The 71,885-nt window shown below is 44.6% G+C and overlaps 5 protein-coding genes and 1 pseudogene across 5 annotated transcripts; 5 read left to right on the top strand and 1 right to left on the bottom strand.

The window, feature by feature from the left end:
- Positions 1-8,562: 8,562 nt before the first annotated feature.
- LOC124702651 (UDP-arabinopyranose mutase 1-like) lies at positions 8,563-10,357 on the top strand. Its single transcript, XM_047234812.1, has 4 exons — positions 8,563-8,972; positions 9,115-9,365; positions 9,478-9,646; positions 9,779-10,357. Exons 1-4 carry the CDS (start codon positions 8,631-8,633, stop codon positions 10,124-10,126), a joined length of 1,110 nt encoding a protein of 369 aa, XP_047090768.1. The 5' UTR covers positions 8,563-8,630; the 3' UTR covers positions 10,127-10,357.
- A 2,622-nt stretch (positions 10,358-12,979) lies between these two features.
- LOC124684702 lies at positions 12,980-17,881 on the top strand (annotated as a pseudogene).
- A 503-nt stretch (positions 17,882-18,384) lies between these two features.
- Positions 18,385-19,659, bottom strand: LOC124665820. Its single transcript, XM_047203192.1, has 2 exons — positions 19,270-19,659; positions 18,385-19,173 (listed from the first exon to the last, which is right to left on the bottom strand). Exons 1-2 carry the CDS (start codon positions 19,657-19,659, stop codon positions 18,385-18,387), a joined length of 1,179 nt encoding a protein of 392 aa, XP_047059148.1.
- A 3,001-nt stretch (positions 19,660-22,660) lies between these two features.
- Positions 22,661-24,259, top strand: LOC124684701 (desmethyl-deoxy-podophyllotoxin synthase-like). Its single transcript, XM_047218966.1, has 2 exons — positions 22,661-23,551; positions 23,633-24,259. Exons 1-2 carry the CDS (start codon positions 22,661-22,663, stop codon positions 24,257-24,259), a joined length of 1,518 nt encoding a protein of 505 aa, XP_047074922.1.
- Positions 24,260-41,496: 17,237 nt separating this feature from the next.
- Positions 41,497-46,579, top strand: LOC124665812 (xylanase inhibitor protein 1-like). The gene is made up of 2 exons (XM_047203186.1): positions 41,497-41,731; positions 45,654-46,579. The coding sequence occupies exons 1-2, from the start codon at positions 41,497-41,499 to the stop codon at positions 46,577-46,579; spliced, it is 1,161 nt and encodes a 386-aa protein (XP_047059142.1).
- Positions 46,580-62,207: 15,628 nt separating this feature from the next.
- Positions 62,208-67,615, top strand: LOC124702646. The gene is made up of 3 exons (XM_047234809.1): positions 62,208-62,308; positions 62,986-63,840; positions 65,486-67,615. The coding sequence occupies exons 2-3, from the start codon at positions 62,986-62,988 to the stop codon at positions 67,295-67,297; spliced, it is 2,667 nt and encodes an 888-aa protein (XP_047090765.1). The 5' UTR covers positions 62,208-62,308; the 3' UTR covers positions 67,298-67,615.
- Positions 67,616-71,885: the final 4,270 nt, after the last annotated feature.

Below are 71,885 nucleotides of genomic sequence, written 5' to 3'. Positions count from 1 at the left end.
TGCCACATTATTGATGATATCTACATGTTTTATGCACACTTTATGTCATATTCGTGCATTTTCTGGAACTAACCTATTAACAAGATGCCGAAGAGCCGCTTGTCGTTTTCGTCGTTTTTGGTTTCGTAAATCCTAGTAACGAAATATTCTCGAATTGGACGAAATCAACGCACGGGGTCCTATTTTGCCACGAAGCTTCCGGAAGACCGAAGAGGAGTCGAAGTGGGGCCACAAGGTGCCGCCACCATAGGGCGGCGCGGCCCGTGCCCCCGGCCGCGCCGACCTATGGTGTGGGGCCCTCGTGTGGCCCCCCACGTTGCCCTTCCGCCTACTTAAAGCCTCCGTCGCGAAAACCCCGGTACCGAGAGCCACGATACGGAAAACCTTCCGCAGACGCCGCCGCCGCCAATCCCATCTCGGGGATTCTGGAGATCTCCTCCGGCACCCTCGCCGGAGAGGGGATTCATCTCCCGGAGGACTCTTCACCGCCATGGTCGCCTCCGGAGTGATGAGTGAGTAGTTCACCCCTGGACTATGGGTCCATAGCAGTAGCTAGATGGTTGTCTTCTCCTCATTGTGCTTCATTGTTGGATCTTGTGAGCTGCCTAACATGATCAAGATCATCTATCCGTAATGCTATATGTTGTGTTTGTCGGGATCCGATGGATAGAGAATACCATGTTATGTTAATTATCAAGTTATTACCTATGTGTTGTTTATGATCTTGCAGGCTCTCCGTTATTAGTAGAGGCTCGGCCAAGTTGATGCTAGTAACTCCAAGAGGGAGTATTTATGCTCGATAGTGGGTTCATGTCTCCATGAATCGGGGAGTGACAGAAACCCCTAAGGTTATGGATGTGTCTGTTGCCACTAGGGATAAAACATTGATGCTATGTCCGAGGATGTAGTTATTGATTACATTACGCGCAATACTTAATGCAGTTGTCCGTTGTTAGCAACTTAATACCGGAGGGGTTCGGATGATAACCTCGAAGGTGGACTTTTTAGGCATAGATGCAGTTGGATGGCGGTTTATGTACTTTGTCGTAATGCCCAATTAAATCTCACTCGTACTTATCATGACATGTATGTGCATTGTTATGCCCTCTCTATTTGTCAATTGCCCGACCGTAATTTGTTCACCAAACATGCTTTTATCTTATGGGAGAGACACCTCTAGTGAACTCGTGGACCCCGGTCCATTCTTTTATACTCGAAATAAAAATCTCGTCGCAATACTTGTTCTTACTCGTTTTCTTGCAAACAATCATCTTCCACACAATACGGTTAACCCTTTGTTACAGCAAGCCGGTGAGATTGACAACCTCACTGTTTCGTTGGGGCAAAGTACTTTGGTTGTGTTGTGCGGGTTCCACGTTGGCGCCGGAATCTCCGGTGTTGCGCCGCACTACATCCCGCCGCCATCAACCTTCAACGTGCTTCTTGACTCCTACTCGGTTCGATTAAACCTTGGTTTCTAACCGAGGGAAACTTACCGCTGTGCGCATCACACCTTCCTCTTGGGGTTCCCAACGGACGTGTCAATTACACAGATCAAGACACGCTGCAAGGGGAGTCTCCACTTCCCAACCTCTTTACTTTGTTTTTGTCTTGCTTTATTTTATTTACTACTTTGTTTGCTGCATTATATCAATTAAAAAAACACAAAAAAATTAGTTGCTAGCTTTACTTTATTTACTGTCTTGTTTGCTATATCAAAAACACAAAAAAATTAGTTACTTGCATTTACTTTATCTAGTTTGTTTTATTTACTACTGCTAAAATGGCCACCCCTGAAAATACTAAGTTGTGTGACTTCACTAGCACAAATAATAATGATTTCTTATGCACACCTATTGCTCCACCCTGCTACTACAGCAGAATTCTTTGAAATTAAACCTCGCTTTATCGAATCTTGTTATGCGAGAGCAATTTTATGGTGTTAGTTCTGATGATGCTGCTGCCCATCTTAATAATTTTGTTGAATTGTGTGAAATGCAAAAGTATAAAGATGTAGATGATGACATTATAAAATTAAAATTATTTCCTTTCTCATTAAGAGGAAGAGCTAAAGATTGGTTGCTATCTCTGCCTAAGAATAGTATTGATTCCTGGACTAAATGCAAGGATGCTTTTATTGGTAGATATTATCCCCCCGCTAAAATTATATCTTTGAGGAGTAGCATAATGAATTTTAAACAATTGGATAATGAACATGTTGCTCAAGCTTGGGAAAGAATGAAATCTTTGGTTAAAAATTGCCCAACCCATGGACTGACTACTTGGATGATCATCCAAACCTTCTATGCAGGACTAAATTTTTCTTCGCGGAATTTATTGGATTCAGCTGCTGGAGGTACCTTTATGTCCATCACTTTGGGGGCGGCTACAAAGCTTCTTGATGATATGATGGTTAATTACTCTAAATGGCACACGGAAAGAGCTCCACAAGGTAAGAAGGTAAATTCTGTTGAAGAATCCTCTTCCTTGAATGATAAGGTTGATGCTATTATGTCTATGCTTGTGAATGATAGGACTAATGTTGATCCTAATAATGTTCCGTTAGCTTCATTGGTTGCCCAAGAAGAACATGTAGATGTAAACTTCATTAAAAATAATAATTTCAACAACAATGCTTATCGGAACAATTCTAGTAATAACTATAGGCCATATCCTTATAATAATGGTAATGGTTATGCTAATTATTATGGGAATTCTTACAATAATAATAGGAATACACCCCCTGGACTTGAAGCTATGCTTAAAGAATTTATTAGTACACAAATTGCCTTTAACAAATCTGTTGAGAAAAAGCTGAATAAAATTGATATTCTTGCTTCTAAGGTTGATAGTCTTGCCTCTGATGTTGATCTTTTGAAATCGAAAGTTATGCCTAATAGGGATATTGAAAATAAAATTGTTACTACAGCAAATGCCATCCAAGTTAGAATTAATGAGAATATAAGATTAATTGCTGAACTGCGTGCTAGGTGGGATAGAGAAGAAAATGAAAAACTAGCTAAAGAGAAAATGTAGCTAAAGTTTGGACTATTACCACCACTAGCAATGCTAATTATTCACATGTTGCTGCACCTCCTACTATCAATGATAAAATAATTGGTGTTGGCAATGTTTCTACTCCTAGTGCAAAGCGCGCAAAATTACCTGAAACTGCTAAAACTGCCTGTGATAAAACTGCTGAAATTTTTTCCAACCTTGGGGATGATAATCCCATTGCTTTAGATTGTAATGATTTAGATTTTGATGATTGCTACAAAAACTTCCTAAGAGTCCCAATGCTAGCGCTGTAAACTTGGCTTTCACAAAACATATTACAAATGCTCTCATAAAAGCTAGAGAAGAGAAACTAAAACTTGAAACTTCTATTCCTAGAAAGCTAGATGATGGTTGGGAGCCCATCATTAAAATGAGGGTCAAAGATTTTGATTGTAATGCTTTATGTGATCTTGGTGCAAGTATTTCTGTTATGCCTAAGAAAGTCTATGATATGCTTGACTTGCCACCAATGAAAAAATGTTATCTGGATGTTAATCTCGCTGATAATGCTAAAAAGAAACCTTTCGGGAAAGTTGATAATGTTCATATTATGGTTAACAATAACCTTGTCCCCGTTGATTTTGTTGTCTTGGATATTGAATGCAATGCATCTTGCCCCATTATATTGGGAAGACCTTTTCTTCGAACCGTTGGTGCTACTATTGATATGAAGGAAGGTAATATTAAATATCAATTCTCTCTCAAGAAAGGTATGGAACACTTCCCTAGAAAGAGAATGAAGTTACCTTATGATTCTATTATTAGAACAAATTATGATGTTGATGCTTCATCTCTTGATGTTACTTGAGTTACACTTTCCGCGCCTAGCTGAAAGGCGTTAAAGAAAAGCGCTTATGGGAGACAACCCATGTTTTTACTACAGTATTTTTGTTTTATATTTGAGTCTTGGAAGTTGTTTACTACTGTAGAAACCTCTCCTTATCTTAGTTTTGTGTTTTGTTGTGCCAAGTAAAGTCTTTGATAGCAAAGTAAATACTAGATTTGGATTACTGCGCAGAAACAGATTTCTTTGCTGTCACGAATCTGGGTCTAATTCTTCGTAGGTAACTCAGAAAATTAAGCCAATTTACGTGAGTGATCCTCGGATATGTACGCAACTTTCATTCAATTTGGGCATTTTCATTTGAGCAAGTCTGGTGCCCTAATAAAATCCATCTTTACGGACTCGTTCTGTTTTGACAGATTCTGCCTTTTATTTCGCATTGCCTCTTTTGCTATGTTGGATGAATTTCTTTGATCCATTAATGTCCAGTAGCTTTATGCAATGTCCAGAAGTGTTAAGAATGATTGTGTCACCTCTGAACATGTTAATTTTTTATTATGCACTAACCCTCTAATGAGTTGTTTCGAGTTTGGTGTGGAGGAAGTTTTCAAGGATCAAGAGAGGAGTATGATACAATATGATCAAGGAGAGTGAAAGCTCTAAGCTTGGGGATGCCCCGGTGGTTCACCCCTGCATATTCTAAGAAGACTCAAGCGTCTAAGCTTGGGGATGCCCAAGGCATCCCCTTCTTCATCGACAACATTATCGGGTTCCTCCCTCGAAACTATATTTTTATTCCGTCACATCTTATGCACTTTGCTTGGAGCGTCGGCTTGTTTTTGTTTTTGTTTTGTTTGAATAAAATGGATCCTAGCATTCACTTTGTGGGAGAGAGACACGCTCCGCTGTAGCATATGGACAAGTATGTCCTTAGGCTCTACTCATAGTATTCATGGCGAAGTTTCTTCTTCGTTAAATTGTTATATGGTTGGAATTGGAAAATGCTACATGTAGTAATTCTAAAATGTCTTGGATAATTTGATACTTGGCAATTGTTGTGCTCATGTTTAAGCTCTTGCATCATATACTTTGCACCCATTAATGAAGAAACACTTAGAGCTTGCTAATTTGGTTTGCATATTTGGTTTCTCTAGAGTCTAGATAATATCTAGTATTGAGTTTTGAACAACAAGGAAGACGGTGTAGAGTCTTATAATGTTTACAATATGTCTTTTATGTGAGTTTTGCTGCACCGTTCATCCTTGTGTTTCTTTCAAATAACCTTGCTAGCCTAAACCTTGTATCGAGAGGGAATACTTCTCATGCATCCAAAATCCTTGAGCCAACCACTATGCCATTTGTGTCCACCATACCTACCTACTACATGGTATTTATCCGCCATTCCAAAGTAAATTGCTTGAGTGCTACCTTTAAAATTCCATCATTCACCTTTACAATATATAGCTCATGGGACAAATAGCTTAAAAACTATTGTGGTATTGAATATGTACTTATGCACTTTATCTCTTATTAAGTTGCTTGTTGAGCGATAACCATGCTTCGGGGACGCCATCAACTATTCTTTGTTGAATATCATGTGAGTTGCTATGCATGTCCGTCTTGTCTCGAAATAAGAGAGATCTACCACCTTAATGGTTGGAGCATACATATTGTTAGAGAAGAACATTGGGCCGCTAACTAAAGCCATGATTCATGGTGGAAGTTTCAGTTTTGGACATATATCCTCAATCTCATATGAGAATAATAATTGTTGCGACATGCTTATGCATTAAAGAGGAGTCCATTATCCGTTGTCCATGTTGTCCCGGTATGGATGTCTAAGTTGAGAATAATCAAAAGCGAGAAATCCAAAATGCGAGCTTTCTCCTTAGACCTTTGTACAGGCGGCATGGAGGTACCCCATTGTGACACTTGGTTAAAACATGTGTATTGCAATGATCCGGTAGTCCAAGCTAATTAGGACAAGGTGCGGGCACTATTAGTATACTATGCATGAGACTTGCAACTTGTAAGATATAATTTACATAACTCATATGCTTTATTACTACCGTTGACAAAATTGTTTCATGTTTTCAAAATAAAAGCTCTAGCACAAATATAACAATCGATGCTTTCCTCTTTGAAGGACCATTCTCTTTACTTTTATGTTGAGTCAGTTCACCTATCTCTCTCCACCTCAAGAAGCAAACACTTGTGTGAACTGTGCATTGATTCCTACATACTTGCATATTGCACTTGTTATATTACTCTATGTTGACAATTATCCATGAGATATACATGTTATAAGTTGAAAGCAACCGCTGAAACTTAATCTTCCTTTGTGTTGCTTCAATACCTTTACTTTGATTTATTGCTTTATGAGTTAACTCTTATGCAAGACTTATTGATGCTTGTCTTGAAGTACTATTCATGAAAAGTCTTTGCTTTATGATTCACTTGTTTACTCATATCATTACCATTGTTTTGATCGCTGCATTCATTACATATGTTTACAAATAGTATGATCAAGGTTATGATGGCATGTCACTTCGAAATTATCTTTGTTATCGTTTTACTCGCTCGGGACGAGCATAACTAAGCTTGGGGATGCCGATACGTCTCCGACGTATCGATAATTTCTTATGTTCCATGCCACATTATTGATGATATCTACATGTTTTATGCACACTTTATGTCATATTCGTGCATTTTCCGGAAGTAACCTATTAACAAGATGCCGAAGAGCCAGATTCTTTGTTTTCTGTTGTTTTTGGTTTCGAAATCCTAGTAACGAAATATTCTCGGAATTGGACGAAATCAACGCCCGGGGTCCTATTTTGCCACGAAGCTTCCGGAAGACCGAAGAGGAGTCGAGGTGGGGCCACGAGGTGCCGCCACCATAGGGCGGCGCGGCCCGGCCCCGGCCGCGCCGACCTATGGTGTGGGGCCCTCGTGTGGCCCCCCACGTTGCCCTTCCGCCTACTTAAAGCCTCCGTCGCGAAAACCCCGATCCGAGAGCCACGATACGGAAAACCTTCCCGAGACGCCGGCGCCGCCAATCCCATCTCGGGGGATTCGGAGATCTCCTCCGGCACCTCGCCGGAGAGGGGATTCATCTCCCGGAGGACTCTTCACCGCCATGGTCGCCTCCGGAGTGATGAGTGAGTAGTTCACCCCTGGACTATGGGTCCATAGCAGTAGCTAGATGGTTGTCTTCTCCTCATTGTGCTTCATTGTTGGATCTTGTGAGCTGCCTAACATGATCAAGATCATCTATCCGTAATGCTATATGTTGTGTTTGTCGGGATCCGATGGATAGAGAATACCATGTTATGTTAATTATCAAGTTATTACCTATGTGTTGTTTATGATCTTGCATGCTCTCCGTTATTAGTAGAGGCTCTGGCCAAGTTGATGCTAGTAACTCCAAGAGGGAGTATTTATGCTCGATAGTGGGTTCATGTCTCCGTGAATGCGGGGAGTGACGAAACCCCTAAGGTTATGGATGTCTTGTTGCCACTAGGGATAAAACATTGATGCTATGTCCGAGGATGTAGTTATTGATTACATTACGCGCAATCCTTAATGCAATTGTCTGTTGTTAGCAACTTAATACTGGAGGGGGTTCGGATGATAACTTGAAGGTGGACTTTTTAGGCATAGATGCAGTTGGATGGCGGTCTATGTACTTTGTCGTAATGCCCAATTAAATCTCACTTGTACTTATCATGACATGTATGTGCATTGTTATGCCCTCTCTATTTGTCAATTGCCCGACTGTAATTTGTTCACCCAACATGCTTTTATCTTATGGGAGAGACACCTCTAGTGAACTGTGGACCCCGGTCCATTCTTTTATACTGAAATACAAATCTGCTGCAATACTTGTTCTTACTGTTTTCTTGCAAACAATTATCTTCACACAATACAGTTAACCCTTTGTTACAGCAAGCCGGTGAGATTGACAACCTCACTGTTTCGTTGGGGCAAAGTACTTTGGTTGTGTTGTGCAGGTTCCACGTTGGCGCCGGAATCTCCGGTGTTGCGCCGCACTACATCCCGCCGCCATCAACCTTCAACGTGCTTCTTGACTCCTCTCGGTTCGATTAAACCTTGGTTTCTAACTGAGGGAAACTTGCCGCTGTGCGCATCACACCTTCCTCTTGGGGTTCCCAACGGACGTGTCAATTACACGCATCAAACCACTTCACCGGTGAGCATCCACCACCGAAGCGGAAGCGGTTCTGGTCAGTGCCTAGCCGCACTATCATGGACGTCATCGAGAACGCGCGCCGTGTAGCCTTCATTCGGTCGGCTACAGAGGTCGACATCGTCATCCTTGACTCCGAGGAGAAAGAATAGGGGCTGACCGACCCGAGGGGCGAATGAATATCCGCATAATAGTTTTTTTTTAAATTCATGTACTGTTCCTCTTATTTTTTACACATGATGAATGGTGTTTTCCATCTCATCTCAAAACAAAAAAGGAAAAAAAAATATTACATGCATCTGTTAGGTCGACATGGCCTAATTTATGTACGCGGGCTGACCAGTAGGCCTCACCCTCTCTCTCGCGTGCGTCCGCCGACAGGTCTCCCCCGGCCGTATCTGAAAATTCAACCATCACCGATTCAGATCCCGCCGGAGAAGACGGAGATTGACGGAGAGGGAAAAAAATCACCATCCTGGAGCCTACATAAACCCCTTGATTGTCCAAGTCCAACACCACAGCTCCCCCCTCCTCTGCTTCCACCACCTCCCTGAGCGCGAGATCCAGATCTTGGCAGCAATGGCGGGGACGGTGACAATCCCCGGCTCGTCGGTGCCCTCGACGCCGCTGCTCAAGGACGAGCTGGACATCGTGATCCCGACCATCCGCAACCTCGACTTCCTCGAGATGTGGCGCCCCTTCTTCCAGCCCTACCACCTCATCATCGTGCAGGACGGCGACCCCAGCAAGGTCATCAAGGTGCCCGAGGGCTTCGACTACGAGCTCTACAACCGCAACGACATCAACCGCATCCTCGGCCCCAAGGCCTCCTGCATCTCCTTCAAGGACTCCGCATGCCGCTGCTTCGGCTACATGGTCTCCAAGAAGAAGTACGTCTTCACCATCGACGACGACTGCTTCGTAAGTTTTTTCCCCCGCGCCCGCCCGCGGATCTGGATCGCGTCTCTTTGTTTCTTCCCTCGAATTCGACCAGATCTGGCCGGATCTAGCCTAGTACTGTAGTAACACTACTCGCTTCTCCTGGGGAATTACTCGATGCTAGGTCGCCAAGGACCCATCCGGCAAGGACATCAACGCTCTTCAGCAGCACATCGAGAACCTGCTCAGCCCGTCCACCCCGTTCTTCTTCAACACCCTGTACGACCCCTACCGCGAAGGCGCCGACTTCGTCCGTGGATACCCCTTCAGCCTCAGGGAGGGCGCCCCCACCGCCGTGTCCCACGGCCTGTGGCTCAACATCCCCGACTACGATGCGCCCACGCAGATGGTCAAGCCCCGTGAGAGGAACAGCAGGTAAAGACTGCGTTTTTTTTGTTCGTCGCAATGCTCATCTGCTTGCTACCTGTTCAGAAAATCGTGCTATTGCATCGCGAATTGTTGCTTATCTCTCTTGGATCTTGTTCAGGTATGTTGATGCTGTCCTGACTATCCCCAAGGGAACGCTGTTCCCCATGTGTGGCATGAACCTTGCCTTTGACCGTCAGCTCATCGGCCCTGCCATGTACTTTGGCCTCATGGGCGATGGCCAGCCGATCGGCCGCTACGACGACATGTGGGCTGGATGGTGTGTCAAGGTTTGTGTTTCTTGCTGCTTACTTTGTGTACTGAATTACTTACTACCTGCGGCCTGTCTTAGCATCCACCGTTAGTATAGTATAACTTAGACCTGATGAAACTGATCATCCAAATGCATAAACTGACTTCAGGTCATCTGCGACCACTTGAGCCTGGGAGTCAAGACTGGCCTGCCTTACCTGTGGCACAGCAAGGCCAGCAACCCCTTCGTCAACCTCAAGAAGGAGTACAAGGGCATCTTCTGGCAGGAGGACATCATCCCGTTCTTCCAGAGCGCCACCCTCTCCAAGGAGTGTGACACAGTCCAGAAGTGCTACATCTCGCTCTCCGAGCAGGTCAGGGAGAAGCTTGGTAAGATTGACCCTTACTTTGTGAAGCTTGCTGATGCCATGGTCACCTGGATTGAGGCCTGGGATGAGCTCAACCCATCCGCTGCTGCTGCTGCTGATGCTGAGAACGGGAAGGCAGTGGCCAAGTAGGCCGGTCGGCTGATCTTCTGAAGAAGTCAAGAGAATACTGAAGCAGCCAAGTGTATGGTTGGGGCCTCGGCCCTCATAGATATATACTATTAGTTCTTTTTGACAAGGAGAGATCACTGAGGAAGAAGCTTTTATAATTCACTGTTGTTATGCTGGTGGTTCTTTTGTAGCTGGAAAAAGGATTTGTTATCATTTACATTATACAAGACAAATAATAATAGTTCTGCGTAATTTGTTGGTTGTTATAGTGAGTTCTTCCTGTTGAATATCGTGTGTTCTTTGTCTATTTATATTACCCTTGAGTTTTAGTTTTAATATTTATGAGAATAGAGCTAGGACATGGCTCCTTTCCAACGGTCTGCTCTTGCTCGGAGTGGCCCAGAATTTGCGCCTGTAAACTAGTTTGGAGTATCCCATTGTTAGAAGCCAGCATAATACTACTGCACATCATAGAAAAGAAGGGAAAGGGCAAAAAATAAGAATATTTGTAAGGACGCTTGAAATACAATTGAGCAATTGATTCAGGTCCCCTTCTTTTAGACCTACGTTTATAGCTAGGCTCAGGCCCAAAATTGATTCCACCGGTGTCCCCAAACCCTGCCGGCGCACAAGTCTGATAATAAACAGACTGGCACTCCCGTGCCGGCCCCGTGGTTCAGGGCTGCAGCCTGGAGGATCTGCTGATCGAGATGGACTGCGTCATGAGGCCTCACTGGTACGCCATTATCAGAGACACTGGTGGATCCGCTGATCGAGATGGACTGCGTCATGAGGCCTCACAGGTACGCCATTATCAGAGACACCGCTCTTGTCATAAACTACATCAAGGAAGACGTGTTTTAGTCAGGTGACGATGGAAGAAGCCATGAGATCAGGCATTGCAGCCATCATATTAGGCAAAACATAGCTCTTGCTCTGATCTTAGTTAGCCGCTGTTAACTATGATTTCCCAAATCCTTAGGTGTATTGTAGTTTTCGACCTTTTTTTCCACTAGCACTTTCACTACCCTTTCTCCTTATCTTTTTTGGCTGTGATGGAATGTTCACAGAAGTGTTAGGAGTGCGACATGTAGACTTCAATGGTTCAGAGTACATATGACATGGCTGTCGAAAATGCTGATCTCTAGTGTTACTATTTTTTTGAGGCTGAACTGTGTATTTTTTATTTTATTTATAATGAAACAAAAGTCCACAAAAAGAAGAAGAAAATAGTTGCTTGAGATGAGCAACTAAAAGAGGCCATAAGCCCCAAAAGAAAGAAAAACTATCTAAAATTTGCTATCCAAGTAGCTATGCCATGATATGATTTCCTCATGGTTTTGTGGAACAGAAAGACAAGTATCTCTCCCGACATCTGTAAACACTTGAAGTAACAGCCTTAAACATGAAGTCATTGCGAGTGATCCTTATAGACCAGGTAATCAACATTATCAGCTCCATAAAGATGGCTTGGAGATAGCAAGCTTAAGGCTAGATAATGTATCTTGAAGATCAAACTGTCCCAAGGCAGGGGGAATCCATGAGCCAGCACAACAAAGCAAAGGAGCACTAAAAAAAACATATGATCTCTCGTCTCAAGATGATGCTGATTACACATGGCACAAGAATAATCATTCATCACAAAATTATTTCCATGAAGCATATCCTGGTGTTGAGGCGATTATGAACGAGCAGCCAAAAGAACACCTTTTGTCTCTGCTGATAACAACCATCCCACATCCATTTAAGTGCAGGTATAGCATCAACATTTCCCATCAGAGCTTGATAAACATGAGAAACTTTAACAGAAGCACTACGTAGCATAGTCCATGAATCTCAATCATTAGTTGGCATTAATTCCTGCAACATGGCCTGAACTAGATTTAACTGCACCATAGCTTCCTTAGATACAAGTAAATAGAATAGATCAGAGAGATCAGTAGCAGCAATGACCTTCTTGAGAGAGATGGAATCATTCTTAGCAAAAGAAAGGAGATGTGATCATGCCTCTTGTAAAGGTACATCTGTCCATTTATCCTTCCATAGTAAAATGGAGTTTCCTTGTGCAAAAGGCCAAAACTACAGACAACAAGATTTTTAAAGGTGGGCAAAACTTTCAGACAATCTCTCCACCAAAATAAAATTTCTCTAGGTCTAGCAGGTGACAGAGCTGAAGGATAGTATAATTCCCACGTTAATTTAACCCAAGTTAGTTCTCCATTGTTACTATCGTCCAGATGTGCTTCGCTGTGTGCTGTGTATGATCTGTTCCATCCCATCTGCAAACAGATAATGCTTTGGACATTGATAAGTTTTTCGCACGAAAGCTAATGCATGCACTTTACTTGACAATTCTAATTTTTACATGGATTTGGCGAAATCTTCGAGTAAAAATGTTTTAGTATGTACTGAAATCTTCAAAATTTGATGAGATTTCATTTGAAACGAGAGAGAACCTGGTCTCGGCCAACGAACACGCCACTCTGACGATCCAACCGGCTTCCACTACCACCGATGGCGTGACACTCCTCGCACCGACCCCGCCATGGCCAAGCTGCGGCATGCCACGATAGCGGCTGTTAAAACTAGAATAGAATCGGCAGTGTATATCTGGTAGAGATATTCCTTGATACACAAGTTTATAGGCGTGATCAAATCTCAACCTATTCACACTATCAATTTACTGAAGTCTTCTCGTTTAATGACGCATGATTATTATTTTTGTTTCCAAGCTTAAAATTCATTGGAAATTAATGCCTTATGAAGATTTGTTAACTTCCTGTGCCAGATTATTTATGTATGGAAAATATTTTAAGTACCTTATATCGAACCTTCACTAGTTAATTGCACTACATGATAAATTTGCAGATATGTAATGCTGTCGCAATTGCTAAGATAATGAACGCTACACTTATTTTGCCAGTAGGATCAAATATGGAAAGATCAAACGGAAATGATGAGTAGGATTTTTTTCTTATTCGACTCCTTGTTTACACCTGTTTGTATCTACAATATTTGACAACCTTTATGTTCTGTTCAGGAAATTTGAAGATATCTTTGATGTAGATCATTTTATAAATTATTTGAAGTATGATGTGCGCATTGTTCGAGCTATCCTGACTGGTTCACATAAAAAGACGAGCTGTTCACCAATATAAAGTTAGTTGCTCCGTTTCACCTTTTCATCTGTCTTAGCTGCTGTCAGGTTTAAAAACTTGATAAAGGCTTGAATGCTATTTATTTTGGGAGCGCTATTTTGTTTCATATTAGAATCGATGTTAACCTTGCTAGGGAGGGAATAATTACTCCCTAGACAATATGCCTATGTACAACAAGCTAACCAGATGACTTCTGCTGCTTGGTTTAGCTGTATAGTTATTGTAACACCCCATAATTTCTCCGGGTATTCCCATCCACTAATGGTTCTTGTCATCTCCACCGATGACCATTTTAGTCTTACCTCTTGAACTTCAAATCAGAGACCGCTGCCAGGGCACCTCTCTCCGATGCTTTCGATTCATGGGGTACTCTTTTATTCAATTCATAGGTGCTACCATGAATTTGACTACATGGTTTCACCAACCCCTTTAATACTCATCTTCATGTGAGCTTTCAAATCAAACGTCCTCTCAAACATACGAGCTGACGGCTGCGCCGGGCTCGTCGAGTTAGTTGAAATTGACTACTCATTTACTCAAATCGGAGTCTCGATGCATCTTTCATAGCCTTATCTATTCCAAGAGTGATGATTGTTTTCTTTATTTTCGAAAATAGGCTAAATAAATAAATAAAACCTGGGATGGATAAGTCCCATACATATCCCCTTCCTCCAGCACCGTGTTTCGATACGATGATTGGGTCTAGTGCTTGAGACTTGTATGTTTCTTGTATGGTGGTGCATGGTATGTATTGAGACTTCTATGTCCATGCTTGCCTATAGGTATGAAGGGTTGGCTCCATTCAACTACTTCATCATGGGTAAAGGCAAGTACATGTTGGGATGGTGGGCATTGTGTGATTTCCCATCACAAACTAATTGTTTTACTGTTACATACTATCTTCCGTAGAATTTGTTACTCTCTAATGGTAACAATTAAGTTCAGATCTCATGGACAAACCATCTATATTTATCTTATTCCTTTGGACTACTAATAATGAATGATGCATTGATGCACCTTAGAACACATGTCCGTGTGGCCTGCCCCTCTGTTTCAGTAGACATGGGTAAACTATTGATGGTTACATATATAATTTTTGGGGACAAATGATGTAGATCACCTAGCTCCATGTCATGCTTCAACTTATGTCGCAGTTTCAGGAAGCCATATTTCGCCCTTGTGCATATTTTGATGCACCATGGTACTTATGGTATATGATAGGGTTTGGCTTTCCTTGATCTTCTTCTTAAAGAAATCCATCGCAGGTGAATCCCCCCATTCCAAGGAGCGATCCTCACATTTGTCCTCCCATTCCAAGGAGCGATCCTCACATTGCTCCTCCAATCCCAAGAAGCGATTCTCACTTTGCTGCTCCCATTCCAAGAAGTGATCCTCGCTTTGTGAGAGTATGGGACGTTGCCCCTCCTGGGCCTATCAACAAAAGCTTATAGCCTAGTTTTTTTTGCCTTAGTTATCTTCTTTATTTTCTTATCATGCATCTCCATACCTACTCAGGGTTAGATGCCATGAAGTTTGGCTTATCTGGGTCTTGGCCATGTTGGTTTTCGTGGGTGATACTTCATGAGTGGTTCGCTATCCATCGGCTACATGGAACTATAGGTTTCAATTCACTAGTACATGGTGACTTTGGACACCCCAGATCCAATGGGTGGATGAAGGCTCGTGATTCTTTTATCCATAGTGACTTAATGCTTCTTGGATAACATGACCTTAGTACCACATTGACTAGACAGCCTGGCAATATTTAGTGAAAATATGGTAAGTGGAGCATAACATGCGAATAATTATTCTCCAATTTGTATGTGGCATTATGCTTGCTTGCTATCCCTTCTTGTACTTGCTACTTTCGGAGTTCTTTGAACTCATGTTTTCAATGTTGTTGCTTTTAGGTTTCAGATGGATAGCTGCATATGCATATGGGGATCATGGGAGTAGAACTTGTTCCACTCACTTCACAGCTCATTCATTCTCGTGAACCTTCAATTAACTTAACTAGTCCTTGGTGGATTTTTCATTCGTTGTGTGTGGTAACCTAACGTGGAGTCTCTAGTGCTCATTTGTCGAGTGGTTTGAGTTGTTAGTTGGTCCCGTGAGGCCGTTGGTTTGTTTATAAATTTGGTGGTTCCTATTCTATTAATATCATTCAACTGCCTGTTGTCGATGGCCTCCGGTATAGGGGAAACTCTGCTGGATTTCTTCCATGGGTTATCCTTCCGCCGGCGTTTTGCAGGTACTCGTGGCATTCCTTTTGTTTAGTAAGGTGGGGTCTTAAAGTTATGAAATTTGCAAACTTCTTTTTGTCCAATTCAAATTATCACCATATTGGAAGATGAGAGTTTTGCGTGTGCGAGAAAATCGTATTGCTGGGGCATTGCAATGGTTTCTGCTTCTCCTAAGTTCTCTTTGTTTCCTATCATTTCTTCATCTGCAATAGGCATCTGTATTAATGACTAGATTATGTTGCTAAACTGGTTGATACTGTTATCTCAGTTTATTATAGCAGTTCAAAGTACAGTAGCAGCTGCCATGTGCGTTATTAATGATTGGTTGTCACTTGTGAGTTTTATGGCATTATAGTTTGCTGGCTGATACATATAGTTTCTTCCACTTGCGAACTGATATCAACATTTAATCCATTTATCATCTGAAGAAACATTTAACCTATTTATTCCGTCTGTCCACTGGGTAAGATCTTTCCTAGTGGTCGGAACTTTGTTCATTTCTGAACCACTACCTATGAATGTTATGCAAATATGAGTAATGCTGACCGGTGCAAAATGGTGCCAATCTGTACGCCTGGTTACATTAATGTGTTTTGTTGTGTCAGGTAAAATATATGTGTTTCTGCTTGTTGCAAATGTTATTCTACTTACATGCAGCGCAAACATATTATATAATTAACTGTTACTTTACTTATTATTTATGCTGATTTTAATAGGCGCACTGTAAAAAATATCCCAAAATATGCATCAACACAGTTTTATGTTGACAATGTGCTTCCAAGGATCAAAGAGAAAAAGATAATGTCTATCAAGCCAATTTGTTGATAGGTTGGGGTAAGTGTTATTAGCATTTTGATATTTTCATGGTTCTCTTCTGTTCATATATTTTGAGATCTGTAAATAATTTTATAGCCCTGCCCTCACATTAGAGTCTTCCATGGTCAAGTTTCACAGAATTTATAGCTTGTTTGGTCATTTACATCGTTGTGACTTATAGCTATAGTGTAATGAGGATTAACCGGCTCAGATGTAGAGTTAATTATCACGCCTTAAAGTTTCTACCTGGCATTGAAGAAATTGCAGAGCTGGCAACGAGGATGAGGAATCGAACTGGCAATGTAAATCCGTACATGTAAGCTTAGCTAACTGTTTTCAGATTAAGCTGCTTGAAGTTGGCAAATTTTTACATATCTCACACTCGATTATTCTTGCTTTTGAAGGGCTCTTCATCTTCGATTCGAGAAAGGGATGGTGGGTCTATTATTTTGTGATTTTGTTGGAACCAGAGAGGAGAAAGCAATGATGGCTGAATATAGACAGAAACAATGGCCAAGATGCTTCAAGGTGATGTTCTAATGTGAATTGTCCGCTTATCTAGAAATCAGATAATGATATGAGCCTGATGAGTAATAAGGTCACAGAGTACAATGCTTAAATATACTTCCGTCTCTTGCATGCAGAATGGATCTCACTTGTGGCCTGCCCTTTAGCACTGGAAAAGAGAAAAGAAGGTTGCTGTCCGCCTGAGCCTGAAGAAATAGGTTTTATTCTGCGTGCTATGGGGTATACAGAGGAGACTCGGATATATGTTGCATCAGGGCAAGTTTATGGTGGAAACAATAGAATGACGCCACTGAGTAATATGTTCCCCAATTTGGTACGTGCTTTACCGCAAATCATGTTTGTTGCCTTCATATGGATATAGTGCAAACTACCAATTCAGAATGGAAAACAAGAAGAATGGCTGAGATAATTTACTTGTAGTTGTGCCAGAGGCAGGTGTACTCTTTCAAGAGACAACTGATCTATTTCTTCATTGTTGATTGCAGGTGACCAAAGTAGATCTTGCAAGCAAGTAGGAAATAGAGCATTTCAAGAAGCATGTAACCAGCCTTGCTGCATTTGACTTTCTGGTTTGCCTGAAGTCGGACGTGTTTATCATGACCCATGGCGGCAATTTCGCCAAGTTGATTGTCGGCTTCCGCCAGTACATGGGGCGCCATAGGCTGAAGTCTATCAAGCCAGACAAGGGGATCATGTCGAAGTTCTTCGGCGACCCCTATACATGCCATGGGCAACCTTTGTGGAGGATGTGATGATCACTCACCAGACACGAACTGGACTCCCTCAGGCGACCTTCCCACACTATGACCTGTGGGAAAACCCTCTCACCCATTGGATGTGTAGAGCTTATATTATAGACTACAGGCGATTGTGCATAGCTTAATTAATTCCTTTGGTTATACTACAATGTATCCTTTAAGGCCCTGATTGTAAATTTTATACATAATTATTTGTTACCACTTCCGGGGGATCTGTGTAGAATTTTTTTCTCCACCTAGAACTACATGTCAATGAAAAGTTCGATTGATGTATATCGTTTCACCCCAAAAGTAGTTGAAAAATAAACATTTCCATTCCATTAAGCCCGAGGGAGCTGTTACATAGCATTGTTGAATCAAATACACCTGATCAACCATTAATCTGAACAAACGCTATATACCAGCAGCAAATAATTTATAAAGAATGGCTAGTTGCATAGTACAATCTATTGATTGATTCCTTTGTTCATACTTCATATACAATCTATCCTTTTAAACGAACGCTATATACTTCAGCAGCAAATAATTTATGAAGAATAGCTAGTTGCATAGTAAGTACAACCTATTGATTGATTCCTCCTTTTCAAACTCACCACGCATAATTGAACAAACAGATTTCCATTCCATTAAGCCCGAGGGCGCTGTTACAGAACATTGTTCAAATCAAATACAGCTGAATTCATCAGTCTGTGAAGAAAGCTATGCTTCAGCAAACAAATAATATCTGAAGAATAGCTAGTTTCATACACAAGTTACATTTGCACAACTGGTCGAACTTAGAATTTGGGCTTGATGTAGAGATCGCGCCTGCACATGGGGCACAGCGGGTTGCTCTCGAGGACGGCCTGCATGCACGCGCCATGGAGGACGTGGGGCTTGCCGCATCCCGGCCACGCCGCGAGGTCGTCGCCCTTGAGAAGCTCGTAGCAGACGCTGCAGCTCTCCTCGTCCTCGGTGGCCACCACCCTCCTTCGCTTCGCCGGCCTCTGTCCGCCATCCGTGTCGTTGTCGTCGTGGCCGCACCGCACCGGTTCCGGCAGGTTGAGCTCCATGCCGGTGAAGCGGGTGGGCCACGGCTTCTCCATCATGTCCTCCAGGGCGGCGCGCATGTGGTCCATGCTGTCCGTGCTGTTGGCCCGCCGGAGGATGCCGACGTCGACGAACACCTCGATGCGCACGGCGCCCGGCGGGAGGCTCACCTGAGACGCCAGGCTCGTCCATAGCTCTCGGAGCCGCTTGCTGCAGCCGTCAGGGTATATGAGGTGCGCCAGCGAGGCGCCGGCCCAGTCCAGCGACCTGGCCCCGTGGCCGGCGGCGGTGATGAACCGGAGCTGATGCTCTCTCGTGCTGCCGCGCGCTTCCATGCTGCCGTCCGACGACGATGCGGCCGAGAAGCGGGTGTAGCGGTAGTGCACCAGGATGTGCCTCTCTCCTCCTCCTTCTTGTTCTTGATGCGGAGCGTCCGCGGCGGCGACCCGCATGAAGCCGGCCGTCATCCCTGCGGCGACGAAGTGCGGGGCCGAACCTCCAAGAAACCGCGGGATGTGCCTCGTGGGGTGTAGCATCTGTAACGAGAGCGCTTCAAACTCGCCGTCGCTTTCCTCTTCCTCCTCCGAATCATCATCATCATCATCATCATCGCTGTCCTCCCGGTGGGTGACCATCTGCGCGTCGTCTCCATGTCCATGGTCGCCGTGAAGAAGAAGCGCCTGTTGATCCTCTCCGAGCTGGTCCTGGTACCCCATCAGCAGGTCATGTATTGCCTGAACGTCATCGTCGCTGACGACGTAAGTAGAGACGACCGCGTCGGCGGCGGCGGCGGCGGAGTCGTCGTGATGGTCGTCGTGAAGAAGAAGCGCATGCTGATCTTGTCCGTGCTGGTCCTGGTACCCCATCAGCAGGTCCCGTATTGCCTGAAGGTCACCGTCGCACACGAGGAAAGCAGAGACGATGGCGTCGTCGGAGGCGGCGGCGGAGTCGTCGTGGTGGTCCCTTTCCAGCCAGAAGCCGTCGTCCATGGAGCGCACCGGCGCGACGGGCCTCTCCGCCATACGCGTGCCCGATGGATCCCCTTGTCTTCTCCTGCGCTCGTGTGGTACCTAGAGAGGGAGATGGCTAGGGTTTGGTGCGTTTGCTAATTGCTATCACAGGGTGGGATTCATGCATGCATGGGTGTTGTGCCTATATCGTCGTGTGAGAGTGAACTGCTTACACAGTCGGACTCCAAATCGATTCCCAGTTCAAGTTGCTGACACAGCCAGCTAGCCGGGTTGAGAGTCGGACTCGATCGATTGGCCACCGAGACGTGCTTTGGGTAAGTAATGGGCAAGCAATTTGGGCATGCAGCAGGCTGTATGGAGAAACAAAAGACGCGTCGTCTTTTTGCGGCCGGTACTCGTGTTGCGGGGCTCGTTGACGTACTTGATCGGGGGAACGGCAGCACACTACATGCGCAACTGTTTTACATTCGATCGATCGGTCGCTCAGATGTATCGGTGGATCCATCCCAATGTCAGCATGCATATATACATTCACTATGTACGTACACACAATGAATTAGCACTTGCCGTGTGCTTGTGCATCATGTACGAGGAAATTAATTAAAATCTAGTAAGTTAATATAGTATCTAGGATTCTCTTTTCTCGGGCACTTTTAAAATTAAAGTACTCTACGATTATTTAACTGCCCAACGAGCCATGTGTCCTAAGTTCTAACTCTACTGAAAGATGACAAGATTTTCTCAAGAGTTCAAAGGGCGACCTTCGGTGCCGTTGGCCACCGCTCACATGCCGCTTGAAACTAGGTGACTTGAGGGATTCTTACTCCAGTTATATGTAAACATATATTATTGTTTAGAAAATAAAATAAAATGATCAATACAATGTAATAACAAACCATTTAGAAGTCGTTTGGAAGCCAGGCCTTCATTTCGTTTGTAGCATTACATTGTAATTCCAGAAATGGACACTTGTTTGGTTGCCACAGGAATTGCAAATGACATCAGAATTTAATATTGAATTTGTAAATGGCTTCCATAGAGAAACGCAAATGACAGATCTCAGCTTGGAATCGTGTTTACCCATGGAGTTATTTTGCTGGATTTCCTAAATGAAATGACGGCCCAATTCTGTGGCAACAAAACAACTCACCTATGGAATTCAAAAATCAATTCCAGGATTTCAGGCCCAAATGATGGATACCAAACGACTTCTTACATTTAACTATTTATATATTAGTAATTTTATCATTAATAATTGGTTAAAGATTACATAGTTTGACTTTGACTAAACTTTATCTAGAATATTCGAAGTAATATGGACCGGAGTGAGTACTCCCTTGTTTGTTATCGCTTCGAGTTTTCTCTCTGTTGATTTTTTTTCCGGTAGAAGTACTTGTGTATGAAAGTTCAATTGATGCATATCCATTTCACCGGTTGGTGCGTAATTATATAATCGAACAAATAAATTTCACTTTTATCACACCAGCGGGCACCGTTACAGAGATCTATCAAATCATATACAACTCAAATGATTTATTCATCGGTTGATGAATAGATATGAATCTGAAGAATGCTATACTTGACACACGCCGGGGTAACCTGTCCTCTAAAGGCGCGCTCGCTCGAGATTCGTTCATCTGCAAATCGATTCGGGATTTCACTCTCTCGAGAAATGCACTTGTAGCCTGCACGGGATATCACGTGCACGTAGCAACCGTTCATCTGCAAATAGATTCGGGATCTCTCTCTCTATCTCTCCCCTATTGAGAGCCGGTGACATTGTCTGACACACATCCAAGGATCTTTCTTATTCACTCTGCCACCACCTAGCTTTATCTCTTCTCCCATGCTCTTTCATTAGACCCTAAAATTTGTATATATCCTATCTTTTAAATTAAATGTCCATTTTATATTTCAAGTGCATATTTGTGTTCCAAATGAAAATAACTTTGAAACAATACCAATTTTAAATATAATTTGACATGTTTAAAATTTTAAATTTTAAAACATGATGAAACTCTATGAAACCTAATGAAAGACAAGAATTTCCATCAAGTTTCGCTGAGTCTCAGACCTCAGAATAAACCTGATTTCATAAAATTCTAGCAAGTTTCACCAAGTGCCAAACCTTAAAAAAATTAAATTTATCAAAATACACTCAGTATCACTATGTCTATAATTTTCCATAAACACAACAGAATTCGGAACCATACTACCTCATGATCTAGGTTTAAACCTAATGAAACCTCATGATCTAGGTTGAAACCTAATGAAACTAATTCAAACATGATGATGCACATCGAAATAAGCTGTTTAAAAATATATTTTTCGCTAGATTTTCGTTAAGTTTTTCAAAGTTCATCGGGTTTCAAAAGTCAATTTTTAAATACTGTCAACATATATTCAATATTGGTATTGTATTGTTGATCTCTTCAATATGAATCCAAATATTCGAACGGTTTTAAAATTAATTTTAAAACCTCATTTTTTTTGTAAGGCAATGATTACACAAGGTTGATTTCCTGGCTCTGCCACTATACATGATCTTTGAGATCTATAGTAAAATTTGAAATACTACATGGCTCAAGGAACTAGCCCATTATTTCAAAAATTTGGAAATAGGAAAAACAAAAAAAAAAGATTGGCAAGTAGTCTTCACCACATATATGAGTATTTCATTATCTTACAAACAAAAGACCCATCAATACACCTCACAGGAAAGTGTACTGGTATATCTTCTTTTCCTGTTGATGAAAAAAGGTTAAAAATGGTAGTCATAACAGATCGAACCGTGCTTTGACTTTTTTTAATGTTGTAAGAAACTAACGAAGTCGTCGCTAATCTAATATGTGTGGCTTGCACGATTGTTTTAAAATGTTGCGTGGCCTGATCACTTACTCGAACAAGAAATGTAATTGCATAAAAAACTCAAGAAAGAAAGGTTCATCCATACAGTTCCAATAATTTGGGCATCATAAAGTTGTTTAATCTCGCATCCTATCCTATATCCTATCTTGAGCGGCATCGACCCCGGTTGGAAGCGCAACAAAAAATGGAAGATACCTTTCACTTCTACTGTGTCCCCGTCGGCTTTGCTCTGGTGTCGTTGCTCCTTGTGTTTGCCAGGTGCAGGCGTTCGGCGGCGCATGGTCTGCGGCTGCCGCCGGGGCCATTGCAGCTGCCTGTCATTGGCAGCTTACACCACCTCGTCGGGAAGAAGCTCCTCCACCGCGCTCTGCGTGACCTGGCCCTGCGCCACGGGCCGGTCATGCTGCTCCGGCTAGGCGAGGTGCCGACGCTGGTGGTATCGTCACGGGAGGCGGCCCGCGAGGTGATGAAGTCCCTGGACACGACGTTCGCCACGCGGCCTCTGACGAGCCCCACCCTGCGCGTGCTGACCAGCGACGGCCGGGACATCGTCTTCGCACCGTACGGGGAGTACTGGCGCCAGCTCCGCAAGATCGCCGTCACGGAGCTCCTCTCGGTGCGCCGCGTCCTTTCCTTCCGCGCCATCCGCGAGGAGGAGGTCGCCGCCATGCTGCACGCCGTCGCGGCGGCCGCCGCCGACGGGCGCCCCGTGGAGATGCGCGCGCGGCTGACCGCGCTCATGGCCGACATCACGGTCCGCGCAGTGGTGGGCGACAGGTGCAAGGACCGCGACGTGCTACTCCGGGAGGTGGACCACGTGGTCGAGCTCGCGGCGGGGCTCAACCCGACCGACCTGTGGCCGTCGTCGTGGCTCGTCGGCCGGCTGTTCGGCGGCGCCGTGCGGCGCACCCAGGAGGTCCAAGACACCATGTTCGGTGTCATCGACGGCATCATCCAGGAGCACCTGCTGGAGAGGAAGGGCGACGGAGAAGCTCAGGACCTGCTCGACGTGCTGCTGAAAATACATAAAGATGACGGTGGGCTCGACATGGTCGCCGTTAAAGCCGTCATCTTCGTGAGCACCCTGTCTCCCTTGTGCCTTGTATTAAGGGAGAGCAACTACTAGCAGCTGAGTTTTTGATGGATGCGCATGCAGGACATCTTCAACGCCGGAATGGAGACATCTTCGACGGCGCTGGAGTGGGCTGTGGCGGAGCTGATCAAGAACCCAAGGGTCATGAAGAAGGCCACGGCGGAGGTGCGGCGAGCCTTCGAAGCCGGAGGCACAGTGGTCGAGCAGGCGATCGGGGAGCAGCTGCCGTACCTGGGCCTCGTCATCCGCGAGACGCTCCGGCTGCACCCGCCGTTGCCGCTCCTCCTCCCGCGCGAGTGCCGCGAGGCGTGCCAGGTGCTGGGCTACGACGTGCCCCGTGGCACGCAGGTGCTGGTCAACGCCTGGACGCTGGGGCGCGACGAGCGATACTGGCCCGACGCGCCGGAGGAGTTCAGGCCGGAGCGGTTCGAGGGCTCGGCGGCGGCGAGGGACTTCAGGGGCGCCGACTTGGAGCTCCTGCCGTTCGGCGCCGGCCGGAGGATGTGCCCTGGAATCGCGTTCGGCCTGGCCAACGTGGAGCTCCCGCTTGCCAGCCTGCTGCTCCACTTCCGGTGGGACGTCGTATCCGGCTCGGCAGAGGAGTTGGACATGACCGAGGCGTTCGGCATCACGGCTCGCCGGAAGGCCAACCTCCTCCTGCGCCCCGCCCTGTGCGTGCCTCTTCCTTGACTTCAATGGGCGCTGAATGCTGCTGATACGACATTGTTGCTTCACAAGATATGCATCGTCTCAGCTTGATGTGTTGGTGTCAGTTAACTCCTGTAAATGTTTGTGTGGCTCAGCTTGGTGTAAATTGGATTTGTTCAGACTCTTCAAACAGTTCGGCTCCCCATTCACGAGGGAATACATAATTCTATGACGACGAGTGCTTAGAGCATCTCCACCGGTAGCCCCCCAAATAGGCGTCGGCAGGAGCGCCGGCACAACGTCCTCTATTTGGGGGAGCTGTTTCCACACCTGCGCCCTCAAAACGGCGGTCTCGATAGAATTTTTTTTACAGAAACTACTTAAAGTTTCATTTTAATGTCATTCAGGATCGAGGAATGAATAATATTTTCGGACAAATCCGATGAAAACATTATTCACTCCTCAACCCCGGATGACATATAAAACCCGATTCACATGATCGCCCGTAGCTCTCTCCGGTGGTCTCTCCCCTGCTCTCTACGGTGATCCTCCGTCGATGATCCCCTGCTCTCTCCGCCACGAACGTCTTGTAGGCGGCTCTATCCGCGTCCAACGCCTCCTGACGCAGCTGCCGCTCCAGGTCCTCCCGCCACCGACGGTGATCCAACTCCTGCCTCTGTAGGCGGAGCTGCAGCTCCGCCAAACGCCGCCACTCGCAGACTTCCTCCTGAATCTGCAACCGCCGCAGCGCAAGCTCCTCCCACCCCCTCTAATGGCGTTACCGGCGCTGGGTCAGCTCCTCCCGCCGCCGCGCCTCCAGGAACTCCAGCCGCTCCGCCTCCTCTTGCTGCCGCGCCACCCGCCGCCGTCGCGCCTCCTCTGTCACCCGCAGCCGCCGCTCCGCCTCCTCCGCCTCCGCCCGCTCCCGCCGCTCCGTCTCCTGGCGCTAGCGCTCGCCCGCGTCGTAGGCATCTACGGTCGCCGCTAGCGTCGCCTCTTCTCACGTCTCATACTCTGCGAGCTGCGGGTCCACCTCCACGACTTCTACGGCCGCCTCTAGCGCCGCCTCCTCCCACGAATCTCACATTGTGCTATTTTCTAGGGTTTTTGCAGCAATGGCGGAGGAGGAGTGAAAGATCGAGATGTCGCCTAGAGGGGGGGGGTGAATAGGCAATTACAAACTCTTGCGGATTTGTCTTGTATGAATGCGGAACTAAACTATCGTTTAGTTAACAAGCACAAACCCTAAATATGCTAAGCTCAACTAAGTGTAACAATAGCAACTAGAGCTAAGCAAGATAGGCACAAGATATATGTAGCACAAGTGATAGCAAGATATATGTACTTCAAGCACGATGGCTATCACAAGGAAAGAGAGCTCGGGTATAGAAATAACCGAGGCACGCGGAGACGAGGATGTATTCCCGTGTTCCCTTGCTTTGCAACAAGGTACGTCACGTTTGGAGGAGTGGAGGTCCCACGAAGGATTCCCCGCGCCATGAAGGCTCACCCTATTCTCCGAACCACACCCACGAAGGATAATGACCCTTTCCTTATGGTTAGCTTTTCCTCCGCTCCGGAGATGGCAAGCTCCACAACCACTTCACAAGCTCCACGAAGGAGAAGCCCGGGCCTCTTCACAATCTTCTTGAAGAGATCACCGGAGCACCAATCACCAAGCCAACTAGGAGGTCACCCTCCAAGAGTAACAAGCTCACGGTCTCTCACTCGAACAAATCGTGGTGGAGAGCTCAACACTATGCAATGATGCAAAACAAGAACACCGGAGGTGTTCAAGTCCTTCACACTCAAATCCCACCAAAGCAACGAATGCTAGGATGAGATTGGAGAGGAAGAACAAGGGGGAAAGTCAACCAAAGACTCCAAGATCTAGATCCCAAGAGATTCCCTCACTTAGAGAAGAAACGGTTTGGTGGAAGCGTAGATCTAGATCCCCTCTCTCAAATCCTCAAATATGAGCAAGAATGGTTGGAGGATTCAAGGGGAAGAGCAAGTTCTTCAAATGGTAGCAATGGAGGAGAGAGAATGGGAAGAACTTACTTGGCTCAAGGTGGAAGAAGCCTATTTATAGCTAAAGGGGAAAAATAGCTGTTGGGGGAAAAAGACAGAAAATCGGGCAGAAAAACGGGCCAGAAAAACGCCCCAGCCGGCTGCCAGGCCGGCTGACCGGAAATGGCGCTGAGGCAGCCGGCGGCCCAGCCGGTCCGACCGGCCCAGCAGCCGGGCGGGGCCTGTGCTGCTCTGGGCGGCGGATAGGCAAGGCAGCGCCTGGGGAGGTGGGCCGCCGGCGCGCCAAAGGCCCAGCCGGGGCGCGCGGGGCGAGCGGCCCAGCAGGGGCAGCGGCGCGCGGGCGGGCAGGCGGCCCAATGCCGCGTGGGCGGCGCGGAGGCAGCCGGCGCGGGGGAGGCGCCGCGTGGGCTGGGCGGCGGGAAGGCGGCCCGGAGTGGGTTCCGGCCGGGCCGGGGAGGGCGCCGGGCAGGCCGGTCGGCGGACCGGGCCTGCAGCCGGTTACGGGCCCAATGCCCCTGGATTTGGCCCGGAAGGCACCAGCCCCAGACCCGGCGCGGACCGGGCAGGCCGGCGGCCGGGCCGGTCAGGCCGGTCGGTCGGCCGGTCCATTTTCCCTTTTTTCTTCATTTCTTTTTCTTCTTTTCTCTTTTTCCTTTTTCCCTTTTTCTTTAATAACAAATGCTCCCGAACTCCGAATCGCATGAAACCAATTTTGTTTGGAAGATAACAACGAATGCTATCTTATAGAAAGTGAAAACCCAAGAATATGTAGGAGGGGATTTTATCATGAGTATAAAAGGTAGAACCTTATATCATGAATAACCGGTAAAATCACCCAACCTCGAAAACGCAATAGAGATGCATGCGAACTCCGTTTTCGATGAACTTGGGCTTGTTGTAAAGCTAACAACAAGCTCAAGAACCTCACATCGAGAAATACCAAGAAGCAATAAGAATATGCAACGCATGCAAGGATTGAGCTCCCTAAGACGATGTGATCAAGTTAACCAACCGAAAGCCCCTCTTAATAGTGCGGCTATCTATCCTATAATCCGGTCTCCCAACATCCACCTTGAGACCGGTAAAAGGAAAACCTAGCAAGGCCATACCTTTGCCTTGCGCATCCCGCTTGATCTTGATGATAACTCTTCAAGCTTCACTCAAGCCGAATGCCTCTCTTGACCAATGTTGCTTCGTGACGACTCACAAATGCTCCCCCATACACTATGATGGGAAAGCTCCATTGATGCACATCTTCACAAGTCCATTATCATCAAATGGACGGCAAGCTTCAAGTATGTGATTCACTTGAGACGCTCGTCTTGAACTTGCCCAACTCAACCTTGTATCTTCTCATACTCACTTAAGATAGAGCATGGCTAATATTGAGTTCCACATAAGAACTCCATCTTCATTTCTTCTTCTTGATCATATCACATATATATCTTCATACCGATGATCTTGATGCCAATACACAAGGTATATCTTTATCTTCATGGCATCCATACTTGAATCCAACACATGGAGAGCAAGTAGTACCTATGGAATACTCCTTCATATAAACTCAATTAAAACATTAGTCCATAGGGGTTGTCATTAATTACCAAAACCACACATAGGGGCAATGTACCCTTACAATCTCCCCCATTTTGGTAATTGATGACAACCACAATAAGATGGTTTATATAATGAATATTAGTGACAAGTACGCAACTTATCCGAGAATAAGTTGTATACAAGAGGTTGTATTTGATATGGTCAAGTAACACAAAGCTACTAGCCCATATCAAAACCGGCTCTACTCACACAACTACAACAAATGCAATGGATGTGAGTAGAACCAATATATATAGAGAAAACTCCCCCACAATGTATGCACGTGTGATGAACATGAATTCATTGCATACATTGTCAAGATTAACCTTTGGGATAGTTTCCACTATATATATATATACAACCATGCAAGACATATAAATATGGAATGCATGAGAGGCAAAACACTTAAGCACAAACCAAGCTTAAGTATAAAACCATTCCCTTAAACCCTCTAAACTTCTCCCCCATTGGCATCGATTGTCAAAATGGGTGAAAAATTTAGAAGGCCAATATAATGTGAGTTCCTCCCCAAAGTGTGCACTTCTCATAATTTGAGTGGAATCAAGTGCACATATCCAATGATGAATAATTGAAGGAAATCAAACTATATTGAGGATCAAAGATTGCATAAAGATAACATGGTGAGGTGAACTTCAACAAATAAAGCAAGCAATCAAAGATCCAATTGGACAAACAAGGATATCATGATAAGAGAGATATAGTGCTCTAAATAAAAATAAGAAAGCTCCCCAAGGTTCGTGCACAATTTATAATGTTTGTATTTGAATACAATATGCACAAACATGGAATCCTCACTCCCTATATATATCATTTAGAACACAACTAAGATAAAGAGAATATGCTTATCAAGAACAACTTTAGTCCAACAATCACGAGATATGAGTGCATGAAGAAAAACAAGGAGACCAAGCACTCATAAATCTTCTTTACCAACACCACTAAAAACAAAAGAGTAAAAGATGGTTGGCAAAGAACAAGGATATCAAGATGATGGATTAACGCTCTTATGTATATAAGTTTCTAAAGTGGACATAGTGATCCATAAAGAAACATGCACACACAAGAGGTTAACAAAATAAATAAGACAAAGATATCCAAGATGAAGTCATGAAATATACCAAGAATGTTAGCTTAAAAAGCATATATAGCCTATGGCTTCCAATTTTCACTTATGGTATATGAATGAACTTCAACCAAATAAAATCTCAAAAAACATCACAACTAACAATAAGGGAAGTAAGGCTAGTTGAAATGTTTTGAGAAAGGCAACAAGTATCACAAATACGGATTTATTTCACAAATTCATCAATATTGCACACAAGAGCTCTTTGAGGAATTGATATGCAATAAATTGCTAGAGGGCATATTTGTGATAGGTGAATCATAAAATATGATATATATATAACCTATCATATGCATCTTCTCAAATTACTCAAATGTTCAATAAGAAGTTTTATTTTAAAAGGGTTTTTCAAGAACCGCAATATTTTTTTTGAAATAAATAATTTCATGCCAAGATACAACCTACAAGAGGTTGGATGCTATATGAGAATGCATGAATAGGATACTTGTTACCGAGATAGCAATGGCTTGATGTAGTAGATAAGAGTTCATCGATCATCCTAGCTTGACTCCAATTCTCATATGGTGACAACACCTTCCTTATAGATGAGACAAGCCTCCATTGCATCTCCAATGTACCTAAAACAACATTCAAGTACATCTTGATCCCCAAACTTATTGGGTCCAAAATGGTTAGACTAACCACAATACATAGGATACACTCCATATCAATATGTGCATATTTATAGATGAAATTTGAATTTCATGCACATCTTAGCCGTTTAGGATTTGATGGAGTATACCCTATATAATGGATCGAAGAAAGAAAGCATGCTATAAATATAAATAAGTTACATATATAAGCACGCACAAAGACTTTTAAAGATCCAAGAAAGATATACTTTGGACAAAACACCAAATGAATTGAATAAGGCATAAAGGTGTGACCAAACAAATTTGTTGTCCAAATTATATCAAAGACGCAAATCACAAAAGATTTATTGAACAAAGTTCAACAAATGAACTAAGAAGAAACCATTGAGCATAAAGGATGAAATAAAGCAAACATGCTCAAAGATTTATCTCATTCAACAAATAAAGCATAGAAGAAGGAATGAGATAGCAAAACTCCCAAAAAGAGCAAGGTTCGAATAAATAAATCAAACCCTCTACACTTTTCACAATGGCACAATGTACCGTAAGGAAAAGATTTGTCTTCCAAAACAAACACTTGATATGAATCAAGAGAATTTATCAAAAGATTTTTCAAAGGGACAAAGAAGACATGTGGGAGCAACAAAGATTTCTTGGAAATAAAATAAGTAAATAAGAAGCAATCCAAGGTGAAGATGATCCATGAATTCAACCACATACAAGGTTATCAATTGTGAAAGACAATGAGTATATTGGAAATAATTTCCGGTGGTGAATTTACAATGATAGTAAGGATCAACTACACAATAAAAGGCATAGGATAAGTATAGAATTAAGCACTATGCACGGATAAAGATTCTTGATAGCTTCAATTAGTCAAACAATCACGCACGGCAATGATTAGAATAACTTGAAGCAAATGGTGTCCCAAATAATATATAGAGATATGTATTTGAGGAAAAACCACACCAAGAATATCTTATTCAAACAAGAACCCACAAGGTGAGTAATAAATTTTTTTTTATTAGGAATGGAGCTTGTTTGAGCAAACATGCCACCTAGGAACAAGATAATTAAGAGCATCAACTCTAAGTGGCATAACCTCATATGTTCACATTTTCTAGGCTTGTGATATGTACAAAACATATTACTCCCCCATAATGTGATAAAACATTTCTTCTAATCAAGAGGCAACTAAAATTCGACTAGAGATGATTAATGGATATTTAGAATTTGAATTTCTCATGAGTATGACACACCACATAGTGACTAGATAATCTTGGAATATCAATACTAAGTGGTGGTACCCATGTACACACATTTTAAAGAAAGAGAGATGCACAAAGCTTATCACTCCCCTAAAATGGGATGTTCCATTAATCACTTCAAAGAGAGCCAAATAAGATATCATCAAGATGCATTAGGCTCAAAACAATACACAAGTATATGGTGAGTCAAACAAACATACTTGAATACACAAGATAAGCAAGTAAGACACAACACATACATACACATATTTGGTACAAAAACCAAACATGCAAAGGGGCAAGTAACTTACAATAAACATGAAGAGTTGAAGTATAAGTTACCGCAAAGAGGAACATTGGATATAAGATATAGATGATAATCCATACGACTTGGCTTGGTAAAAATATAATGTATGAAGATCCCTTAATTCTTCATGAAGTAGCCAAGTCTCCAATGCCCTCCTCTTGTACCTATTGATCAAGTTTGAGATTGTTGGTCCCCAACCAAGTTGGGTCCTAAGAGGTTAGTCACAATAGGCTTGGCAACCCAAATGGTTCTTTTCTTGAAACCACTTTGAGTTCCAACAAACTTGGCAAACACATTGCCATCCTTATCCTTCCCTAGAGAATAATCATTATCAACAATTATAGGGTTAGATAAGGTACCACCTAAGCAAGAAGAAGCAAAGTGCCCCTTCTCACGACATAAGTAGCAAGTGTTCCCCTTTCTCTTCTTTATTGATTTCTTCTCTTGGGGAACAATATCTTGATTCTTCTTGGGAAGTGGCCTATCTTTAACTTGAGGTCGAGCATGAGCTTGACCTTGACCTTGCGGCCGTTTCCCTTGTTGTTTCTCACTCAAGTGCTTCTTCTTCTTCAATGGGCATGATCTAACATGATGCCCTTCAACCTTGCACTTGAAGCAAACCAACGTGGCCGGATCCTTGACTTTGTATTGGCCCTTCTTCTTGTTGCTCTTGCTCTTGGACTTGTTCTTGTTATTGGAGTTGAATCCAAGTCCACTCTTGTCATTGGGGGATTGTTGCACACTTAGCATCTTGTCAAGTGCGGATTTCCCTTCATGACGCTTTTCCAAGTCTTTCTTCAAAGAAAGGACTTGGGCCTCGAGCTCTTTGATTTCCTCTATATGGTTAGTAGAAATACAAGTACTAGAGGAAGTAGAAGCTTCATTGTTAGAGCAACAAGGCAAAGAAAGTAATCCAACAAAAGGTGTATCACTAGTTTGACTAGATGGATTACAAGGACTAGCACATGGCAATATAGCATTCGTAGTAGAGATTGTGCTAATGTCCACATGAGGCTCACAAGATGTTACCTTGGTGATACTAGCCTCATGAGCTAACTTTAGCCCATCATAGGAAATTAGAAGGTCATCATGAGAGCCCGAGAGCTTTTTATGACTTTCTTCCAATTCCCTATAATTGCTAGTTAGCATCTCAAGTTGAGCCCTCAACTCAACATTCTCCTTTAAGATAGATGCTTCACAAGAAGTAGAATTAGTAGCACAAGCATCAACAATAGTTTTCTTATTTTCATGCATATAGGATTCAATTTTTTGTGTAAGCATAAAATTAGTATGCTTCTCATCTTTTAGTTCATGCTTGAGGAGAGTGAATCTCATTTCCCCATTTTCAACATGGGACTCCAACTCCACTATGGTTTCCCTATATTTATAAAAGGTATCCATAGAGTGTTCGAGATTAGCACGAGCTTCTTTATTACCACGAAGAGAAGCATAAACCATTGCCATATCATGCACCAAAGTATTATATTCTTCATCATTATCATCATCATCATTCTCATCATTAGAGGACGTGTTAGGAGTCAAAGTAGGAGATACCTTTGATCCATTTGCCATAAGGCACATGTGCATACCGGAGGATGAAGATGAAGATATTCTTGAATCCTCATTTGAAATCATGTCTTGATCCATAGAGTGTTCGGTTTCCTCTACATTGTTAGTCAACAAGCAACTAGAGGAAATAGAAGCATTTTGATTATGGGAGCAAGACAAGGCAAGCATATCATCATGAGATCTATGTAAGCAATTTACACATGATATGCAAGGACTATCAACACAAGCATGTAGATTATTTTCAATGCTCGATGTGTTTAAGTCCAAAGAGGAAACATTGCAATGAGATAGAGATGAATAGTCATCACTATTGAGCACAATATCAACATTGCAATTTCCCTCACCACTCACCATATCATTACCTTGTGTCTTGCAACACGTTGGTGAAGTGGAAGTAGATGATATATCATCACGACCGGAGGTGGAAGCAACTTGGAGCCCTTCATGATGTGAAGGGGAAGAGAGCTCCTCGGAGTCACCACCGACCAATTTAGAAGTGGATCCACCAAACATTTCCTTAAGCTTGATCCACATCTCATGAGACGATTTTCGCTTTATTTTTATCAAGAACCTACGAAAATCGGGTCTCAAGGAGAATAAAAGCTCATTAGATACTTGAGCTTCAAGATGTAAGTTTTTCTCATCCTCTAAAGATAGATTTTGAGAATCCATCGGAGGAGAAAACCGACATCTAGAAATTGCTCTATATGTGGACACAAGGTCCGAAGATTACAAAGCAAGCAATTTCGCCACAAAAGATAATTTGTGCCATTAAAGACAATTGTGTCATTGTGCACTATACTAGCCGACATCTTTACTCTCAAGGCGGTGAAGCCTTAAACAAGGAGAGACCTTGCTCTGATACCAATTGAAAGATCGAGATGTCGCCTAGAGGGGGGGGGGGTGAATAGGCAATTACAAACTCTTGCGGATTTGTCTTGTATGAATGCGGAACTAAACTATCGTTTAGTTAACAAGCACAAACCCTAAATATGCTAAGCTCAACTAAGTGTAACAATAGAAACTAGAGCTAAGCAAGATAGGCACAAGATATATGTAGCACACGTGATAGCAAGATATATGTACTTCAAGCACGATGGCTATCACAAGGAAAGAGAGCTCGGGTATAGAAATAACCGAGGCACGCGGAGACGAGGATGTATTCCCGTGTTCCCTTGCTTTGCAACAAGGTACGTCACGTTTGGAGGAGTGGAGGTCCCACGAAGGATTCCCCGCGCCACGAAGGCTCACCCTATTCTCCGAACCACACCCACGAAGGATAATGGCCCTTTCCTTATGGTTAGCTTTTCCTCCGCTCCGGAGATGGCAAGCTCCACAACCACTTCACAAGCTCCACGAAGGAGAAGCCCGGGCCTCTTCACAATCTTCTTGAAGAGATCACCGGAGCACCAATCACCAAGCCAACTAGGAGGTCACCCTCCAAGAGTAACAAGCTCACGGTCTCTCACTCGAACAAATCGTGGTGGAGAGCTCAACACTATGCAATGATGCAAAACAAGAACACCGGAGGTGTTCAAGTCCTTCACACTCAAATCCCACCAAAGCAACGAATGCTAGGATGAGATTGGAGAGGAAGAACAAGGGGGAAAGTCAACCAAAGACTCCAAGATCTAGATCCCAAGAGATTCCCTCACTTAGAGAAGAAACGGTTTGGTGGAAGCGTAGATCTAGATCCCCTCTCTCAAATCCTCAAATATGAGCAAGAATGGTTGGAGGATTCAAGGGGAAGAGCAAGTTCTTCAAATGGTAGCAATGGAGGAGAGAGAATGGGAAGAACTTACTTGGCTCAAGGTGGAAGAAGCCTATTTATAGCTAAAGGGGAAAAATAGGCTGTTGGGGGAAAAAGACAGAAAAACGGGCGGAAAAACGGGCCGAAAAACGCCCCGGCCGGCTGACCGGAAATGGCGCCGAGGCAGCCGGTGGCCCGGCCGGTCCGACCGGCCCAGCAGGCCGGCGGGGCCCGTGCTGCTCCGGGCGGCGGATAGGCAAGGCGGCGCCCGGGGAGGTGGGCCGCCGGCGCGCCAAAGGCCCGGCCGGGCGCGCGGGCGAGCGGCCCGGCGAGGGCAGCGGCGCGCGGGCGGGCAGGCGGCCCAATGCCGCGTGGGCGGCGCGGAGGCAGCCGGCGCGGGGGAGGCGTCGCGTGGGCTGGGCGGCGGGAAGGCGGCCCGGAGTGGGTTCCGGCCGGGCCGGGGAGGGCGCCGGGCCGGGCCGGTCGGCGGACCGGGCCTGCGGCCGGCTACGGGCCCAATGCCCCCGGATTTGGCCCGGAAGGCACCAGCCCCGCACCCGGCGCGGACCGGGCAGGCCGGCGGCCGGGCCGGTCAGGCCGGTCGGTCGGCCGGTCCATTTTCCCTTTTTTCTTCATTTCTTTTTCTTCTTTTCTCTTTTTCCTTTTTCCTTTTTCTTTAATAACAAATGCTCCCGAACTCCGAATCGCATGAAACCAATTTTGTTTGGAAGATAACAACGAATGCTATCTTATAGAAAGTGAAAACCCAAGAATATGTAGGAGGGGATTTTATCATGAGTATAAAAGGTAGAACCTTATATCATGAATAACCGGTAAAATCACCCAACCTCGAAAACGCAATAGAGATGCATGCGAACTCCGTTTTCGATGAACTTGGGCTTGTTGTAAAGCTAACAACAAGCTCAAGAACCTCACACCGAGAAATACCAAGAAGCAATAAGAATATGCAACGCATGCAAGGATTGAGCTCCCTAAGACGATGTGATCAAGTTAACCAACCGAAAGCCCCTCTTAATAGTGCGGCTATCTATCCTATAATCCGGTCTCCCAACATCCACCTTGAGACCGGTAAAAGGAAAACCTAGCAAGGCCATACCTTTGCCTTGCTCATCCCGCTTGATCTTGATGATAACTCTTCAAGCTTCACTCAAGCCGGAATGCCTCTCTTGACCAATGTTGCTTCGTGACGACTCACAAATGCTCCCCCATACACTATGATGGGAAAGCTCCGTTGATGCACATCTTCACAAGTCCATTATCATCAAATGGACGGCAAGCTTCAAGTATGTGATTCACTTGAGACGCTCATCTTGAACTTGCCCAACTCAACCTTGTATCTTCTCATACTCACTTAAGATAGAGCATGGCTAATATTGAGTTCCACATAAGAACTCCATCTTCATTTCTTCTTCTTGATCATATCACATATATATCTTCATACCGATGATCTTGATGCCAATACACAAGGTATATCTTTATCTTCATGGCATCCATACTTGAATCCAACACATGGAGAGCAAGTAGTACCTATGGAATACTCCTTCATATAAACTCAATTAAAACATTAGTCCATAGGGGTTGTCATTAATTACCAAAACCACACATAGGGGCAATGTACCCTTACAAGGAGGGATAATATATACCGCCGGTGAGGCGGGAAATTTCCCGCGCGGTGTCGCGGCGGGAGAATTTCCCGCGCGGCGTCGTGGCGGTAAAATATCCCGCGCGGCGCCCTGGCGTCACCGACAGGCGGCTCCCACGCCCAAAAATTTCAGCCTCGCGAGGTGCCGGCGCGCCCGATTCGCGCCCTTGGCGAAGGGGCCGGCGGGATTGCCGGCGATTCTATTGGGCTGCAAAATTGGCCGGCGCCGTTTGGGGCGCGCCTGTGCGAGCCCATTTTGGCTCCCGGCCCCCAAAATGCTATCGAGACCGCTATCGGGGCCGCCGGTGGAGATGCTCTTACTTCGTTTACTTTTGTCAGTAGTAGGTGGTGATAGAGGATTTGTTTTACTTTCCTCACTCGGCTGCTCCTGGATTTTTCGTTTTTATTCCATTGTCCTTTTGATAGCTACCCAAATGGAGCCCGAGCTCCGTAAAACTTTTTTCTCATATTTGAAAATAATATTTCAAAGTTTTAAAAATCTGGAAAAAAATGTAGAATATATTTTACTTTACCAACGTTCAAAATCTTAAGTTAAAGCTACACAAAAATGATAAAATCTACCCCTTCCGATCCTTAGTAGGTGTGGAGGCTTTAGTTTAATTTAATTTAATCTAAATTTGAAGGATCTTAAGTTGTGATTTTGCACGTTGGTAAGTATAACATTATCTACATCTAGCCATCTAGGAGATATATTCTATTATTCTTCAAACTGTTGTTTTTGATGTTTTGGAAAACATGCTATGGAGTCCGAGTTCCATTTGTCCAAACCCAACTCGGTCTGCGCTTTAGGGGCCGTATTGATTAAAAATATAATTAATCAAAAGTTAAATTTACTAATATAATTACATATATAAAAATATCAAAAAATACGGTATCAAGTAAATGCACCATAAAAAATATGATAAATATATTAATATTGATTTCATGTTATTGATAATTATATTTCTTTCTATAAAATCGATCAAACTCGTAAGCTTTGTTTTCATTTTCAAAAAACTTAAAAGTATGATTTTTAATTTTTAAAAAATAAAGGATTACATCTAGCTCGGTCTCCATTTATCCACTTTCCTATACGAAAGGCCTATGTAATGCATAATCCTATCATAACCACAAAATACTTTATTGCAACATCTTTTATTTTGTTTCATTCCATAAACTCCTTCACCTGTAAATGTTTGTTGACACAGCTCGGATGTTCTAGGCGTTTGGATATTCTTCTATAACAGGTCATAGACATAACCTTCTATAAAAAAGTGATAGACATATCGTGACGTGATGGACTTGTGCGGGGCGGGGTGTTGTCTGGGATCATAGCAACGTCTAGTCCTCCGTTTAAAAAAATGGTTATATCTATTTCTGTAATTGCTATCTGGCCAAAATTCTGCAGATGTTAATGGTGTCATTAGAACAGTTTTAGATCTCTGATTGATAATTTCGTTGCCTTATGTGTTTCCAAGTAATTCTATATCTTTGTACCATTATTTATTTCCTCTTATCCCTGGTTGATGTTGATGGTTCAAGATTCAGTGAACCAGCTTATCCTCGGAGTTTACTACTCCAATATTGTCTAACTCTAGAGCACACTTTGAATATCTAACTGCTGCGCCAACACTTCCCAAATACAAGCTCTTCTACCCCTGGCAATTCTAGCTCCTCAATGCAAGCAAATGCTGTGTGGGCATGAAAAATATAGCTACACACATGAAAAATACATCCAGATTACGAAACGGGGATCCGCTTGGTTGTTCAATTCCCTTCTTCCACGCGCATTAGGGACAAGATTATTTATCATTCACATATGTGCCTCGAACTGCAGCTGTAATGGTTTTCAGCAATCTTTGCATAGTACCTTTGTTAGTAGTTGTACATCTACAATATATTTGTGTCAGTCTGTAGCTCTCTGTTTCTTCTTTCTTACCGTGTAGTTATACTCCTTAACACTGAGGTTATCTATGTACACTTTTCCCCTTCAATGTGAAATGATACTCAGCATGTAGAAATATATGTGTATATCTTTTCTGCGCATGTTAGAGAATATGCATACCTTTTATTTATCTGCACGTGAGTGTCCAGGCTGAACTCAAGCAAGAGCTGCAAGAAATAACAGTTCAGATTAACAAAACGAGTGCTCGAGTCCAACATAAAACTTTTGTCAATTCCATTTTGACGCGAGTAATTAAATTGTATTCTGGGATTTTGAAAAAATGTGGAATGATTTTCCATTGAATTATTTGTCTTGAGAGCCACATGTTATATGTACATAAGAAAATCTGAGCCAACTTAATACGCAAGAAATTCGGTCTGCACGCAAACAAATATCTCTTAAAATCCATTGAGTAGTTACAAATTTACAATGGTATATCTCCAAATAAAATATAGCTGTCTTAGTTCATCCACAGATCGATGAACTCATGAGTACATCATCAATCGGGAGAATTTCATCTCAAAAAGAAAAAAATAAGCAATCTGAAGAATTGACACATTGCACAATCTTCTACTACAACTGATGCACTGATCTTACTCTAGTATTCGTCTATCGGCTCGGGCTCGATGTACAGCAAGCGCCTGCAGATCGGACACATGTCGCTCTCCCTGAGAACCAGCTCCAAGCACCTGCCATGGAAGACGTGCGGCTTGCCGCACCCTGGCCACGCGGCGAGGTCGTCACCCTCCAGCAGCTGCAAGCAGACGGGGCAATCATCTTCCCCGGCGACTACCCTCCTTCGCTTCGCACGCCGTTCGTCGCCGTCCGTGTCGTCGTAGGCGGCTTCATCTTCATCATGGTCGCACCGCACCGGCTCCGGCAGGCGCAGCTCCATGCCGATGTGCCACTCGGGCAACGAGTGCGCCACCATGCTCTCCAGCGTGGCGCACATCCGCTGCATGCTATCCGACGTGCAGTCCTCCTGCCGAAGGATGCCGACGTCGACGAACATCTCGACGCGCGTGGCACGCGGGCGGCGGGATGCTCAGCTCGGCGATCAGGCTCGACCATAACTCCTGGAGCTGCTTGCGGAGGTGGCTTCCGGGGTATACCAAATAGGCAAGCGAAGCGCCGGCCCACGGCAGCGACCTTGCCATGTCGCCGGTGTGCGGAACGATGAACCGGAGCTGGCTCTCCTTCGTGCGCCCGCGCTCTTCCAAGGCGCCATCCCAGGCCGTCCGGAAGCGGGTGTAGCGGTAGCGCACCAAGATCTTCTTGTCATTTCCCTCGTCTTGGCTCTCCACGGCGGCCACCCGCATGATGCCGGCCATGCTCCCGTCGTCCTCCTCTTCTTCCTCTTCGCTGCCTTCAACGTCGTACTCGGAGTCGGAGTTCACCGGCTCGTCGTATCCATCGCCCCCCTCCACCTCCACCTCCTCGCCGGTATCGTCCTCAAACTCCTCCTCCGTCGTCTCCGGAAGGGACATAGGAAGAACGTAACCCTCGAACCGGACGACGACCTCGCCGGCGGCGGGGAGGCACCCAAGCCGCACCAAGTAGAAGTAAACCTCCTTTTCCAACACCATCCCGGGCCGCAGATCCACGCTGGGTCTCTCTGCCGACAGCTGCGCGAGCGCTCGGTCCAGGGTGACTGTGTGGACGCAGGCGCCGACGACGTCCTGGCGGGCGGCGCTCCCCGGATCGACGAGGGAGACGCGGGTGAGGCAGACGCGGTCGCGGCCCTTCATGAAGGCCCTGTGCGTGAGTCCGATCGCGAGATCCACGGACCAGGGCCGGCGGGACAGCTGCTGGTCCAGCGTCTCCGGCACCGGCGGGGGAAGAACGTAGAAATCGAACCGGACGTCGACGGCGGCTGAGTCCCCGTCCTCCAGCCGGTTCACGTACACTAAGAACTCTCCGTCCAAAACCAGCTCTGGCAGCAGCTCCCAGGCGGCACTCGATGCCGACAGGTGTCCGATCGGGAGGTTCAAGGCGTTGCTCTTGACGCAGGCGACCACGACGCCTTGGCCGGCGGCACTCGCCGGGTCGACGAGGGAGACGCTGGTGAGGCAGACGCGCTGGCCATCCTTCAGGACAGAATCGGAGCTCCAGGATTGGCCGCTCTTGACATCTACGAATCGCTGTTGATCCATGGCCATGATCAATCGACACGGAGCGTATCAATCGATATCTTTTCCGGTCTTCCTCGTCAAGAGATCTCTTTTCCGCTCGCTCTTCGACTGGTTTATTTGTGCATTAACGCAAGCATGATTCTGTGATTATATACTGATTGAACAACTGATCAGACCGATTCGAATTTGCAGTCTTGGAGAATCGGAGTATTTAATCCACAGCTGAGTGTTACTCGGACTCCCCGACACCGACATGGATTCAAACCCGGAGAGAGAAAAGAGAGACCACAGTGAGCAAGGCCCGTGCAGCTTCAGCCCGTGCAGCTTCCGTAACAGCACGTAACATGTCCCTTATTTTTCTATCCCTTAAAACACGAGTAAAGGGCCCTGTATTCACTTTTCACTGGCCAAAAACTCGTCCGAGCTAGCAGATCCCGTATACCCACCACGTAAAACAGAATCCTACGGAATATTCTGTTTTCAGCGGCGGCGCGCGGGTGGCTATGACGGCGACGCGGGGAAAACGGTTGGGAATTCTGAAATGTCCGCGCGCCCTAGTGAAATGGGATGAGGGGTTGGCCCTGTATTCAGCCTCCCACCCCGTACAAGTAAGGGGCGAAGAGCCGCCCCGTAGCCAAAACTGTAAAAAATTGATGCGGGGGCCTGTTTTACGGGGTCTGCTAGACGGCCGGGTAGCGCCCAACCCCTTATTTCAGCGGTTATTATACGGGTTTGCCCCTTCTAAGGGGTCTGTTAGACATGCTCTAACAGGTCGTATACTCCCTCCATTCATCATTTTTAGTTAAAATTAAACTTTATAAAGTTTGATTGAATATTTAGAAAAAAAATAGCAGCATTCGTAATATAAATTTATTGTACTAGAATCATCATTAAGTTTTTCTCGTATTATATGCATTTTGTATAATGAATGTCGAAATTTATATATATTCTAGTCAAACTTTACAAATTTTAATTTTAACTAAACCTAGAACACGAGATAAATAAAAAATGGAGTGAGTACACCCAACAGATTAGGCCTTGGCGGCCACACGTAAACGATTTGCCTTTACTTATGGACAATGGTGGGGCGTGAGCGTCAAAAGTAGACAGGGCCAAATTAACCAGCCAAAGAAATAGCATGGGTCAATTTTTTTTTTGCGAGGGAAAAGGAGAATATATTAAAAACCCGTTCTTACAGAAAGGTCCAGCGAAACTGAAAAATTACATCCAGCTACACTAGATCCCGATGACGATGTCAAGCTTGATGCCGCCGGTGGCGCGCCGCCGCCGCCGTACCTCTCAATGGCTTGGTCCAGGTATAGGCCCTCCGCGGCCGGGAAGTCGCCGGTCGCCAGCTCCTGGGAGCTTACACCGCAGCTCTTCATCTTCATCGCGAGTCTCCACATCTTCTCCTTCTCCTTATTGAACAAGTCCCGGCTCCGCCGCCACACCGTCACTGAGGAGGGCTTGAGGAGCTCGTCAGATCCGAAGACCCTGGAGCTCCGGAAAGGCGGGATCTCCACCGCAGAGCACCGGAGTGCGCCGCCGCCGAAGAGGATGAGATCCGCCGGACATCGCCTTGTCGACCGCACGCCCACCTTCACCGCGCCGCCGACTGGCCTACGAAAAGGACCTACGCTATTCACAAGCCACAGATCGATGATCCCCCGTCCTCCCGCCGCCGGAGCGGCCGCCGGAGGGCGAGGAATCGCCGATCTGACGGCGAGGACGGTGGAGCTTCTCGAGGGTTTCAGAAAAACTCCTCTCTCTACTGTAGCGGGGGAGAGGGGTCGACCAAGCTCAACACTTGCACTTCAAGCATAGCATGGGTCAATATAACAACATTTAACACATATCTTAATATTTGATGGGCCTGAGATACTATTAGAAGAGAAATTGTGATGGGAAGACTGAGCCAGAACCTGGGATGGTCTCCAAGACGCGCCGCCCCTGCTAATGGATCGGAACTACTCTACGTACGACAATTTGTTGTCCGATCCATGTACGACTCAGCATCCGGTGGTTAACTTCACCGGGATGCCACACAGGGACGGAATGATTTGGGTGCAGTACATGAATCGTATGAAATCTATCGTATGTATAGCAGTGCTCTTATTCAATAGTACTTATATCAAGAAACAGAGGGTGTATATTTAGTTTAGAGCTACAATTTCTATGTCTTTGGCTTACATTTAAGTTTCCTTATTTCGACATATTGTTCTTGTAGAATGAGAAGCCAATAAAATATTTGCATGTTCAAACTCATAAAAGGGATAATGAATGGGGAGAAGAGGATGAAACTAATAAAATGAAGAAAACATAGGATATTGGCAAGGCGAAATTTTATCTATGGGAGTAATGGACTATTTTAATAAGTTCATCCTACCACTTAGTGCATTGCCTTTGTCACCCACAAGTGTTAGAAAGAAATTTGATATGATTAGAGGCAGATTTCTGTGGAGCGGGAATGAAAAAAAAATTTATCTTGTGAGCAGGAGGAAGGTGTTTTCAAAAAAACGAAGGGGGCTAGGAATTTTATATTGGATTACATGAACACTGCGCTATTATGAAAATGACTCTGGAAGCTTTTAAATGAAAAAAAAGGCTTTGCAAGAGTACTTAATTACTTACGCTTTAGGTCAAATAGTCCCAAAGGAAGAGGATTACCATCAACAAAGGAACTTGATGTAGATTCCAGGTAGGAAATGGGGGCGGAACTAGGTTTGAGGAAGGTTCTTGGCTTCTAAACAAAAGTTTATCTACTTTCTTTCATAGACCTTTTACAATTTCTTTAGAACACAAAATCACACTAAAACAAAGTGTATGAGATTGGGATGCTGTTGTTAAGCATGATATTACCTGTCCAATTACTTTTTCCGTTTTCGCTCTTTATTTTTAATTTTCTTGGTATTTTCTACGGCTTTTCATTTTTTTTCATCCTTAAAGTAGAAGTACATTAAACTCCATGTATGCTCTTCCTACAATGTTGTATGTTCTATAAAAAAAAGTACACTCTATATATATCCAGTAATATTGTACATTATATTGGAAAAAAATAAAGTCTATACATTACTCCAACACCGAAGTGGACTGTGCCAAAATAGATTACAGAGTATTGTTATGATTTATTTCACAACATTAAAGAAGCGTGGTGCACTAGAATATGAAAAAATAGTTGTCAAAACAAGTAACTAGAATATAGTTTAAAATATCTTGTAACAAAAAAGATTGCACAATTTTTGGTTTGGAAAAGTTTAAGAGAAACTAGCCATGTTTTGAAGTTTAGTAATTATGTTTTAGATGAATTATATGTTTGAAGCTAGCTCTTTCTACCAATAAAGATAGTGTGAGAAGGTGTTAGGAAACAAATAAAACTCCCATTCCCACCTCGGCTTCGCCTATGTTGACATCTGCCTCGTACAATAGTGTGTATCCTGCAACTCTTTCTGGCACCTAGGCCTCGCCTACATTGACTTCTGCCTCGTACAATACTCCGACTCTTTTTGGCATCGGCGTGGCTTGACCCGGTTGTGATGAGGCTAGGGTATATATAGGTTCGATGTTGAGTAGTACATGGTATAGATCTAAATCTTACACCCTAAACCATAGATCTAGAACCTAGACCTATATCTAGACCCTAATCCTTAGATCTAGAACCCTTGATTATGTAAAAAATAAAAATAAAGTACACTCTATCTATTGATAAGGTACATTTCGTTGAAAAGAATTAATGTATGTAGTACTCCAAGCGTGGAGTGGACCGTGTCAAAGATATATTATATAGTGTTAAGATTTATTGCATAACATTAAAAGATGTGCAGTAACACTAGAATACTCATAAATGACACTAGTGTAAATCAACAAAAAAATGTCTTTGGCTCCTGAGTTCGAGTGATCCCTTCTGTAGAGGTTTCAAACAAAATGGACAAAAATCTGGACTTTTTTTGAAACCTTTACTGTAGAGGAATCCCCTATGGTGTAATATTATATTAAAAAAAGAAGAACAAATGTACATGACTGCACCTTGCAAGAGGGCACCTAAAAGCTTGAGAATGTCCTACGCGCATGGAAAATTTCAAGGTTTTCATAATTTGGGAAAGCTTGAGAATATCCACACTTTTCTCATTTTTTCGAAGCAACCGGTAGGAGCTCTGCCTTTCCATTAAGAAGAGGGAAAATTACCAATTAATAGGGAAACTGGCCAAAAACCGACAACACAACGAACACACGATGGTCCCGAGACCGTGCACAAGATGAGCCGACGACTTTTCCGCCTAAGCGGGAAAGACGACACCCCTAGAACCGCTCCCGGAGCCGCCCCTCCAACATCGGAGCATCTGCAATCCACACACGCCGGTCCCAAAACCGCGGCCCCACGAGGCCGACGATACTACCACCCAAGCGACCAAAGGCATCACCTCGAATGTAGAAGGATTCCGGGAGCTGCCGCTGCAGCTTCCACACCGGTCTCGAGACCGCGTGCTTTTGTAATTTTTGTGTAGCTCAGAATAAAAAGTATTTGGAATTGATTTTTTGCATGTTTTTGTGGTATATCACTTGGCCACCCCGGATTTTAATTTCAAATTGTCTTGAATCTCGTAAATACTATTTTCTAATTTCTTAAATTATATGGTCACTCGAGCCAGAAATCTTCACTCGTAAAATAGACAGTACAAGAAGTTGCCAAAACAACTAATTGGAATATAATTTGAAAGAGCTACCGAAACTTCGGAAATTGGGATGACATGCTCCGCCTACTTAAATAGGTCTGCAAAGACCTAGCTACTATGAATTTTCTCATACATGAAAACCTGAATTCAACAAACTTATTAGTCTTATCGCATTTAGTGCGTTCCCTTTTTTGACAAACACCACGAACAACACAACCCGTTATCGACAGTAACATCGTCGCCCACTGAAAGGATATTAAACTGCTTTAACAAGACAGAAAGAGTGTAGGAGCATTGCATGGGATTCTAACGTGCATCTCTAAGCAAAGTATGTACATAAATAATTGTGGTATGTGGGGGAAAAGGAAGGTAAAGCACATATATGCATGCCTGGACCTACCCCACGTTGCCTTGTTGGCTTGTTTGCGTCGTCAACATTAATCGTGCTATCTGCAGTTGTGATTCGTTTCTGCTCTTCTAACCAACCCTGCTTGAATCTTGATGTACGTTGAGTTCCGTAGTTCCGCTTATTTGCATAGCCCATGTTATCCACCTCCTCCTACCAGCTGGATGAATCTCAGTGGTCTATCCACATATGGAAGAAGTTCCTCATGAACGCCGGCAATCTAGCTTTGCTCGCTTCTTGACACGGCATAGTACCAGAAGGAACTAAAAGTTACGTCGCTGCATTTCTACATCGATCTCGATCCTTTCTCACTGGAGTATAATCCATCTATATATATGGCACACTCCAGGTAGTAGTTCATTATTCAGACCAATAAAAGCTAGCAAGAAAAAAAAGAAGGAAACTATCAATGGCGAGGCTGAGCTCCGTCCTCCTAGTCCTGGCCGCCCTTCTCTCCGTCCTCGTCTGCCGGGCCGGTGCAGCGGAGAAGACCGGGCAGATCACCGTGTTCTGGGGCCGGCACGCGGACGAGGGCACTCTGGGAGACGCCTGCAACTTCGACGGCATCTACACCACGGTCGTCATGGCCTTCCTGAACGTGTACGGCCACGGCAAGTACCAGCTGGACCTCTCGGGCCACCCGGTCGCCGGCGTGGGCGACGACATCAAGCACTGCCAGTCCCTGGGCATCCCGGTCTTCCTCTCCGTCGGCGGCTTCGGAGGCGACTACGGGCTCCCGACGAACCAGTCCGCGGTCGACCTCGCAGACCACCTCTGGTACTCGTACCTGGGTGGCACCCGCGCGGGCGTGCCCCGGCCCTTCGGCGACGCGCGGTTGGACGGCATCGACTTCTTCTTCGAGCGCGGCGGCGCCGGGGAGCACTACGAGGTGCTGGCCAGGGAGCTTGCCAAGCGCAAGAGCACCCGTGGCGGTGACGGCGGGCCGCCGCTGCGGCTGACGGCGACGCCGCGGTGCGCGTTCCCGGACGGGCGCGCACTCGTGGGGCGGGCGCTCGCGACTGGGGTGTTCGAGCGCATCCACGTGAGGTTCTACGACTACCCGAACTGCACGGCGTGGATCGAGGACGCGTGGAACCAGTGGACGGCGGCGTACCCGGGCAGCAAGGTCTTCCTGGGCCTGACGGCGTCGTACACGGACGCGTGCTACCTGGAGCGCAAGGCGGTGTTCGACATCGTGATGCCGATCGTGCAGAAGCCGGACAACTACGGCGGCGTCATGCTCTGGGACCGCTACAACGACGAGCAGAACGGTAACCATTACAGCAGCTACGTCAAGAACTGGGTTTGAGCGATCTCAATCCGGCCGCATCTCTCCTCTGCTTTCGCATGTCAGTGAGCCATCACTGTTGCGTGCTCTTGCAAGAATATAGTTTCTGGTGTTTGCTTTGATTATCTTCTTGCCTCTATGCATGCCACCGATTATCTTCAGAGTACTGCTTAATTCTGCCCCGGAAATCTGGAATGTATGCCACCGATTATCTTCAGATCAGAGTACTGCTTAATTATGTTCTGAAATCCACCGATTATCTTCAGATTACTGCATAATTATGTTCTGGAAATCTGGAATGTATGCCACCGATTGTCTTCAGAGTACTGCTTAATTATGTTCTGTAAATCTGAAATGTATGCCACCGTTGCGTGTGATCAACTTTTCAAAATATGCAGCACTAAACAACAATCCCGGAGAGAATGTATATCGCCCGCTAGGACCGCTTACGGAAACTTCGGTGGATCTTGGTTTCTGCTTGCCGGAAACTTCTTCGCGGTGGCCAGTGTTCGTTAGCACATCGCACATGCTCGTGTATATGCGGTGCGGAAGCGGCACAACACACCCTCCGTCACTGATGCAGACTTAAGTCGCCTCGTCGAGGAGGCTCCACGGGGAGCAAGATCTCAAGAAATTTCAGTAATTTTGGTGGTGCTAGAATGAAATTATACCGACTTATAGGACTATATTCGTAAATTTTCAAATAAGAAACAAATCTGTGTCAATCTTTTTAAATTTTTAACAACAAAAACCCAAAGTAATTTCTGTATAATTGGGAATTTTTATGTTCGTTAGGTCCTATTTTTATTCTGAAAATAAATTCCCCTCACATTGTATATCTTTTTCTTGCATTTATTGTGATGTTTATTTTCTATAATTAATTTTCCAAAGTTTGATATCATATAAATTTTCTTACCCACGAGCTTCCCTCATTGTTTTCTATAAAAGAAACCGTCAACAATTTACAAAGATTCAAAGAAAGAAAAGAAAACATGTCTACAGCAGACAAACTGTAGTGAAGCATAAAGAGCTAGAACTGCTACTTATCACATCGCCACTCCAGGTGCAGAAGGAAAAAAACAAAAGAAACATAGTCTTCTATCCGTCCATCAACATGTTAACCTCACAAAACTTGGTATATTATAGTAGGTTGATCATAAGGAAGGGAAACGTCTTCTGAAGCAATCACCGTTTCTAGTTTCTGAATTATTTGTTGCAGGAGCGTTCACGTGCACTCGGGGTGCGACCAACCCTTTTGGTTCAGTATGGGGCGGCAAGGCAATAAAGAAGATCTCACAGAACACGGTAAGTACACGAGTGATTTTTACCCAGGTTGAGGCTGCTCTTGTGAGCAAAAGGCCTTACATCCTGCTTGTCTGAATTGATCGATAGTTTTGCTAGATTATAATAGCAAACTCGAATTCCCGAGATAGGCAGGCTGAGGTTCTCTCTGGGTAGATTTATCTAAGGAGCGAAGACTCTCTTCTCTTAGTCTCCAATCTCCATAGTTTGCAAAAATTCTCCTTTCACTCAACCCACTTCTTCCTTTTATTTCGTGAATGGGTAGTTTGAGCGACTAGCGGCGGGTGGATATGCGGTTCTCAGTTTTTAGTCCTTTTCAATTTCAGGCTATGGAAGAAAGTAAAGTGAGAGAATTGAACAAAGAGATGATCCTATATGATGCAACAAGACACAACCAACAACAAAACAACAGGAAAACAGTGCAAGGTAAAAGAAGCGATACAGGTGGACCAAATCGAGACGAGACGGGTGAGATGTTTCCCGTAGTTCCTTCGTAAGAGAAGTACGTCTACGTTGGGAGGTGTGGTGCCACGAAGGCCACCAACCGCCACAATGGCGTCACCTTCTTCCCCGGTGAGCACACTACAAAGGTGTACTCACTTCTCCACTAAGCAAGGTTGTTCTAGGTGGCTAACCTTCACACAAGGTTGGGGCAAGACTGCACATACAACTTAGAGGCTCCTAACATCATCTAGAGCTAGTACAACACCAAGCTAGCCTCTAGATCCACTCTCAGCAAGAACCTCCACAAAAAAGCAAGAACCTCCACAAAAGGAGATCTAGTGTTCCAAGACCAAGAGAGTGTTCCAACGCCCTTGTGGCTATGTATGGCCGGATCATTCAGGGGCGGATAATCCAGGCCTAGCAAAGTAAATGGGTAGCCCCTATCTCTCTCCCCCTCTACTAGAGATGGCAACATCCTGGTGGGGACCGAACATTGTGCCGGACATTTTGATATCCTCTGGCCCGAATGATCCATGCCGCAATTCGGGAGCAGGCATCTTCTAGAAAACTTCTTGGGCGCCCTGATAGGGGGGGGGGTCCAGGCCTTGCGTAACATCCCCCTTAGTGGGAGCAGTCTTCTTCTCTGTCAGGCCTAGAGTTGCATCGACACCGATCAGACACACAATGGCTTGGTTCAGATAATGAGTAGCAAGTTCCAAATTGTAACACCTTTTTTAATTTGAGGACTAAATGTAAAATGGGAGCCTGTCTTGTGATATAAGGGACAGGTGGGGAGGTTGGGAGGATCAGCAAATAAACAAAATGTATCTTTTCCTGTTCAATTTCATATCTTGTCGATCTTTCGGCGGTTCTGGGTGTCGCTCGCCCCCTCCTCCTCCGGCTATCCTTCTACCGATCTCGTCGGAGCCAACTCAAGGCCTGACAAGGTGGTATCAGAGCGGTGATCCTCCGACTGCTCAGTCGCCCCAGCGGTGTATCCCTCCATCCCGTCCCCTCCTTCGCTCTAGCGAAGAGAAACCAGTCGACAACCACACCACCAAAAACACGTCGCCTTCCACGACGCCGACGTCGCGCCATGTCTCACCGATCCAGATCGGCATCGCGCGCCACCCGCGACGGCGCGGTGCTGCGCTCCGCTTCCTCCACCGACACAGAACTAGCGGCCCTGCGAGCACATCAACGAGCGGAATGCGACTCACGCCTGGTCGTATGTCGTCTACGCCAACACCAAGTCGAGACGACATCAACTCTGGGGGTGATGCAGGACCGGATCGAGGCAATGAATCTGGTGCAGATGCAGATGACATCCATGATGCAGAAGATGCAAGGAAGCATGGATCGTCTTGTTCCCGAGGAAGGTATAACCATACCCACTACTTCTCCAAACCCCAGCACTGGGCACACCCTCTACACCCCTCCGACACGCGCAAACACCATCCTTTCACCCATCCCGGAAGGTTCTACACTAAATCCCACACCACCCACCACAAATTCCTCACCTTTTCCACCAAGACTAGGCCAGTTCGCACCGGAGCAGCTCCCTATCCCACCTAGCACCACAGGTGTTCGACAGAATGTCGCCATGGTCACTTATGCCGCTCCACAACCTGATGTGAACGTGCCATCGTCTTCCCACCATCAATACACGTGCACACCACTCCCATGACCCAGCCACAATACTACCTAACCCACTCACCTCGCCCACAGCCGCAGGAACAACCACATCTGGCAGTACCACATGAACAACAATATCCAAGGGCTTATCAACCCCAACACCACAATTCTTCACACGACATCATGGTCACCAACATCCAACAACAACCGAAATAGCCAACACCTACAAACCGCACCAACTCCACAGAAGCTCCCTATCCTAGACAATCCAACGAACAACATGTTCCGCTCACCTACTCCAACAGCACCACCTTCCAAACGGAGCCACAACTGCGAACACCACACGCGGAATTGCCAAGCTTTCATAGTGACAATGTTCGAACTTGGATATTGGAAGTGGAAGATGATGGCGTGTATTTCACACGTTCGTTGGGCAACCCCAAGAGGAAGGTATGATGCGCACAACAGCAAGTTTTCCCTCAGAAAGAAACCAAGGTTTATCGAACCAGGAGGAGCCAAGAAGCACGTTGAAGGTTGATGGCGGCGGGATGTAGTGCGGCGCAACACCGGGGATTCCGGCGCCAACGTGGAACCTGCACAACACAACCAAAGTACTTTGCCCCAACGAAACAGTGAGGTTGTCAATCTCACCGGCTTGTTGTAACAAAGGATTAACCGTATTGTGTGGAAGATGATTGTTTGCGAGAGAAAATAGTAAAAACAAGTATTGCAGCAGATTTGTATTTCGGTATTAAAGAATGGACCGGGGTCCACGGTTCACTAGAGGTGTCTCTCCCATAAGATAAAAGCATGTTGGGTGAACAAATTACGGTCGGGCAATTGACAAATAGAGAGGGCATAACAATGCACATACATGACATGATAAGTATAGTGAGATTTAATTGGGCATTACGACAAAGTACATAGACCGCCATCCAAGCTGCATCTATGCCTAAAAAGTCCACCTTCGGGTTATCATCCGAACCCCCTCCGGTATTAAGTTGCAAAGCAACGAGACAATTGCATTAAGTATGGTGCGTAATGTAATCAACAACTACATCCTCGGACATAGCGCCAATGTTTTATCCCTAGTGGCAACGAGCACAACACAACCTTAGAACTTTTACATCACTTGTCCCGGTGTCAATGCGAGGCATGAACCCACTATCGAGCATAAATACTCCCTCTTGGAGTTAAAAGTAAAAACTTGGCCAGAGCCTCTACTAGAAACGGAGAGCATGCAAGATCATAAACAACACATATGTAATAACTTGATAATTAACATGACATGGTATTCTCTATCCATCGGATCCCGACAAACACAACATATAGAATTACAGATAGATGATCTTGATCATGTTAGGCAGCTCACAAGATCCAACAATGAAGCACAATGAGGAGAAGACAACCATCTAGCTACTGCTATGGACCCATAGTCCGGGGGTGAACTACTCACTCATCACTCCGGAGGCGACCATGGCGGTGTAGAGTCCTCACGGAGATGAATCCCCTCTCCGGCGAGGGTGCGGAGGAGATCTCCGGAATCCCACGAGATGGGATCGGCGGCGGCGGCGTCTCGATAGGTTTTCCGTATCGTGGTTTTTCGCCTCAGGGGTTTCGCGACGGAGGCTTTAAGTAGGCGGAAGGGCAGAGTCGGGGGCCGGACGAGGGGGCCACACCATAGGGCGGCGCGGGCCCCCCCTGGGCCGCGCCGCCTTGTGGTGTCGCCACCTCGTGGCCCCACTTCGTATGTTCTTCGGTCTTATGGAAGCTCCATGGAAAAATAGGCCCCTGGGTCTTTGTTTCGTCCAATTCCGAGAATATTCCGTTACTAGGATTTACGAAACCAAAAACAGCAGAAAACAGGGACTGGCACTTCGGCATCTTGTTAATAGGTTAGTTCCAGAAAATGCACGAATATGACAGAAAGTGTGCATAAAACATGTAGGTATCATCAATAATATGGCATGGAACATAAGAAATTATCGATACGTCGGAGACGTATCAAGCATCCCCAAGCTTAGTTCATGCTCGTCCCGAGCGAGTAAAACGATAACAAAGATAATTTACGAAGTGATATGCCATCATAACCTTGATCATACTATTTGTAAACATATGTAGTGGATGCAGCGATCAAAACAATGGTAATGACATGAGTAAACAAGTGAATCATAAAGCAAAGACTTTTCATGAATAGTACTTCAAGACAAGTATTAATAAGTCTTGCATAAGAGTTAACTCATAAAGCAATAAATCAAAGTAAAGGTATTGAAGCAACACAAAGGAAGATTAAGTTTCAGCGGTTGCTTTCAACTTGTAACATGTTTATCTCATGGATAATAGTCAACATAGAGTAATATAACAAGTGCAATATGCAAGTATGTAGGAATCAATGCACAGTTCACACAAGTGTTTGCTTCTTGAGGTGGAGAGAGATAGGTGAACTGACTCAACATAAAAGTAAAGAGAATGGTCCTTCAAAGAGGAAAGCATCGATTGCTATATTTGTGCTAGAGCTTTTATTTTGAAAACATGAAACAATTTTGTCAACGGTAGTAATAAAGCATATGAGTTATGAAAGTTATATCTTACAAGTTGCAAGCCTCATGCATAGTATACTAATAGTGCCCGCACCTTGTCCTAATTAACTTGGACTACCGGATCTTTGCAATGCACATGTTTTGACCAAGTGTCACAATGGGGTACCTCCATGCCGCTTTGTACAAAGGTCTAAGGAGAAAGCTCGCATTTTGGATTTCTCGCTTTTGATTATTCTCAACTTAGACATCCATACTGGGACAACATGGACAACGAGATAATGGACTCCTCTTTAATGCATAAGCATGTGGCAACAATTATTATTCTCATATGAGATTGAGGATATATGTCCAAAACTGAAACTTCCACCATGAATCATGGCTTTAGTTAGCGGCCCAATGCTCTTCTCTAACAATATGCATGCTCCAACCATAAAGGTGGTAGATCTCTCTTACTTCGGACAAGACGGACATGCATAGCAACTCACATGATATTCAACAAAGGGTAGTTGATGGCGTCCCCGAAGCATGGTTATCGCACAACAAGCAACTTAATAAGAGATAAAGTGCATAAGTACATATTCAATACCACAATAGTTTTTAAGCTATTTGTCCCATGAGCTATATATTGCAAAGGTGAATGATGGAATTTTAAAGGTAGCACTCAAGCAATTTACTTTGGAATGGCGGAGAAATACCATGTAGTAGGTAGGTATGGTGGACACAAATGGCATAGTGGTTGGCTCAAGTATTTTGGATGCATGAGAAGTATTCCCTCTCGATACAAGGTTTAGGCTAGCAAGGTTATTTGAAACAAACACAAGGATGAACGGTGCAGCAAAACTCACATAAAAGACATATTGTAAACATTATAAGACTCTACACCGTCTTCCTTGTTGTTCAAAACTCAATACTAGATATTATCTAGACTCTAGAGAAACCAAATATGCAAACCAAATTAGCAAGCTCTAAGTGTTTCTTCATTAATGGGTGCAAAGTATATGATGCAAGAGCTTAAACATGAGCACAACAATTGCCAAGTATCAAATTATCCAAGACATTATAGCAATTTACTACATGTATCATTTTTCAATTCCAACCATATAACAAATTAACGAAGAAGAAACTTCGCCATGAATACTATGAGTAGAGCCTAAGGACATATTTGTCCATACGCTACAGCGGAGCGTGTCTCTCTCCCATAAAGTGAATGCTAGGATCCATTTTATTCAAACAAAACAAAAACAAACCGACGCTCCAAGCAAAGTACATAAGATGTGACGGAATAAAAATATAGTTTCGGGGGAGGAACACGATAATGTTGTCGATGAAGAAGGGGATGCCTTGGGCATCCCCAAGCTTAGACGCTTGAGTCTTCTTATAATATGCAGGGGTGAACCACCGGGGCATCCCCAAGCTTAGAGCTTTCACTCTCCTTGATCATATTGCATCATACTCCTCTCTTGATCCTTGAAAACTTCCTCCACACCAAACTCGAAACAACTCATTAGAGGGTTAGTGCATAATAAAAATTCACATGTTCAGAGGTGACACAATCATTCTTAACACTTCTGGACATTGCATAAAGCTACTTGGACATTAGTGGATCAAAGAAATTCATCCAACATAGCAAAAGAGGCAATGCGAAATAAAAGACATAATCTGTCAAAACAGAACAGTCCGTAAAGATGGATTTTATTAGGCCACCAGACTTGCTCAAACGAAAATGCTCAAATTGAATGAAAGTTGCGTACATATCTGAGGATCATGCTCGTAAATTGGCGTAATTTTCTGAGCTACCTACAGGGAGATAGACCCAGATTCGTGACAGCAAAGAAATGCTGGAACTGCGCGAGTAATCCAAATCTAGTACTTACTTTTCTATCAAAGACTTTACTTGGCACAACAAAACTCAAAACTAAGATAAGGAGAGGTTGCTACAGTAGTAAACAACTTCCAAGACACAAATATAAAACAAAAATACTGGAGTAAAAACATGGGTTGTCTCCCATAAGCGCTTTTCTTTAACGCCTTTCGGCTAGGCGCAGAAAGTGTAACTCAAGTATTATCGAAGGGTGGTGCGTCAACCTTACCTTGGGCTTTACCCTTACCTTTCTTATTGTTTTTCTTTCCCTTTGGTTTAGGAAATATATGATTTCCCCCTGGTATAGAGGTGAATTTCAGGGTGCCTTCTCCCACATCAATGACTGCTCCCAATAGTTTCAACAGGGATCTCCCGAGTATGATTTTTCCTGTTTCAATAACAAGATAATCAATGGATATTGTTCTTCCAAGAATGATTGTATGCACACCTGCGGCTATTCCCTTAGGAATTATAATAGAGTTATCAATGAGAGTTATTTCTTCTCCTCCTTCATCGACTCCCCAAAGTTTCAAAGATTTATAAATGCTTTCAGGCATAAGGCAAAATTCATACATAATATCACAGTAGGCATGAAGAGTTCGATCACCGATAGCAATTTTAACAGTAGGATCCCACAATGAAAGTTCAGAGTTCACTAAAACTTGATCAAGACGGTTACGAATGTATCCATAATTTTCATTTAAGCGAGATGCACTTGTCTCTAGAGTATTTAATCTATTATGAATGCTGATAAGGGCTGAATCAAAATTATTAGCTGAATCATGTGATGCAACCAACTTCTTTATGGCATTAAAAGCTTGATCCCCATTGCAATGGAGGAAATCTCCTCCCACTAAAGTATCCAAAGCATATCTATAGCGAACCATAAGACCAAAATAAAAATTACTAAGGAGCAAACTTAGAGTCATTTGAGGTTCGAGTTTCACGATAAGAAGTAAAAATTCTAGACCAAGCATCCTTAAAACTCTCCTCATCCCCTTGTTTAAAAGTGAAGACTAATTCTTCAGGCGAAGAAGTAACAGGTTCAGAGCTAGACATGGTAACAAAAGTAACTAAATATTTTTTAATATAGAGTGCAAGACAATAAAGCAAACTAAATAAAGTAAATGCAAGTAAACTAATTTTTTTGTGTTTTTGATATAGCAAACAAGACAGTAAATAAAGTAAAGCTAGCAACTAATTTTTTTGTGTTTTGATATAATGCAGCAAACAAAGTAGTAAATAAAATAAAGCAAGACAAAAACAAAGTAAAGAGATTGAGAAGTGGAGACTCCCCTTGCAGCGTGTCTTGATCTCCCCGACAACGGCGCCGAGAAAAGATCTTTGGCGTGTAGTTGACGTGGGAGTTAGAAATATTTGTGGTGCAGCTTTTCTTCGTTCCCCGGCAACGGCGCCGGAAAAGAGCTTGATGGCGTGTATTTCACACGTTCGTTGGGCAACCCCAAGAGGAAGGTATGATGCGCACAGCAGCAAGTTTTCCCTCGAAAGAAATCAAGGTTTATCGAACCAGGAGGAGCCAAGAAGCACGTTGAAGGTTGATGGCGGCGGGATGTAGTGCGGCGCAACACCGGGGATTCCGGCGCCAACGTGGAACCTGCACAACACAACCAAAGTACTTTGCCCCAACGAAACAGTGAGGTTGTCAATCTCACCGGCTTGCTGTAACAAAGGATTAACCGTATTGTGTGGAAGATGATTGTTTGCGAGAGAAAATAGTAAAAACAAGTATTGCGAGCAGATTTGTATTTCGAGTATTAAAGAATGGACCGGGGTCCACAGTTCACTAGAGGTGTCTCTCCCATAAGATAAAAGCATGTTGGGTGAACAAATTACAGTCGGACAATTGACAAATAGAGAGGGCATAACAATGCACATACATGACATGATAAGTATAGTGAGATTTAATTGGGCATTACGACAAAGTACATAGACCGCCATCCAACTGCATCTATGCCTAAAAGTCCACCTTCGGGTTATCATCCGAACCCCCTCCGGTATTAAGTTGCAAAGCAACGAGACAATTGCATTAAGTATGGTGCGTAATGTAATCAACAACTACATCCTCGGACATAGCGCCAATGTTTTATCCCTAGTGGCAACGGCACAACACAACCTTAGAACTTTATGTCACTTGTCCCGGTGTCAATGCGAGGCATGAACCCACTATCGAGCATAAATACTCCCTCTTGGAGTTAAAAGTAAAAACTTGGCCAGAGCCTCTACTAGAAACGGAGAGCATGCAAGATCATAAACAACACATATGTAATAACTTGATAATTAACATGACATGGTATTCTCTATCCATCGGATCCCGACAAACACAACATATAGAATTACGGATAGATGATCTTGATCATGTTAGGCAGCTCACAAGATCCAACAATGAAGCACAATGAGGAGAAGACAACCATCTAGCTAATGCTATGGACCCATAGTCCAGGGGTGAACTACTCACTCATCACTCCGGAGGCGACCATGGCGGTGTAGAGTCCTCCGGGAGATGAATCCCCTCTCCGGCAGGGTGTCGGAGGAGATCTCCAGAATCCCCCGAGATGGGATCGGCGGCGGCGGCGTCTCAGTAAGGTTTTCCGTATCGTGGTTTTTCGCCTCAGGGGTTTCGCGACGGAGGCTTTAAGTAGGCGGAAGGGCAGAGTCGGGGGCCAGACGAGGGGGCCACACCATAGGGCGGCGCGGGCCCCCCCAGGCCGCGCCGCCTTGTGGTGTCGCCACCTCGTGGCCCCACTTCGTATGTTCTTCGGTCTTCTGGAAGCTCCGTGGAAAAATAGGCCCCTGGGTCTTTGTTTCGTCCAATTCCGAGAATATTTCGTTACTAGGATTTCGAAACCAAAAACAGCGAGAAAACGAGGACTGGCACTTCGGCATCTTGTTAATAGGTTAGTTCCAGAAAATGCACGAATATGACATAAAGTGTGCATAAAACATGTAGGTATCATCAATAATATGGCATGGAACATAAGAAATTATCGATACGTCGGAGACGTATCAGAAGACATCTTCAAGCTGGTTGGTATTACAGGAGAGAGCAGGGTGAAGTGGGGAATAGCGCATATCCCTGGCCCGGCAAAAATCTGGCTGAGTAGAGCTCTGGGATTGATTTGCAGCAGGTTACTTGGGGCAGAATTGTGCTAGTCTCTTATTGCCAGGTTTCCAGATACAGTGACAATGGATCCAATGCAACAACTACAGCAGTTAAAGCAGAGAACATCGATTGACAGTTATATTATAGAGTATGAATCATGGATGCAAATCATGAAAATAGGTCGCCAATACCTGCCTGATGATTTCTTCATTGACAGATTTATCAGCGGGTTGAGTGACAACATCAAACATTCAGTCCAATGTCATTGTCCAACTTCTCTGTTAAAGTCCTATTGGTTTGCTAGACAGATAGATAAAACCAACAATGGCCAGACAGTAGCAATAAGAAGAAACCTGCCAGCTGCTCCTAGGAATGCACCAATACGCAATGGTCCAACGAGAGACAATCAGGGGCGCAATGCTAGAGGCCCTCATCAATGCTGGCACTGTCCAGAAATTTATGTGCCTGGACACCACTGTCCTAATATGAATAGAGCAATCAACATGATGATCATGCAAGGCTATCCAGACGAGGAAGCAGAGGAGGTGGAACACCTGTTGATGGAAGCAATTCCTGTAGCAGAGGAACCAACAAATATTGCACAATCGGCAGCAGCGGCAGCACAAGCGGTCGATGATGAGGTGAACATGATGGAAATATCAGCAGCAGCCTATACCAGTGGAGCTGATGAAGCAACAATTTCCTTGCTCATCAATCTTAAGGGAGTCCCATCAATAGCATTGGAAGATACAGGAAGTACAAACACGTTCTTGGATCTCCAATTTGCTATGGATCATGAAATAGAACTGACACCTGCAGCACCTCGAAGAGTGAAAGTGGCAGGAGGAGGAATATTAATTTCAAATGCAATAGCATACAACCACCGGTTCATGGTGCAAGGGACAACCTTTTATGCTGATTTCCGCATACTAACTCAAAGGGTCAGATGCCATACTGGGAGTCAATTGGTTCAAAATACACAACCCAGCAACTTTTGATTTCATTGAAAGAACACTCATAGTTGGATCTGGTGCAAACGCTTATACATTCAACGATCACCTAGTTCCTGTGGACGACTTAATGGTTTCTGAAGCAGAATGTGAGCAATTGCTTTAAGAAGATGCAACCGGCTATATTCTGTACAACATGGAAGATGTCAGATCAACTCTGACTGAACTTGAACAGACAACAACATCCAGTGAATTTCAGGGAATACTGCAGGCTTTTGCTGACGTGTTTCAAGAACTAAACGGATTGCCACCTCACGGATCCCATGACCATGCTATTCCTCTGATTCCTGGATCGAAACCACCTAATTTTCGCCCATACAAGATGTCACACGACCAGAAGAATACCATTGAAACAATTATTGCACAGATGTTGAAAAACAAAGAGATTAATTCAGGCCAGCAATAGTCCTTTCTCATCACCATTAATTTTGGTTCGCAAGAAAGACAAGAGTTGGAGGTTGTGTGTGGACTTCCGTGGACTAAATGAATAAACAATAAAGAATCATTTCCTTATTCCAGTCATTGAAGACTTGTTGGTTGAACTACATGGTGCAACAATATTTTCCAAGTTAGACATGAGATAAGGATATCACCAAATTCGCATGAAACCTGAAGATATTTACAAAACAACATTTTCCACACATCTAGGGCACTATGAGTACAGAGTAATGCCGTTTGGGCTTAGCAATGCACCAACAACATTTTAGAGCTTGATGAATTCTCTATTCTCCAAGCAACTCAGAATTTTTTTCTGGTATTCTTTGATGACATATTGGTTTACAGCCACAATGTGGAACAACACAAATACCATCTGTCAGTGGTGCTAGAAACCCTACAAGTGAATCACTTGAAGGCAAAGCTCCCAAAATGTGTATTTGGCCAAGTATCGGTGGAATACCTAGGCCATATCATTTCAGGAAATGGAGTCTCCAGGGATCCAGCGAAAATGAAGGATATATTGGAGTGGGAAACACCAAAATCTCTCAAGAAATTAAGGGGTTTCTTAGGTCTCACAGGGTACTACAGACGATTCATTAAAGTATATGCAATGGTTTGCCAACCATTATATCAAGCACTCAAGAAAGACAATTTCCATTGGGAAAAAGCACAAGAGGAAGCATTCAACAAATTGAAGCAGATTATGACATCTCATCCCCTGTTACGATTGCCAAATTTCAACATTCCATTTGTATTGGAAACATATGCATGCAATACTGGACTAGAAGTAGTCTTAATGCAAGAAGGCCAGCCTATAGCATTTTACAGTCAATGCTTGGGTCCAAGATCAAATGCTCTGTTAGTTTATGAGAAAGACGCATTGGCCATTTTGCATGCACTCAAGAAATGGCGACATTATTTTTGTCAAACAAAGTGATTATAAAAACAGATCAACAAGCACTAAAATATGTGGCAAACCAGAGACTGCTTGAGGGCATACAACACAAACTTATGCTGAAACTATTGGATTTCACTTATGAGATTGAGTATAACAAAGGCAAGGAAAATAAAGTGGCTGATGCCTTATCCAGGAAATTCCAAGAAGACAACAAAGAAGAGGACAAAGAATAGGTCCTATACTGCAATCAACAAACATTGATCACCATACCAACTTGGCTGTAAGAGGTCCAGAATTCTTATGAGGAGGACGAACATTGCCTGAAACTGTTGCAAGAGCTGGCAATTACTGAGAACAATCACAACAATTTTACCTTGCAAGCAGGAATTTTGCGCTTCAAATGGAAAATTTATATTGGCAGCACTACTAGCCTAAGGGACAAAATATTTGATACATTCCATTCCTCACTGTTTGGTGGACACTCGGGAGTCAAAGTGACTCTAAAAATATTCAACAATCATTTTACTGGCCCAAGCTGTCCCAGTTCATCACTGAGAAAATTGCAACTTGTCCAATCTGCCAAATCTCTAAGTCATAACATGTGTCCTACCACGGATTACTACATCCTCTCCCAATACCAACTCAAAAATGGGCAGATATAAGCATGAATTTTATCCAAGGATTACCCAAATCATGGGGAAAAGAAGTGATTCTGGTGGTCGTGGATCGCTTAACCAAATATGCTCACTTCATTCCTCAGGCACATCCCTATTCCGTGCAGACAGTTGCTGATGTGTTCATGAACACCCTAATCAAGCTCCATGGCCCTCCTGCAAGTATAGTCAATGATCGAGATTCTATACTCACCAGCCACTTGTGGAAGCAACTCTTCTCCAAATTCAAGACACAACTCAATTACAGCGGCTTATCATCCAGAATCGGATGGCCAGACCAAACAAGTGAACCAGTGCTTGGAGCAGTACTTGCGTTGCATGGCGTTTCAACAACCCAAGAAGTGGTGTGACTGGCTAGCAACATCTGAGTGGTGGTACAACTGCTCCTATCATTCATCAATTCAGAAGTCACCCTTCCAGACCTTGTATGAGTATTCTCCTCCTTTGCTCCAGAACATTCCATTTCCTTTGAAGGAGGCCTAGGAAACAATGGCAGTCACATCAGAGAAGGAGAACATGGTGTCTCTCCTATAGCAGAATCTCCTTAAGGCACAAACTAGAATGAAGAAATATGCAGATGCAAGGAGGATTGATAGAACATTTGAAGTAGGAGACTTTGTGTACCTCAAGTCAAAATCCTACAGGGAAACAACTTTAGTACGAACAATCCTCCTAAGTTTACACCCAGGTGGTATGGACCTTTTAAGGTTCTCAAGAGAGTGGGCACTGTTTCATATCAGATACAACTTCCCGACAAATACAAATTGCATGATGTTTTCCATGTTAGCCACCTGAAGAAACATTAGGGACAAAATGATGTGCCCAATCCGACACTTCCGCTGGTTACTGACGATGGGAACCTGAAAGTGGCTCCCCTGGCTGTGTTACGACGCAGAATTGTCCCTCGTTCAGCTGGAGAATATGACGTAGCAGTTCCGCAGTGGTTGATCCATTGGGAGGCGATGACAGCTGACGGAGCGACTTGGGAAGATGCAAGCTTTATCCAGGAAACGTTTCTAGAATTCCAGCCTGAGGTTCTGGCTTCAGAAGGGGGCTCTGTTAGGCCTAGAGTTGCATCGACACCGTTAGACCCACAATGGCTCGGTTCAGATAATGAGTAGCAAGGACCAAATTGTAACACCTTTTTTAATTTGAGGATTAAATGTAAAATGACAGGTGGGGACGTTGGGAGGATCAGCAAATAAACAAAAATTATCTTTTCCTGTTCAATTTCATATCTTGTCGAGCTTCCGACGGTTTTGGGTGTCGCTCGCCCCCGTCCTCCTCCGGCTATCCTTCTGCCGATCTCGTCGGAGCCAACTCAAGGCCTGACATTCTCTTTGCCTTATCTCTTTCTTTCTCCTCATCCAAAGCTGCATACGCAGACAGTGTGTTCAAACCACTTAAAAATGTAATCCGAGTGAGGTGGTTTAAATTCCTAACTGGGCCTCAGCCTCCACTGAACCGACCGGCGCATCGGCATCGTGGGCCGCGCGTCGCCTCGTCCCCGGCCACGCGCGACTTCTCGGTAGCCGATTTGGCGATCCCCTTCTCCTCTCGTCTCTGCAGCAGCGACCACCACCACCACCAGCGCCGGCGCTCGCCTCCACCGCACGTACATCCTCCTCCCCTCCTCCCAGCCAGCACCGGCGCCGGCGTCCTTCGCGCCCGCACGTCCTCTCCCGCGTGCCGGCCCGTACGTTCGTGTCCTCTCGCGGGCACAGGCGCCGGCGACAGATCCCAAGCCGGGGCTCCTTCTCCAGCTCCCCCCCGCCCCGGTCGCCGTCCTCCTCCTCCGTCCGCCCTGCGTCCACCCGCTCTCGTAAGGTCAGAGCTCCGCCTCCTGCTTCTCCATCCCACCATCGTAGCATAGGCTATTACTTTTGGGGGGTGGTGGTTAGCGGTAATTGGTCGGTCAGCATTGTTTCGTCATCTTGTCGTGCTTAGCGAATCCTAGTAGTCCCTGCGCGTTTCGTTGAGCTTCGAAGGTATCCGCTTGATGGTCACCGTTGTTCTTGCTGGGGGGTGGTTGTGTGCATGGCTCGAAACTGCGCCACGAACAAGCCCTGGGAAATGTTAACGTATTTTTTTTTTCCTCGAAGCATCCTCGGTCGTATGTGGAACTTTGGCCATGTGTTACTACATTTCTTCTGAATTTTTTTGCTCACCGTGTAAGTAGTGAACGACAGAATTGTTCGCTACTTTCCTGTTGCACACAGTCTGTCTCAGAAGGTAACGGAGATGATGCATGCTAGGATGATTGCGAGTACTGTAAGAATTCTACGGGTGGTACCTCAGGCCTGAAACTTTTCATGTGTTGGAATTATTTCAATAGCTGGTTTTCTCTCATCAAAGTAGCTAAGTTAACAACAAAACCTAAAGGGTTCATGCTTCCAAAAGATGCCAACTTATTAGTAACTAGTGTTGCTGATATGCATGTTCTTTTTATCAATTTGAATGTGCAATACCTCTCTATAAATTACTTTTTGTTCTGATTCTGGTAGATGGAGGCAGTTGAGCTCGAAGACAGTGGTGAGCACCAACAACCTTTGGAAGCTTCTCTTGCTTCAGATGTTATATATGAGGACGCGCCTGTATGTCCGTGCATTGGAATTGAGCACCAGGCAGAAATCCCGAATCTGTGCACAGAGGATGAGCGCCATCAGCTCATGGCCAGCCCGCTTGAAAGCATGCTACCTGGTTTTGATTTCCCTGTCACGATTGGGTTAGCTGTACCAGTTGTGTGGGGACCAAGTGAAGTCCATAAGGAGGAGGGATTAGGAATACATCATTCTTCAGAAACCGAAGCAAGAGCTAGCTGCCAGGACGAGGATGGCCGAGTAACCTCAGTTTGTCCAACCAGCAATAGTATAAGTGACCATGATTCAACATATCAGGATCCAGATCCTGTAGTGCCTGTTGATCATATAGAATCTGATGGTAATCGTGCACAAGATGGAAATTTGGCTCCATGTTCTACTCGAGAAGACCCCGATTTTGCTAATAATCCAATGATGAAGCAAGTGGAAGTCGATCAATTTACTCCACTGCCTTATTCATCCACTTCCCTTTGGAGTGGTATTGAGGCAGAATGTTTTCTGCTCGGGCTCTACATTTTCGGCAAAAACCTAAGTCTGTTGAGCAGGTTTGTTGGGAATAAAACCATTGGGGATGTGCTTTGCTACTACTATGGAAAGTTCTACAAAAGAGATGCATATAAAAGATGGTCGGACTGCAGAAAAGCACGAACTAGGAGATGCATTCTTGGGGAACGCATTTTTACAAGTTGGCGGCAGCAGGAGATTATCTCTCGTCTGAAATCTGTAGCACTCAAAGAAGCTCATGATTCATTGGCAGAGGTATGTTGCAACTATAGCGTATACAAAGAATTTGATCTTGTTTGCCTTTGGTTGTCTTTTGCTTGTTAATTATTAAATGACTCAGCATGAAATTATCCCCATTATCAGCTGAGGTTCTCTTAGTCTGAATTCACTTCCAATATCATTATTTTTGTATAGTACTAGAATTAGTTGTTTTTCTGCGCAAGATATTTTTTATCTAAGGTTTCCTTTGTAACTTAGCATGAATGGTTCAAAGGAATGGTATTTAATATTACAGTATTTATGACATAACATCTCTAATATGGCGAGCCTGTAGGTGCCTTACCGAAGGCGATTTACACTTGTTTGATTGGAGTACTCGAAATTTTGTATTGTTGTGCTACTTCTATGTGTATCTGTATAATACACAGTATTTTTTATTATGGAAACATGGCCAATACTAGTCTATATTTTATGTTGAACGCTTAGCGTGTAATTGCTTATCGAACTGATTGTTGACCAGCCGTGTCGTTGTGTTCACCGATTTGGTGGTCCAATCGCCACTAAGATTCAACAACAGCACTATATTCAACTTAATATTATGCTATTTGTATTGTCAACACAACCTATTTGTGTATTTCTAAGGAGCTATTTGCAAGCTAATGAAATAGCGTATGGCGTCTTCAGGGACAAACATGATTATTCCCCGTAATTTATCTGCATGATATCGGGGCCCTAAGTTGGACTCACAGTTTTGCACGCCCAATATTCTCTGCTGCCATCCCCACATCACTATCACCCAACTGTCGGTGACTGTGGCCATGGGCAAGCCTTTGCCATTGCTGTGTAGGGTCACTGCTTGTTGCTGCCTCCTTGTATGACCAGTATTTGGATGCTAATAGGAGTGGTCATTCCAGCTACTTCTTGAACACTGGTGTGTGTCAATTGGTTGAGTATTTAGGCTGGTTGCATTTTCTTGCTTCTCTCTGTTAATGTAGACGAGTTCTTGTTGGTGTTATGCACATGGTTATACTTTATGCATGCAAGTCCTGGAGGAAAACAAATCTCTTGAATTCACTGATTCTTTTTTACCCAATTCAACGACTGTGATCTGGGTTTTAAATTATGCTCTCTGGTCTGAGCTTTTTGTACTCAGCTTAGGATGTGATACACTTTCATGTTATATGACACCCTACACATTGTTATGGTTCACTATAGGAATCACTTGTGCTGTTCAAAATAACACTATTGATCTTGATTTTGCTCCATATGATGCTCTCGCGCTTTTGTATATATAAGTAGATCTAACTAATCTGGTGTATGAATATAGCTGTCCAGTTATGAATATGAACCTTTAACCTGATAACCGAAAACATTATAGGTATACTGCATTTGGGTATCATGGTTTTCTAGGTTCTTTGCTAGTTTTTGTGAGAAGCACTTCGATTGTTAAGATATTGGTCCCAGGATAAATATGAGTACGATCTGTGATGATCCAAGGACAGATGTTTTCTTTTTTTACTTAATTGTTTTTCCTAGTTTAATTTCATTGAAGAACCACCATTTTTTTCATGCAATATAATACCCTTGCATATAATCCTTCGATGAATTTTTTTCATGTGTCATCAACATTTGAAATGGATGTCCTTTTCCATATGAACTGTATTTCTTTCGCATGTTGCAGATTTTCAAATCTTTCAATGACGGACAAACATCTTTAGAAGATTTTGTATTTGCTCTGAAATCCACTGTTGGAATAGAAGCTGTTGTGGAGGCTGTTGGAATTGGTAAAGAGAAGCATGATTTGACTGGATTTGTCCTGGACCCATCCAAACCAAATCAAGCTCTTTCTGGTCATCCTGACATGCCTACAGGCAAAGATTGTTCCTCCCTCGCTTCGGAAGATATAATTAAGTTCTTAACAGGTGATTTCAGAAGAAGCAAGACAAGATCAAACGATCTTTTTTGGGAAGCTGTCTGGCCCCGTTTGCTTGCAAGAGGGTGGCATTCGGAGCAGCCAAAAGATGTCAGCACAACTAAGAATAGCCTTGTTTTTCTTGTGCCGGGTATAAAAAGATTCTCAAGAGGTGACCTCACTAGAGGCACTCATTATTTTGATTCTGTCAGTGATGTGCTTAAACAAGTGGCAGCGGATCCTGTCCTTCTAGACATAGAGGTTGGTGGAATGGACTATGGTGTTACGGCTGAGCAAAATGGCGATGCCACAGACTTGAACCTGAACCAAGATGATCCTTTGGATGGTAATCAGGAGCTTCCAAGGTACACAATTATTGATACTACCTTGGTACAGGGAGCAGAGCCCTTAAGAGTCAGGGAACTGAGGAGACTACCTGCTGATGCAAAAATTCGTCCTGGCACTTCACGTCATTCACGCAATATTGTGAATGTCAGTTCATCAGAGGAGCAAGATGTGAATAATCGATTGTTAGTTGACCAGGAATACTGTGGACAAGTTGCAGCTGATGTGAACGACACTGAAATGGTTTGGGCGTACAATGTAGGGAAAGAAACACAAGATGATTCGTTGCAAAACATGATGGCTGCATCCTGCTCAGATTTTCCAGTCAATGGCCATTCTTCTAATGGCAGTGGTAACAAAATTGATTTAACATGCTTATTTGACCCCAAAAGAAAAACTGAAAGGCGCAAGTATTTATCCCCAGTGTCGAAGCGAAGAAGATTATCTAGCTGTAATACTGATCAGACAAGTCGGCGCAGCTTTAATTTTTCCAAGGGAGACGGTTCAGCGAAAGAGAAAATAAAGGCACCATCAACCTCATCGAAACCAACTGTCCGTGATGTTTGTGGTAATTTTCGGATCAAAACAACTGCAGGATGTTCCACAGAGAAGCCACGTGAGCAGATAAGAGATGCATCAAACGCTCTTACCAGTGACAGGTGGAATGAGAAGATGAAAGTAAAGAACTTAAATGAGCACAAGAAGGTGAATGTGAAGAACTTAAATGACAAGTCATTTGAGTGCAAGGTTGACACGGTGCCTGAAGTTTATTCAAAGATCACCATCACAGAGGCAAAATTTGGCAAAGGGGCTCAAGTTAGTAGCTTGGCTGGTCAGGTTAAACAGGAGGCACCACTAGATGGCAAGACAAGCGCAAGAGTGCGTGCCATGCCATCAGACGATCATGGTCACATGAAGTCTGAGGAAGTTCCCTCCATATCGAATGGCAATCAGGTCCGTGATCCAGAGGTAACAGGAGGACCTGCTAACCCACAAGCTGATCTGGCTTCGCAGGCGGATTCTCGTAGGCACGGAACCAGAAATAGGCCTCCCACAGCAAAAGCTCTGGAAGCGGTTGCCCTGGGGTTCCTTGGAGGAAAACGCAAGGGTGAACCCAAAAGCCCTGGAACAAGCAGGCCTCCCCAGAGACCTCGCAAGCCCAGTAAAGACTGGGTTTATGCACCTACAAGTAGTGACACAGACAACCCCAGCATGGAGCCTGATTCTCCAAGGTGAGCAGGTTGCTACACATTTGTTGGTGTGAACAACAGCTCCATATCAACATTTTGGATGATCAATATCAAGTCAGAAATCTAGCTTCAACTAGAATGACGTGCATCGTCTTCCCTTCTATGGCACCTTGCGCTTTGTGATTTGTAATATTTTACAGAACGAAATGGTGAGGCAGGTGAGCTAGTGGGCCAATCGAATGTCGTGCAGGAAGCTCCCTTGGTTTCTATTTAAGTTTATTGGATTTGTATGTCCATCAAGGATTGCAAATTGTAACTTGTACTGAGGAAGAAACGAGTTGATACCATATTGGGCTATTGACCAGATTTCAGTTTCCTTGGACGGTTGGACCCAAGGATTAATTCTTTGCGTGTAATATATATCCCATTCATGCTTTTGGTTGATAGGAGCAACAGGGCATTGGCCATGTTACACCGTGCGGAATTTGGGCAATAAATGTGCATGCCCATCTATACGGTAAATGAAACTATGCACGGAACTACCTAAGGCCATATTGAACCATTTTAGTATAGGTACTTGTATTTTTCAAAAATAGAATAGTACAGTTCAAAAGAACATGTACCAGTACGAATGTATGGGTCCAAGCATATAACTACACATGCTCTGTGCACTGTAGGAACACAAAGAAAATAGATTAAAATGCACCATTGGTCCTTAAACTCGGCAGGTAGAACATCAGCTTGAGTTAAATTGGATCCCTTAACTTACAGAAGAACAGATCATTTTGGTCCAAAGTCACTCACGGAGGCCAAAACTTACCATCGTGGTGCTGACTGTTAGTAGTTATCACTGTCACCGCCTCACTGGTACTAATTGTCGAGGAGTGCTCCTTGTCATTGTCACTCTTTTCTTTCAGAAGATCAAAACCATCATTTACAACGGTTAGCACTTGTCTCTTAAGGAGAGATTGGAGGTGGGTAAAGAGCATTATCAGTTAACTCTTGAAGCTACAACTTGCAACTACAATGAACTGCACCTCTGTTTAAAAAAGATGAACTTCGCAATTGTGCATGTGATGCGAGCAAACGCACGGGCGCCTTGCATTGGGCCGGTGGACACCATGGTCCATGGATACGAAAGATTTTATAGACTCGTATATCTAGTAGTCTAAGTTACTGCCTAGTGTGAGCAAAACTCAGGTCGGATCGGGGACGCCTGCGGGCTAAATGTGCAACTGCACTTGCTACAATTTGGATTATTATTTGAAAAAAAAAAGTCGATGAGAGGCTAGGGTCGCATCCACTTTTTCGAAAAACTGGGTTATTTTTTTCATTGCGTCGCTGGCCCTGCACCTGCAATATGGAATTGCTAGTTCTCACTTCTCAGTATTCGGAGAACAAAGTTCAGGCTTATTGTACTCATGCAACGTTAGATTATTTTTTTGAACACGAAAAACGTCAGATTTGCATCGTGATTCGTGCACTAGAATAGCAAGTTGGGTTGCAATTGAGATATTTTCAGTTGTGAGGTTGCAACTGAAATACCACCTCTATCCATAAAAGGATGTCGTAAGTTTATTTAAAGTTAGATATATCTAGACACCCTCTGGTATATAGATTCATCTAAATTTAGACAAGTCACCGACATACTTTTATGAACAGAGAGTATTTAAGTTGCAAATGATGTTGCAACTACCAAAAATATCTTCAAGTTGTTAGATTTTCTTCGTGGTCTATGTTAATGATGAGATGTGACATTAGTTACAACTTAAATTCGATGACATCGTTTTACGAAGGAAGTTGGTTCTCTGTCTCTTGTGAGTAGACCGAGAACTAGTCACACTGTACCGTAGCAGTAATCAATCTAGACAAACTGTTGTATTGTAAAACAACCAACCATATCCTCGACAAGCGCGTGGGTGCACGGAGAAGATCGATGGGCGCTCCGACCGACTCCGGCTCCCACTGGCGACGTCTCAGGAACGAGTTGAGGAATCCACGATCTATTCTATACAAGTCCGAGTCGGCGATTCCAGCCGATATAGTCCGAGCACCTAGGTTTTCCCGTGAGCACACACGCAGCAAGATCGGTCATTTAGACCGGCCAACAGCGCGAGCGCAAAGTGAAATGTTTGAGCACGCGTACGAGTAGGTAACTCGCTATCCCGGCCGTCCATATTCCTTGGGATACAGTACCATCACTGTTGTTGCATGTCTTAATGTGAGGCATCACAGAGCAAACGTCCGATTATAGGCTGGTTTATGTGATCTCCCTGCTAGTCATAGGCTACTGAATATGGAGATATGGGAATGGAGCAAAATGTGCGAGGACTCTCTGTGTGCACTGTGCACCACTTTTCTCATTCTCTCGTCTTCTCCAACGAAAAGAGAAATGGCTAGGGGGCAAGCGGTACCTGGCATATGGAGCTCTAGCTCAGTCGGTCTTGCCCCTTTCGAGTAATATCGCAGGAGGTCAAGCGATACCATACATCTCCATCAATTGAAACTTCAAACTGTGGAAATATACTACTGCCTCCGTAACGCATTTTAATGTTAAACATCTCTCCCTCTGGTTTAACGGTTCCGGCGGTGGACAGTCAACTCCCCGCGTGGTGGCTTAGCTCTGTCGCGCACCTCTCCCGCGCTCATGCCAGGATCGCAAACTCTGCCATCATGCTTATCTGTAGAGCCTTCTGGCTGGAGCGGAATGCTAGGGTTTTTAATGCTTAAGCATTGCCCGCGAGCAGGGTTTTAGATGAGGTCTCTTAGGAGTGGAGCCTTGGCTTACCAGTAGGGGTGGGGCAGCCAGAGGAGTGTCTTAGTGTTTTCCGTGTGGTTTCCCTCTCCCGTGCTGGCTGGGTGGTGGGGTAGTCCTTTGGGACTTGTACTCGACTATATTTCTCTTCTTCTTAATGAGATGATGCGCAGATCTCCTGCGGGTTCTCGAAAAAATGTTAAACATCTTCGGAACGTGGGCGACCACCACTAGTAGGACCTCCAGGTGTCCCAGGAGGCGCAGGGGGTGAGTAGACTGCTGCGGTGGATTTGATAGGACTGGCTTGCCACCACCACCGGAACTAGGGCGAGAGGGCGGTGGCTTTCCACCACGATACGCTGCATTGGCCGAGGAATTATCGTTGTAGACCTCGTCCATGTGGCGAGCCTCCAAGTGTTCAGGAGACGAGCGTAGAGATCTTGCGGCAACGGGGTGTCACGCCCAATGATGTTCTCTACAAGTCCATTATATTCGCCATCAAGTTTGTTGACTATGAAGGATGTGAACTCCTCGTTGCGAAGAGGTTGTCCAATGGTTGGGATAATATCCATGAGAGCCTTCATCTTGTTGAAATATGTCGTGACCGAAAGATCCCGCTTTTTGAGCTGCACACTGCTCTGCTCTCCCCTTCCAACCCTCGAAAGGAAACACACAAAAAGAAAAGAAAAAAGAAAAGAAAAAAAGGAAAAATAGAAAAGGAAAGAAACAGAAAAAAACGCCTAACCGGGTGATACGTCTCCGACGTATCGATAATTTCTTATGTTCTATGCCATATTATTGATGATACCTACATGTTTTATGCACACTTTATGTCATATTCGTGCATTTTCTGGAACTAACCTATTAACAAGATGCCGAAGTGCCGCTTCCGTTTTCTGCTGTTTTTGGTTTCAGAAATCCTAGTAACGAAATATTCTCGGAATTGGACGAAACGAAGACCCAGGTTCCTATTTTCACCGGAAGCATCCAGAACACCCGGGAAGGACCAGAGGGGGGGCACTGGGCCCCCAGACCATAGGCCGGCGCGGCCCAGGCCCTGGCCGCGCCAGCCTATGGTGTGGCCACCCCTTCGACCCTCCTGCGCCGCCTCTTCGCCTATATAAAGCCTCCGTCGAGAAAACCCTGATACGAAAAACCACGATACGGAAAACCTTCCAGAGCCGCCGCCATCGCGAAGCCAAGATCCGGGGACAGGAGTCTCTGTTCCGGCACCCTGCCGGAGCGGGGAAGTGCCCCGGAAGGCTTCTCCATCGACACCGCTGCCATCTCCACCGCCATCTTCATCACCGCTGCTGCTCCCATGAGGAGGGAGTAGTTCTCCATCGAGGCTCGGGGCTGTACCGGTAGCTATGTGGTTCATCTCTCTCCTATGTGCTTCAATACAATAATCTCATGAGCTGCCTTACATGATTGAGATTCATATGATGATGCTTGTAATCTAGATGTCATTATGCTAGTCAAGTGAGTTTTACTTATGTGATCTCCGGAGACTCCTTGTCCCACGTGTGTAAAGGTGACAGGTGTGTGCACCGTGTGGGTCTCTTAGGCTATATTTCACAGAATACTTATTCACCGTTGAATGGCATAGTGAGGTGCTTATTTATATCTCTTTATGATTGCAATGTGTTTGTATCACAATTTATCTATGTGCTACTCTAGCAATGTTATTAAAGTAGTTTTATTCCTCCTGCACGTGTGCAAAGGTGACGAGTGTGTGCACCGTGTTAGTACTTGGTTTATGCTATGATCATGATCTCTTGTAGATTGAGAAGTTAACTATTGCTATGATAATATTGATGTGATCTATTCCTCCTACATATGCATGAAGGTGACAGTGTGCATGCTATGTTAGTACTTG

The sequence above is a fragment of the Lolium rigidum genome, chromosome 1 (assembly GCF_022539505.1).
Source record: "Lolium rigidum isolate FL_2022 chromosome 1, APGP_CSIRO_Lrig_0.1, whole genome shotgun sequence".
Lineage (NCBI taxonomy): Eukaryota > Viridiplantae > Streptophyta > Magnoliopsida > Poales > Poaceae > Lolium > Lolium rigidum.
This window is presented reverse-complemented; position numbering and strand designations above follow the sequence as displayed.

Coding starts and splice junctions, on each gene's coding strand:
- LOC124702651 (XM_047234812.1), top strand. CDS start 8,631: ATGGCGGGGACGGTGACAATCCCCGGCTCGTCGGTGCCCTCGACGCCG. Junction 8,973..9,114: donor CCATCGACGACGACTGCTTC/GTAAGTTTTTTC, acceptor ACTCGATGCTAG/GTCGCCAAGGACCCATCCGG. Junction 9,366..9,477: donor CCCCGTGAGAGGAACAGCAG/GTAAAGACTGCG, acceptor GATCTTGTTCAG/GTATGTTGATGCTGTCCTGA.
- LOC124665820 (XM_047203192.1), bottom strand. CDS start 19,659: ATGGCGGAGAGGCCCGTCGCGCCGGTGCGCTCCATGGACGACGGCTTC. Junction 19,174..19,269: donor ATGGAGACGACGCGCAGATG/GTCACCCACCGG, acceptor CTCTCGTTACAG/ATGCTACACCCCACGAGGCA.
- LOC124684701 (XM_047218966.1), top strand. CDS start 22,661: ATGGAAGATACCTTTCACTTCTACTGTGTCCCCGTCGGCTTTGCTCTG. Junction 23,552..23,632: donor CCGTTAAAGCCGTCATCTTC/GTGAGCACCCTG, acceptor ATGCGCATGCAG/GACATCTTCAACGCCGGAAT.
- LOC124665812 (XM_047203186.1), top strand. CDS start 41,497: ATGGCTTGGTCCAGGTATAGGCCCTCCGCGGCCGGGAAGTCGCCGGTC. Junction 41,732..45,653: donor CTCCACCGCAGAGCACCGGA/GTGCGCCGCCGC, acceptor AATAAAAGCTAG/CAAGAAAAAAAAGAAGGAAA.
- LOC124702646 (XM_047234809.1), top strand. CDS start 62,986: ATGGAGGCAGTTGAGCTCGAAGACAGTGGTGAGCACCAACAACCTTTG. Junction 63,841..65,485: donor CTCATGATTCATTGGCAGAG/GTATGTTGCAAC, acceptor CGCATGTTGCAG/ATTTTCAAATCTTTCAATGA.